The sequence below is a fragment of the Rhipicephalus microplus genome, chromosome 5, assembly GCF_043290135.1.
Source record: "Rhipicephalus microplus isolate Deutch F79 chromosome 5, USDA_Rmic, whole genome shotgun sequence".
Taxonomy (NCBI): domain Eukaryota; kingdom Metazoa; phylum Arthropoda; class Arachnida; order Ixodida; family Ixodidae; genus Rhipicephalus; species Rhipicephalus microplus.
In genome coordinates, this window is record NC_134704.1 from 75886704 (window position 1) to 75958792 (window position 72089).

General features: G+C 44.1%; 1 long non-coding RNA gene across 1 annotated transcript; it reads right to left on the bottom strand.

The window, feature by feature from the left end:
* Nucleotides 1-3324: 3324 nt before the first annotated feature.
* Nucleotides 3325-60629, bottom strand: LOC142817298 (uncharacterized). The gene is made up of 3 exons (XR_012895157.1): nucleotides 60508-60629; nucleotides 13406-13483; nucleotides 3325-3495 (listed from the first exon to the last, which is right to left on the bottom strand). It is a non-coding gene; the product is annotated as an uncharacterized LOC142817298 (long non-coding RNA).
* Nucleotides 60630-72089: the final 11460 nt, after the last annotated feature.

The following is a 72089-nucleotide window of genomic DNA, read 5'->3' on the forward strand; positions in this document are numbered from 1 at the left end:
ACTGAACATGCGGTCTCCCTCCGCACGCGGGCTCCGCGTCATTCCTGCCCCTGCTCGGCTCGCTAACTCTCGAGCTAGGGTGTGTGCGGTTTCATTGCCCGGGAGGGAGGAGTGGGCGGGCTGCACTATCTTGGCTTTTGCAATCGTACCAGTGTTGGTCGTCTTGAGTTTGCTAGAGTCAATCATTTTCATTTTAGATTCGAGGATTCCTACTCGACGTGTCAGGTGGGAGACGCTCCCGTCCATACGTTCGATTGTGCTAGATTGAATGGCTAAGGCCTCTCTCACCTGCTTGAGCGATTCCTCAATCGCCGTTAAAGACGCGAGTACATTTTTCTCAGGGACCTGAGCGGGGGACTCGTCACTTTGCATTGCCAAGCTTTCCGCGATCGCGGGGGGCGAAACGGCCTTGCGCTTAATCGACCCTCCTGCTTGAACCGGTATGGGTGTGGCTACTTCACGGGGTTCACGCGAGTTGCGGAAGAGCTCGAACTCGGTCCTCAGCGTTCGTAGTGCCTCTTTAAGTTCTGCATTTTCTTTTTTAAGCATTAAAATCTCTGATTGTTCTCTTTTTTGCTCTGGTAAAATGCCCTGCGTTACCTTTTGGCAGCTTGGTATGTTCATCCTGGCCTTGTCCGCCCAAGACATTTGCTTCTGAAGGCGGCCCTTGGAACCCGATCGTCCTCTCGAACGGGAGCGACTGCTGCCCTTGTCACGCCCTCTGGAGCGAGAGCGCGATTTGATGCCGGAGCGTCCTCTGGAGCGGGAGCGTCCTCTAGATGCCGATCTGCTGCGATGAGCGCTGGAGAATGATTCTTCTTCCGCCAGTCCTTCTTCGCCTCCAGCTGTGTCGGAGCCACGCCGCGCGCGCCTACGGTGGCGCCGCCGTCTTTGGCGCACGATGTAGGGCATCTGGAAGCGCTTTCTGCACTTGCGGTCCGCCGTTGGGTGCGCTCCGCCACAGATGGCACACGTGGGATCACACTGATGATCCGGTGATGGTGACTGCATGCCGCATCCGCGGCATTTCTTCTGTTCATCGCCCTTGGGGCAAACATCGGACCTGTGGCCCAAATCACCACATGCATAGCACACGTCCACTTGCCTGCGATACAAGGAACAAGGGTATCGAACACCATCACACACGACGTGCTGGGGGACCTTTTGTCCGTCAAACAACACGATCACTGTTGGTGTCTTCTTGATTCTTCGAACCCCCAGAGCGTCAGGGTTCCTCCGGTTGACGATCATCTCTCTCAGTTCTGCGTCACTGAGATCCACATTGATTCCACGGATCACTCCTTTACATGTGTTGTCAGACGCAGCCACGTAAGCCGCCAAGCCTATGACAGTCGAGCCCATACTTATCTCTTGGACCCTGGCGTAGGCGCGCGCATTCGCCTCGAACGGCGTGGCAACGACGAAAATGTTCTGGAAGGGGTTCGTGCACAGCGTGTCGTCGAACACCTGCTCTGCTGTTAGGGAAGCCGCCTTTGCGAGCGAGCGCTTGAAGATAAGAAGGTCTGTCTTCTTGACATCCATCCCTCCACGTGGCCGTATAATGGTCTTAAAGTGATCCCTGGGAAGGTTTGGGATCCTGGAAGCTTTCACAACACGCCTCAACACGTTCTGTGAGGCGGCAGTGCGGGAGCCGCCTTTACCGCTTCCTGTCTCTGATGTGGGCGCATTACCAGCGTTACAATCCGCCCGCTCGGCAAGTTTCTTCTTCTTGCTAGCTACTTCAATCCATCCCGCGCACTCCGCTTCTTCCGGATTGATGTCCATGCCTTCTACAACCGACACATTGGGGTTGGAGGCCATTCTTCAGCTCGACGACGCGTTAGGCGTCGTCGCGACGCTGTTGCAGCGCCCGAGAAACGCGTCGACGCGCGAGGCGTCTGCGTGGCGTGGGTAAAAGTCCTGGGGATGTCCAAAAATTTCACCCACCGATAAGATGTTGGTATCTGCTGGTTCACTACAACAAACGGCGTCGAATGATGCACAGTTCTTGCTAGTTGAGGCAAAAAATCCGTGCCAGAACACTTGAAAAATCGGGAGCCGACGTGTTCGCACATCCGCACTGGACGAGCGCCCCCTGGCCGACCTGTAGAGTCAGAGATTTTGCTGTAATATAGAGCGAACGTAGAGTGAACGCGCCCACCCATCTTTACACTCCTTCGTGTGAGATTTCTTATGCCTCGACCAGTAACATCTTGCACATGAAATAGCAAGTACGATTTTGATTCGAGCAGATGAATTGTGATGTATCCACTGCCATCATTAAAAGACTCACGTTTCTTCTTCGTATCACTCGATTTCCTGCGCGAAAAATGCTCGAAAATACAATGTTCTAACCTTTTCTTGCCGCTTTTTCGTTGTCTCGCCTCGAATTCCTCACCATCTTACCACGACGATCTCTCGCAAGACTAAACTTCCCACTCGCTTCCTCAGTGTGATTGTGCAAGCGTGCGAAAGTAGTTCTTTCTCAGCGCATACCATGCTCTTTGGTCTTGAAAGCCGAACCTTCGCAGCGAAGGATTTGTTTTTCCTGTCTCTTTTTCTTTTTTCTCCCACTACTTGACCTACCACACATCTTCTTTGTAGGCTTATTTCCCTGCGTTTCTTTTGATATGCGTTTGCTGTTTTAACTTTTTTCTTTCTAGTTCGTACCCGCCTGCGCACGAAAACACCGATTCACCTATGCTCCCTGCGCATTCATTCTACGCCACTACCCATCAACATCCTTGCCCCCGTCTCCCCACTCACGTACATGTAAGCACGCAGATTTTTCTTGTATGTGAACACACATTGTCGTCATCTGGGCAAACTGTTTTCTAGCTGTTCCGAACTCTGGTCACGGTTGGACCTTTTTGGCGAGTTGTGCCGATACGCATGCGGTTGATGCAGTGGCTCTTCTTTCTTCACTCGATGGTAACTACGCTGGAACATAATGCGCCAGCGCATTTGCCCGAGTGCTTTGTCGTCAGTCTTTTCGTGTTCGCTTTCGTTTGGTATTTTGTACCTGGCGTCATTTTCATAATTTTTCTATATTTCGGCGAAGCTTCTACGTTTGTCTACGTTTCCTAAGTGTTTGTGTTTGTGTGTACGTGCGTGTGTGCGTGCGTGTGTTTTGTTTGTTTGTTTGTTTGTTTGTTTGTTTGTGCTTGCATGTGCGTGTGTGTGTGTGTCACCAAGGAATAACTTACTCATTGTTTTTTAATGTCTGCCTTCTTTGTATGACTTGTGACGATAATTTTACTTTACAAATGGGAATGCCGTCAATGGAGTCAGTATAATAATTAAATTCCTGGGTACACAAAAAAATGAAGCATCATCGTCTACGTTTATTTTTTTCGCAAGTTCGGTTTTTCACTGTGATCGCGTTCACACGCTTGGGCAAGTCGTGGCCTCCTGTGGCGGCCCCAGTAACGACCGAGCATGCCATGCTCAAACACATCGCCTGTGACGCCGTAATTTTTCAGCCTGTAATGTCACCTGTCGGGAGAAAAAAAAGCGAACTTTAGCGAACTTTTCAATTTTATTGCGAATTCCAAGCCGCGTCCTGGGCTATATTTCGCTCCCATGTTCTCAAGAGCCTCGACTGCCGATGGGCAGCGGTTTTCTGACCGTATTCAGAAAATTTTGCAAGGCTCTTTTAGAGCTTCCGTTGGTGCGTTGACAAAGTGCTGACAAAAAATGCTACTTTAAGGTGGCCTGCCACAACGGCTGTAATTATTTTGTTGGTATTTGTGATGGAGGTGTTACATATACCAGGCACTCTTGTGTCTGTGCGGTTGTACCAGTGAGATAGGTGTGGTGCGAACATGGTCTGCGCGTACTAGCAGACACTGGTACTGTAGATATGGAGCAGAATGTCTGCATCACCACTTCCGGCTGTAATTTTGTTGCCACCAGTGTTCTTTAAGCATTGCAGTAGTACCATGCTCTCCTTGTGATTGAAGGAGAAAAAGGTAAACTTACGGGCTTGTTTACTTTGTTAAAAACAGTATTGATGAGAACTAACAGACAATTATGCCAAAGAAAGTATAGGGAGTTGTATATGAAGTAATTTTAATATAAATGCGAATAAAAAAAGTGCATCAAAAAATAACCTGTCACGCGCAGGGGCCGATCCTGCGACCTTGGAATATCGCGTCCGTTGCTCCACCAACTGAGCTACGACGGCTGCTGTCTCATCCACTTTATGGTGTATGTATGTGCATTAAACGTGGGAAAGTCAGTCAGCGCCACCTGTTGCCATTGCAGTGAGTGTGGAACAGTCTTTTTTTTTTTTGCTTAATGGCGTCACGTAATACGTGATCTTATTCCAAGCTGGCAGCTGATCAATAATTTGTCACATGCCATCTGAAGACACTAGGTCTGCCAGAACGAGACCCTGGCTATGAATGAAGGAAAAAAAGGTAAATTTAAGGGCTCGTTTTCTTTGGTAGGAACAACTAAGCTTGCGGTTAGTGGCTCTAGAGATAGAGGGGAAAAGTAACGAGAGCAAGGAGCAAAAAAAAGCTGAAGTCTTTTTCTGTTTGCCTCTCCATACTGGCGGGGAGACATATCCCTGCATAGAGTGGAAACAAAGCGTTTCCAAAACTGAATTAAGAGCAGACCTGACGAAAACAGCCACTTGCTTACATAGAATTCTGAGAGAGCCGGCGACTTGCGATTTGAATATGCTCGAATAAATCTTTACAGCGCCAGTGATCATCGAACGCAAACGCTGTGGAAAGTATCTCACGTCAACCGTAGTTCTAACAACAGCTTCGACATCAGTCTTATAAGTAAGTTCTCGTATTCTATGCTAGTTGGTATGGTAGTTGGTATGTTAGTTGGGGCAGTTGGTACTTAATGCTCTACTACTTCGCAGTGCGTAGTAGACCATAGAGCCCCAACTAGCCTAAATTCAAATCTTTGTAGTACTACGGCCGCGTAGGCCGCCAACTCGAGTTTACGCGAATGTTAATGCGAGCTGCTTCTTCCACCTTGATCAAATAACTCCTCACACTATAACAATGCAAGAAGAAAAAAGAACGCCTCAGTTTCTAGGACTACCGTAATTCAGAACATTTTAAACATCACGCTCCTCGAGAGCACGATGACCCATAACAACACCAATAAACATTCCGCAGAACCATTCTCATCATCAGGTGAACCAGGAAATAGCTAACCCCCTGAGTACTCGCGCAACAGCGCGAGCAACGCAAATGCAAGTGAATCAAAATGGCAAGAACCAGAATGAACGAGCCATCGTGCCTGTCGTAACAGTGTGGTGCAGTTCTTTTCGTTGTACCTAACCAGAACCGCAAAAAAAACTCCTTTTCTCTGACAAATCTGCCAACCCGAAGGGCCTAACGAGCCCATCACATAGGGTTAGCAGTATCAGGCTTTTGCGCCTGACACCGCTTCGGGAAGATGAGACGACAGGACATTTATGTGAGCTGACTTCGTGAAAGCGCTGTCCCTTCGTAAAAAACACAGAGGCATGCACTCCACGAAAACGTTTCTGAGCTTCTCCAGAATATAGCACAGCACTGTGCCGACACAACTATACCTCATTCTCACACTGCGGCTTCTGCCGGAACGGAACTTCAAACAACTGTGGCTTTCCTCTCGAACGGGCATATGCCGGTTTGATTACGGTTTCCATCTACGAGCTTGATCTGTGCGTGCGAAACTTTCTCGCTTCTATGTCGAGCGAGCTTATCTCGAGCTGTCACAGGAGCGAGTGTGCTCGTATGAGAAGCTCAGTTAAAAGCTCGAACCTTCTGTATATTTATGCTTTCAGTGTACCAAACGTTGTACTATTTGTACACCAAAAGCCGGCTCTAACGAACACCGCCATTTACATGAATCTGTTCCGATATACCACGTATTTCTGAATAACGTGTTTTTAAGAAATTCCAAAACATAGTTCGTAGCATAAACAATATTACACGATATTCGCAAAGAGAACCCTGATGGGATGCGAAGCAGCAGCGTTGTGCATGGGTGGCGTCACGGGTTAAACGGCGCTAACGCGGGTGCTGCAGTGAGCGCTGGAAGATTCGTTTAGGTATTGTGGGTGAACAGACGAGGCGGCTGCTGCGGGCGCTGCGGCGAGCGTGTGGTAAGTGAGGGAGAGTGACGACAGTGCGCACCAGCGAGGGAAGCGTGCGAGGGGAGCATGACGTTAGCGCGCAGCTGCGGCATGACCTACTTGGCACCGCTCTACCCCCCGTGGCGAGGGGAATGCGTTGCGGCGCGTTCGTACGGATGCAAGTACGTACGGCGTTACACACGTGAGTCAGAGAGCTGCTTCGCATCTAATATTGTGACGTCAGGCGAAAGTGCGGAGGCACAAGTAATGCCATGCCAATCGCCTTTCATAATGGCTACCAGGCATCGAGAGTTCACATCTGCAACGTCTTCGGCAGGTGTATGTACGGGTCATTTTGGTGAGGAGTGCGTCGCTTTTTTTTTCTTTTTCCCCATGTCAAGTGAATTACGCAAATTGCTTCCACCACGAGAGCTAACTCAAGACCAGTACTCTGATTGTATGGCATGAAGACAGAGAGAAAGAAAACTAGGTGAAAAGCAAAAAGCAGGGAGGTTAACCTGGTAAAAGAACTAGTACCCTAACCTGCACAGGGGCGGGTAAATAGAAACCGAAAACGGACAGAGCGATATACAAAACAAAAACAAAATAAGAGGAATGCACGCGCGCACACACATGCGCACACATGCAGGAAGTTCGAGTCAGAGCCGTTCTCAGAGAGAGGGAGAGAACTCTTCTCTGAAATTTAGAGAACTTTGCCAGTAATTGGAAATCGCTAACTTACTACTGTACAAGGCGAAGGAGATTGTGGACTAGGAGAAACGAAGAGAGAGATGAAAAAGTATAAAAAGCTTTAATGAAATAACACAGTGAAAACGCAAACTCAGTACATTGGTCTCTTGGGTGGGGATGTGGATTGACAGAATGACTTATCGCACATTTTAAACGGGTCAATTGTCGAGCTGACCCATACTCTCTAAATATCTGAATATTAATTTCATCGCATGCCTCTCCTGTGCGATGCATTTTAAAGTGCCTAGGACACAGTCGGTTAAAGTTATATAGGTTAGCAAATGCATTCAATGTTAATTGGTGGCACGCTCATCAGCATACACTCAGCCCACAAACGAAGTTTGTTGGACAGTTTCTATGAAGCCACAGTAATTGCAGTACGTACATTCTGATTCTCTGAAGCTGTACTGGTTGAACACAGAAAGCGCAGTTGCGCCTGCACAGCTTTTTTCTGTGACGTTAAAGAAATGTAAAGAGAAACAAACCCTTAATTTAGATTGCCAAAGTGCACTCTATGAACTATAACGCCACATGTTTCATTATCATGGATTCATTATCAGCGGAGAAAATCAAGGTTTAAGTTTCGTTTTCGAATGTCGCGCCGAAATTGCAACCCGGGACGTAACAAACTTCAAAACGTATTTTTCGTATTTTCGCGACATTAGCTCAATGAAACTTTCTGAAACTTCAAATGCTACGTCTACGGCACCCACTGATGACAATGTACTGAATTTTTATCGATTACAAGCTACGCAGGACCCAGTACACGGCTTCAAAGTCTCCTACGTCACGGTATTTGGTGCGAGAATCTCAAGGTGTCGTATCCACCTGCATTTTCTTTACGAGTATTTTTACGCTTACGAAACTTTCGAAATTGGGACATCGTACTTTACTAATCAGCGAAAAATTGTTTTGCCCTTTAGATTCTCTTTAACTGTTTCCACACTGCGTTACCATTCGTGTCTAAGAGTGGGTTTCACGAAGTGATTCTTTCTTCGAATCCAAATGGCAAGCAATCATTTTTGTTGACAGCTGTAAGGGAGATGACATCGCAGCACATCTTCTGCGAGTGTCCTCGCTACAATGTGCAGAGAAAATTATTCGTGGTCGTTACAGCTCGCATAGATCAGAGACCGATGAAGGCAGAAACTATTCTGGAATATCGTCCTGAAAGTTCATCGTTTGTGAAGGGGATACATTTTGTGAGTGAGTCTGAGTACGCTCCAATTCTTTTTGCCGAACTATGATGTTGTCTTTTTTTTTATCTCTTACACTGAAGAAAGTCCTTAAGAAACGTGGTAGGTATTACTGCTTCCGGATAAGATGAGTTGAAAACGGCAGTGATTTTGGTCATAGCACTTGCACCGCAGCCTCAGAAAAGGCTGTTTACAAAGGACAGAGGCAACTTAAAACGTACCCGCGTCGCATTTACTTCTTACCGTCTTGCAAATTGCATACAGGCGAGCCGAGATAAACCGTTTCCTTCGTCGTCCTGATAGAGCCTATCAAAGGCTGCGACCTTTCTATACACAACGATCACTCTGCATTAAGCGAGGACACAAAGTCCCCATCAGGTGGTCACTGGAGTATTTGTAGAGAACTTCCAATAAGTGAGAGCGCGTGTAATGGGAGTGTGGGTTCAGCGTTAGCGGTGAACTTCTAAGCTTACACATTTGACCGCCATTGCATGTCGCTATTTATGAAACGCGTGGTTTCTGGAACAATGTTGCTGTCTCAAATTACTGCAACAGAAACTAGAGGTTCAATCAATAACTTAACACTTGCAAGCAGAGCTGGGCAGTGTCTTATGATACAGGAGCAGCCCGAAAGTATCTTATATTTACATTTGAGCATTTGTATTTCCTTGTCAATATACATTTAAAAAACTGTATCTTCATGCCTGCATGTAGTAAAATAATTTTAACGTGTATCACTTGTACCTCGACACCCTGCAGTACCCCATTGCTTTTTTTTAAATCGGAATGAACTGACATGTTTCCAAGGGGGAAAAAATAATTTTGTGCTACGCCATCCAAAGGCACGCAGCCAGTCGCCGATTCAGTGGGGGTGGCAGAGGGACCCACCCCATAGGCATGCATTGACCCCTGTGGTGAAGCGTCACGATTGCGGAGGCCATGCACTGGTGACGAATGCCATGGTCTCTCAAGGCCGGGGTCGCAACCCTAGTTTTTCCTCGGCACCAAGTTATTTTGCGAGTCATGCATTGAGACCCAACAAAGGATGTAATATTCGCAGCTTATTCGACAAGATGATGCTTATTCGGAGTAGTTAACGCAACGAGCACATAAACAGCGCTAATAATATGTCTCAAATGAATGAACTAATTTGCCAGATCCCACGTACAATTGAGAGCCAGTGTTATGCGAAGCATGCGCATGCAAGGTGAAGGTGTTTTAATTTTTTTATAGAGCCAGATGTTTTGAAGCGGCGCTCCATATATTGTGAGCATATATCACGCACTTCATTCTCATTTGAGGAGCAGTCTGTCACCACTGTGTTTTTTGAGCTCATAATCATCATCGCTTTTTCGGGTGTGTGCTGCTTCACATGCGTGACGCTTGTTCGCTCCCGAGAATAAACCGAGTCATCATACGTGGTTACAACCGTGTCGTCATACGTACAAGTCCGCGCACACGCATATGTTAAACAGCCGCATATGTTCTCTACTAGCAGTTAGGTAACGATGCCAACAGCAACATGGATATTAGGAACACCAGAAGCGGTGAGTTGATATGAAGCACTGCTGTTTGCGATGGGGCTCACGAGCATGCCACTCCTCAACACTGCTACATAAATGAGCTTCATCGGGTGGCGCCCAACTTCGGTTTTCGTTTTTCTACTAATGACTTCAATTGACGTTAACGCGACATGCCGGCTGTATCATAGTAGTGCGTATGTAACGTTGATAAAAGTTGATAGGCAGTGCTACGACTAGAAATCACGTGCAAGGGCATTAAAGTCTATTTGCAAAGTATTTTCGAGACTTCGGGAGCTCTTCTTCTGGTGTCCTATTCAGCCTCTCCCTTATTCGCTGGAGCGCGCAGCCTCTTTCCGGTCTTTCTTCCTCAACGTCCTTTTGAAGCCACGCAGCTTTCACAACTCTCGACAGAAATTAGAATGACGAAATGCGTTTCAGCACAACGAATGCTGTCCCCAGAAATTCGCTTTTGGGCGTACATCTCGGAGGCCGTGCGTAAAGTTTTATTACGTAAGCCCATGAATTATGTTGAACGCGGCCGCCCGCCTGACGCCCCTGGAAGGTCTTTACGCATACCCTGCATCGCTCTTCAAATGTCTCAACACATTCAAATACACACGGTCAGACTTGTCGAGTTTATTTAAGAGTCCTCTCACTTTACATTTCCTCCACTTAGTTTTCTTTTATACTGGGAATGTGCTGACAGGTTCGGTACGCTGGCGTAGTCAACAGCGTCATGACGTCACAAATCGCTGGTTTTTTTTTTGTTTGTTTAACTGAAAGCGTTCTCGCGAATCTAACACCGCGAGAATAGCTCCCCTGGCATGGCTATGTGGTAGAATACTTGATTTTTCACGCGAAATGCTTGCGTTCAATTTTGCTGGAACACTGACATTTATTCTTTGCATTCTTCTGGTCAATGCTGTATATGCCAGCTTTTTCTTAACGTTTGAGCGTTAAAATTACCCATGTGTGCTCTCGCCGTTCCTGCGTAGAAAAGAAGAGTCAGTCATCTGTGGCACATACCCGCATATCAGTGGCACATGCCCGGCCCCGGGCAAGTGCCACTGTTTTTTTTTCAAATGCTTGCCGAAGTACACGACAACATCGCGAAATTTTTCATGCCATGACCTACGTGCCATATTCGTCAAACCTTCTTAGCCTCCCATACTAATTTTGGTGTACCCAAGCGGCTGGCTGGCTGGCTGGCTATCTATCTAGCAGCTAGCTCACACAGTGCTACATCATGGCAGTGTGCGTTGGCATCGCTGACACAAATCCTTGTCTTTCTTCATAAAGAGGGACGAAGAGTGATATAGATAACAGGTCTTGTTAATAGAGAGAGACAGCGAAACAGATGGATCCCAGTGCAGGAGCGTCTTTCTCATAAAACAGTCCTCCACACCGCGCACTTTTCTTTCTTCGAACTCACACACATGCGAGCGGGAAGCACCAGAAAAAACGACATTGTCCACAAGCTAGCATGACTTATTAGACCTGAATAAAAATCCATTTATTCATCCATCACACAAAATCACGGAATCTAATAAAAGATAGAAATCATGTAGACCAAGGAAGTAGTGATTTTTACAGAATGAAGCATCTGGTACCTTCAAAGCATGAAGAGGAGGAGGGAGAGGGGCAACGACGCGACACTGGTATTTACACGCGTCGTGTACTAAAGTACACAATCAGAGCGGAATAAGCACCATTCCTATGGCAAGTACTGTGCGTGAACCAATTAAGTGAGCGACCGTCACCCCAGCGTCTCCGCACAGAGTTCAAATCGTTCCGGACATCTTCCAGCTAAGTGGATCATTTGGAGCTCACCACTTATCCCAATCGTCTGCGCTGTATTAGTGAGTCACCGTACCCAACGACCAGTCAACGGAACTGCTACGGTTGAGCAGCGCCACATTGAGGTAGGAATGGCGGTTTATTGATAAAGAAAAGTTGTGCGTATTACCCCCTGCCTTTCTCTGTCTCACTCGCTTCCTTGTTGTAGCAGTAATGACGTTTCTGGGAAGACTACAAGTGCCTGAGTCCGTAGACTGTTGCTATGTTTTCCAGGAGCGAGCATGTCATTACTTTTGGACAATTTTCTTTTTTGTTTTATTTCCATCGTGTTGCGATCCACCCAGTCTTATATTTTGCGATCGCTGATATTCTCCGAGACGCCGAGCACATGCTGGCGAGACCCCAATTTATACCGGTACACTTTTTCCCAACGCATATCATTGCTGGGTCCCCGTTTCCGGCAACAAGAGATAAGCCATGAGCCAGCATTACTTTATCGAAAAAGCTGTTCGTGTTTCTCTTCAAAGATCACGCTTCAAGGAGTTTTGCCAGATTCCTGGGTCACAGTATACCTTCCCACTTCCCTGTTTCTATTTATAATGGTATATTTGTCTTCCTGATAGCACTGAGACGGACGGAGCCGAATTCGTAGTCAAGCTGTCGAATGCGTGTTTTCGCACAGGAGTACATGTTTCAAGGGGGAAAGTTAGAACTCTTAAAGTTCTAGTTTATTTAAACTGGAAGGACATACCCAATCTAAACTAAAGCTATTTCTGCGTTTCCGCCACATTTAAAGGGGATGTTTCGCTATTATACACCACATTAACGACGTACTATCGTGAGCAATATGAGCTTTAACAGGCGAGCGCGCGGCAAATAGCTGCGAACCCATCCGCTTGTTCGCAGTGGCCTGAGTAGGAAAGTGGGAAAGGCGGTGCACTTCCGCTTGCTCTTGACACTACCACCTCGATATAGCGCGTCAGTAGCTGCTATCACTCTAAATTCGATAACCTATGCGAAAGTGCACATTTTCACATTTTTGTACACCTATAACCTCGACGGTTACAAATACAAAGGTTACAGTTTGTTTTAAACAATACACGTCTTTTTGGGGAATGTAACTTTTGTAGGGGTGTACAGCAATCAAAAATACGTATGTTACTTTTGAAGCGTCCTCCATCTATATGTGCTTCAACCGTACTCTCTTGTGTAGCAGAACGATTAGTGTGATATCGAGGGCGTATACGCGAGAGTTCTCACCTGTATGCCACAGGCCAAAACTGAGAGTCCAACCTGTAATTGAGAACTGTACGATTTACTCGGCGCTTCTGGCACAAAAGTGTGTACCTACGTAGAATATTCAATGATATAAGCGACAGAATCGTGTCGTAACCACATCTGAAATTCTGTCACGCTCTTTATATGCCGTCTGCACACGGTCCATATGGTGCGCTGAGCCCTCGGTCAACTAACTTCGTTTATGTGTTGCATACAGCCTAATTCTGTAGCACCACACATTAGGTATTTTCGCTCATTCCGCAAGCATAGAGTCAAAATCTTACGGCACGGAACCCAATTCACAAGCACACGCACATACACGCAGTACAAGAACAAAGGTTTAACATATTGATACCGCATTCGTGCACTGGAAGCGTGTGCATTTATGGTTACACCAAAGCCCGTGATCACCACAGGGCACGAGCACACATGAACAACCGATATTTACCTGAATAAGTATAATCAGCGTACTTCTCAAAAGTAGCCCATAACACGAGGCAGCTACAGCAGTACTCAGCTATAAGAAGGCGCACAAATGGCAGATATATCGAGAAACATAACCGTCTACACATCATGTAGCGAGCGGTAGGTCACTCATGCACAATAAGAAACGAAGTGAGCCTCGTATGTATATTGCGAAGAAAAGCACAATAACAACAAACTCCGCAAATGAGGTCACTTCTAACAGCTCAGAAAAGACCCGGTTTGACAATTGCTGAAATAAGGAAGACGTCAAATGCCGTTGAAGTGTATCTGGAACAAAATTCACTTACCCAACTGAGTTATTCGTCCATGGGCCGTTGGGCAGTAGTTGCAGTACTAGCGAAGAACGGCGCTTGCTGTGGAGTCGTCTGGTGAACAAAAAAAAAACGACGTAGCGCCGACACTCACTAAATGTTTCGTTGCAGTTACCACGCAGCATAGCCCACATGGTTCTGCTTCTCAGTGGCATCACTGGTTTTCCGCAGCGCACACAAACCCATGGAAGCGAGTTGTGAAATAAGTTCGAGCACGCGCTTCAGTGGCTTCTTTCCGCCGTCTACACTTCATGGCGCTGCCCTCAGCCAGGCGGTATTTGATGGAGATAAGCCACGCTAGCAGCCTCGGTATACTACGAATTTTTTCACTCTCTCTTTTATTAGATGAGAGAAGCGGCGAGGCTGTGTATGCGTGTTACTGCGTTGTTCATAGGTTACTATACGGACGGGTTACGCTGCAATTTTCGCGCTGGTAACTTATGCATTGCTTGCAATATCGGTTTTGTAACGTTCAAACACTACAGAATAACGAAAAGGTAAGAAATTATTCCCCCTTGAACCTTTTATATCATAAGTTACTGACGTCCAAAAAAGTTACGTTATAGGTAACCATATTTAGAGTGTAGCGGTTCCATTAACGCGCACAGCCACACCAATAAGGCTATGCATCTAAGAATATTTCAGACGTTGCGTAACCTGCCATGATGCTCAGGCTATGCTTTTAATACATCCAGGTTGTCTTCGCTCGACATTTTGTCAAGCGTATTTTACTTATTCAGTTACTGGTGCACTTAATTTTCGTGTTATCAATGCTAGCGGCTGATGGCACGCAGTCAGTCACCCTTTTCACAGCAACAATCATGCCGAAGTGCCAGCAGTCATCAGGAGTGCCCCTCCAGTTTCGGCAGCGCCATCCACGTGTCACGTTATCTTGAGTTTGAAGCTATTTGCCACGCGCGCGTGCTCACGCTCGTATTGCTCACAATAGTACAGCCGGTCAAACCTTTGGCTATCGTACATGCGTGGCAATTTTTTCATTGTATCTTTGCCCTACAATTGAACCAGGTTTGAAAAAAGTGAAGACAAGCGTACGCCCACAAAGCACATGTCCACGAAGCAACTTTTCGTAACTTCGTTCTCTGAAATGACACTGACAAACAAAACAGTGGCCATTGCACAAGATATTTGAAGTTCTGGCCGACTGTACATATATATAGAAGCAATGGTTTGATTGATTAATTGATTGAATAAATTAATGAATGAATGAATGATTGATTGATTGATCGAATGATTGATTGATTGATTGATTGATTGATTGATTGATATGTGGAGTGTAACGTCCCAAAACCACCATATGAATGTGAGAGACGCCGTAGTGGAGGGCGCCGGAAATTTCGACCACCTGGATTTCTTTAACGTGCACCCAAATAAGCAATGGATAAAGTTAAATAGATAACAAGCATGGTCGAGGACGGCGAATGATTATGTGAGGCTAGAATTTATTCGACGCATAGTGATACTTATGAGAGCTCGAGCGTGCAGACATAGTCGAAACACGCTTAGGGGGCGTGTTTAGGTAATGCCGCATTTGAAAGCCAAGTCCTTCAAACCACAGGAAACTGGGCACACATAAAAAAGATCAATATAGCCGGTTGCACGAAAAAGCACTGCAACACCTGGCAAGTCACTGTCACTAATGAAATTGAGAAGTAAGGGTGTAGATTAAAATGTGCATCAAAGATGGGAGGACCGATGGAAAGACCGATGGAAAGACTGAAGATATACATGAGCCAATAAAACATTGTGGACTTCGTCCAGCTATCTGAGAGGTTGCCACCTCACATTAGCGATTCATGCTTCATCTTTTCGTCGGAAAAAACGCATCGACAACAAAAACGCCCCACTTATATGTCGCACGTCTGCGCCTCGAATTCGCCATACCGCAACGCGACATCACTCGAATGCTATCTCAAACATGGGGAACGTATTCGAATATAGACCGAGGGAAGCTAGTCCTCGGTGGTGGCTTTCGACTTGTCGGAATGAGCAAGCGCATCGGCTGAGGTTCGACCATGTGTTAAATCGATCACTGTTCGTGTGTTTGTTCTCGTTCGTGTGTGGTGAGATGCGATTGTGCGAGAATGCGCGCCGATATATTGGCCAAGCGTTTCGACTGAGGCGGAAAAGGGATGCCAAGAGAAAGAGAGAGAGAGATTGGCCACTGTCCGAATCATGGATGTGTCAACAGATTTATTCATCCGTGTCGAAGGGAAAATGACATGCCCGAGTCGACGCCACTGCCGCCTTTCCCTCTATACGCGGCTGCTCCTTGTCTATCTCGAGTTATTGTGGACGTTCCGGGAAGAGTTGAGTGGGAGCACCATTTTCCCAACATCTCGCTCACTACAGAGGTCACTTCAGCGTTTCATCGTTCAAACATAAGACCGCATGGGCGCAGCTGATAAGAGCAATACGTCCGGTGAATCCCTCGTCGCCTGTTGTGACGGCGATTGTTTTGTCTGCCTGCTTTTGCGCTAAGTAATTTGTTTTTGCAGGCTTTCCTTTTATGGAGTGTTTCATGTACACACATTGTTGATGAGCAGCTATTGTTTTAAGAGTTGTTCTGTCCTTCCTAGGGCTTCTCTCTCTATATCTCTATCGCACACACAAAGACACACGCATGTACACACGCAATATATTGTAACGATGTTGAAGGACTCGGGGTATAACAAAACGTATTTATTAAAGGGCGAACCTGTGCCCACAACTCAAAGGGACTATGGTCGTAGCACGTTACAGCAGAACGGCAAGATGTCTTCCTCTTCTACTTCTTCAAGAAGAGTCCCAAGCGCGTGGCACACATCAGCAGGGGCCAGCTGGGTTCTCGTGCTATCATCATCGTCTCTGCGCAACACTAGACGGCGCCCATGTATGTCTCTGTGCGCGTGGTGATGGGCGCGTTGTTTGAATGCAGTCACTATGTCGTGGCATAATCCCCCTCCTCACACGCATCGTCCCGATGCGTCAGGCAATGAATAGATTCGTGGTAGGCGTAGGCGTCACTGGTCTTCCGGTGATCTCTCATAGTACGGCTTCATCCGGACTACATGTACAACCTCTGTAGGGTTGCGGCGTTTTGAGCTCCCGTGTATAGCAGATCTGACTTGGTAAGTTACATCGCTTACACGATGGAGTACTTCGTAAGGCCCGAAGTAGTGGCTAAAAAGTTTTTCAGAAAGTCCGCGGCGACGCACTGGGGTCCATATCCATACTTTGTCACCTGGTTGAAAATGCGCTTCGGTACGACGCTGATTGTACCGATAGGAGTCGATACGTTGTTGGCGGCGTATTCTGTATCTCGCCATCTGTCGTGCTTCCTCGGCTCTTTGCAGGAAGTCACTTAGGCCAGGTGGATTGCTGCTTTCATCATTCAGTGGTAACATGGCATCCAGTGGAGTGGTGACTCTTCGGCCGAATACGAGTTCAAATGGTGTCACTCGCGTTGTTTCTTGAACGGCTGTATTATATGCGAACGTGATGTAGGGCAATATTTCATCCCACAGTTTATGTTCGACGTCGATATACATTGAAAGCATATCAGTCAGAGTTCTGTTCAAGCGCTCCATTAGGCCATTTGTTTGAGGATGGTATGCTGTAGTTCTTCTGTGGTCTGTGTGGGTCATTCGCATCAGACATTTCATTAGGTCTGCAGTAAAAGCTGGGCCACGATCTGTAATTACCACGCTGGGTGCACCATGTCTGAGTACTATGTTGTTGATGAAGAACTTGGCAACTTCAAGAGATGTTGCAGTGTACAGCGAGTCAGTCTCAGCATAGCGAGTGAGATAGTCTGTGGCTACGACTATCCACTTCTTGTGTGCAGTCGATGTCGGAAACGGGCCTAGGAGATCCATACCAACTTGTTGGAATGGGGCATGCGGTGGTTCTATTGGCTGGAGGAGGCCTGCAGGTTTCACGGATGGAGTTTTGCGTCTTTGACACTCACGGCAAGTTTTCACATAGCGCTGAACTGATGATAACAGTTTTGGCCAGTAGTATTTTAGGTGAATTCTGGCGAATGTACGGCTGACACCCATGTGCCCAGATGTTGGCTCATCATGACATGCGTGCAGAATCTCGTTTCGTAAAGGTGCAGGTACAACGAGTAAAAACTTGTCACCATGAGGCTTGAAGTTCCTCTTGTAAAGGACCCCTTCCCGAAGACAGAACGAAGGGAGCCCTCTGGATAAAGTGCGTGGGACTTTAACGTTGAGTCCTTGGAGACGCTGTATAAGCGGCAGCAAATCGGGGTCATTTTGTTGTTGTTCAGCGATTTCTGATGCCTGGACGACGCCTAGAAACGGGAAGTCTTCTTCCTCCGGCTCACTCGTCTCCACTGGTGCGCGTGACAGGCAGTCGGCATCGCTGTGCTTTTTCCCAGGTTTGTATACCACAGTAACATCGTACTCTTGTAGCCTAAGGCTCCATCTTGCTAGTCGGCCAGAGGGATCCTTAAGATTCGCCAGCCAACACAGGCAATGGTGGTCACTTACTGCTCGGAATGGTCTACCGTAGAGGTACGGCCGAAATTTACTTATGGCCCAAATGACCGCGAGACACTCTTTTTCGGTTGCAGAGTAATTTGTCTCAGCTTTCGAAAGCTTGCGGCTGGCATACGCTAGCACTTTTTCTTGGCCGTTTTGCCGCTGGACTAGAATGGCTCCGAGGCCGACGTTACTCGCATCAGTGTGAACTTCAGTTTCGGCAGTATCATCAAAGTGGGCGAGGATTGGAGAGGCTTGCAGGCGTGTTCTTAACTCATCAAATGCTTCCTGTTGTTCACTGTCCCACCTAAAGGGCACCTCGTCTTTTGTCAGATTAGTAAGTGGTTCAGCAATGTTCGAAAAATTTTCCACAAATCGCCGATAGTACGCGCATAAACCCAGGAAGCGACGTACTGACTTCTTGTCTTTGGGTGTCGGGAACTTCGCGATGGCAGCTGTCTTTTCGGGATCTGGCCGAACGCCGTCGGAGCTGACGACGTGTCCGAGGAATCGAAGCTCTTCAAAAGCGAAGTGGCATTTTTCTGGCTTGATGGTCAAGTCTGCTGAACGAATGGCTTCTAATACTGTGCGGAGTCGCTCTAGATGTTGGTCGAATGTAGCGGAAAATACGACAACGTCATCCAAGTACACCAAGCAGGACTGCCATTTCAGTCCCGCGAGGACAGCGTCCATCATTCTCTGAAACGTAGCTGGCGCTGTGCACAGGCCGAATGGAAGCGCTTTAAATTCGTAGAGTCCGTCTGGGGTTATGAATGCCGTCTTTTCACGGTCGCGCTCATCCACCTCAATTTGCCAATATCCGCTCTTGAGATCAAGGGAGGAGAAGTATTTCGCACTCCGTAGTCGATCGAGTGTATCATCGATACGCGGCAGAGGGTATACATCCCGTTTCGTTACGCTGTTCAGTTTCCGATAGTCGACGCAGAATCGAAGGCTGTTATCTTTCTTTTTAACAAGCACTACGGGAGACGCCCATGGACTGCTGGAAGGCTGGATCACGTCATCTGAAAGCATCTCCTCCACTTGTTTCTTGATGACGTCTCTTTCCTTTTGCGATACTCGATATGGGTGTTGGTAAATCGGTCTCGTGGCTTCTTCTGTTATAATCCTGTGTTTTGCAATAGCCGTTCGTCGCACCTTAGAGGACGTTGAAAAGCAGTCCGAAAACTCTTTTATAAGGGCAAACAATCGTTTCTTTTGATATTCTGGGAGCCTATGGTTGACGTTAACTGATGCGTCGACGTTGCAGGTCTCTTGTGGAGTGGTTGGCGTTGTCGCTAAACTGCATAGTTCAGTCGCCATGCAGAACTCGTGGAAATAGGCGATAGCCATACCTTGCGCGATGTGCTGACATTCATTCCCAAAATTCGTAAGGAGGACAACTGAGCGGCCATTCATTAAGTGAACAACACCCCTTGCCACGCAAATTCCTTTGTTTAAAAATAGCTCTACGTTTCCATCCGCTATTCCTTCGTGGTCACAAAATGCCTTATTTTCAACAAGCACCATTACACTACAGCGAGGTGGCACTGTGACGTCATCATCAACAACGCGCAGAGCAGTAAGACGTCGCTTTTCCGATTCCTCCACCGACATAGCTTGTTCTGTCGAAAACGTTACACTGGATCTGCGCAGATTAATTATGGCTCCATTGGCTTGCAGAAAATCCATTCCTAGTATAAGCTCCCTTGAACACTCCGGCAGCACGATGAAGTCAGCAACGTAAGTAAAGCCTCTTATTTCGAGCCTTGAGGTGCATCTGCCGAGCGGTGTAATAGTGTGGCCACCTGCCGTGCGTATCTGTGCCCCACTCCATTTTGTTACAACCTTTTTCAGTTTCTTTGCCAATTTGTGACTCATTACCGAATAATCAGCGCCGGTGTCAACTAAAGCATTCAGCTCGTATCCGTCTATTTTCAACCGCAAATCTGAAGTAATCTTCGCACTGCTGCGCTTATCCTCTGTAAACATAGCATCGTCACCTTGAAACCGCAATGGAGGATCTTCGCAACTGTCGTTATCAGCGGCCTCACCTCCACAGGTCGCTTGCTTCAGTTTTCCTGGTGTGGGCTTGTAGAACGGTGCCCAGACCGTGCGGAAGAAGCACGTGGGCTGGGTGATCGGTAACGCCTGGGCGACGGCGATCTTGGCTGATGTTGGCGTGGAGTGAGTGGGCTCTGGCGCACGGACAAGTACTCTTCGATCTCGGTTGGCCGTTCACCGTTTCGAGGGCATGGTGCGTACAACGGAAAGCCCCTTAATCCTGCCTGTCGGTAAGGGCAGAACCTATACAGGTGACCTGCTTCCCCACAATGGAAACACAAAGGCCTGCGCTCATGGTCACGCCAGATGTCACTTTTCCGGGGCCTTTGATCCACGTAGCGAGCTACACCACGGGCTCGTGGCAGGTAGGTAGCCGTCGGTTCCAGTGGACGAGGTGCGCTGCGTACCGTTTGTGGGCAAGGAGAGGCCATCGTAACTGCTGCATTGGTGTGCGCCGCGGGTTGTCTGAGTACTTCAGAGTACGTTGGTATGCGTTGGATCGGCTGTGGCGCACGCTCCGGCTCACGTATCATCTGCCTCAGTTCATCTCGTACTACGTCGACTACAGACAGTGTTGCTGTAGTGTGAGGTGCTTGCAACTTGCTGAGCTCTTCCCTGATCACCGACCTGATGAGTTCTCGCAGAGCGTCCATGTCACTTCGCTGGCGTCCAGAGAAGACATTGGCAGGTGCATAGTTTATGTCTCGATTGTACTGTCGAGCCCGCTGTTCTAGCGTTTTCTCTATGGCTGTCGCTTCCGTATGAAACTCCGCAACTGTTCGTGGTGGGTTGCGGACGAGAACAGCGAATAGCTCTTGCTTCACCCCACGCATGAGGTGGCGTAGCTTCTTCTCTTCAGTCATATGGGAATCTGCGCGCTTGAACAGGCGGATCATGTCCTCGATATACATTGCGACACTTTCGTTGGTGAGTTGGTTCCTGGATTCGAGCGCAGCCTGCGCCTTTTCTTTGCGATCCGCGCTGGCATAAGTCGCCAGAGCTTGTCGCCGAAATTCATCCCAGGTCGTAAAGGAGGTTTCATGGTTTTCATACCACGTCTTTGCGAAGTCCTCCAAAGCAAAGTATACGCGGCGGAGCTTCTCTCTCTCGTCCCAACCGTTCAAACGTGCCACTCTCTCAAAGAGGTTCAGCCAATCTTCTACGTCTTCATACGAGTCGCCATGAAATACTGGTGGCTGGTGAGGCTGATTTATCACCACTTGGGCTGGTGTTACATGACTTGTCATGGTGGCGGCGTCCATTGACTGAGTTCCCCTTGGCGTAAAGTGGAGTGGGCTGAATTCTGGTGAATCACCTCGAAGACGGCGACTGGTCCTCTGATGCACAGGTGTCGGCTCCGCAGTATCGACTGGCTGGTGGTCGGGGCTACGCTGTCTTACGTTCGTAGGGCTTTGATTCATTACCCAGCACCTCCACCAGAAATGTAACGATGTTGAAGGACTCGGGGTATAACAAAACGTATTTATTAAAGGGCGAACCTGTGCCCACAACTCAAAGGGACTATGGTCGTAGCACGTTACAGCAGAACGGCAAGATGTCTTCCTCTTCTACTTCTTCAAGAAGAGTCCCAAGCGCGTGGCACACATCAGCAGGGGCCAGCTGGGTTCTCGTGCTATCATCATCGTCTCTGCGCAACACTAGACGGCGCCCATGTATGTCTCTGTGCGCGTGGTGATGGGCGCGTTGTTTGAATGCAGTCACTATGTCGTGGCAATATAATACGCCCTATATTGTGAACGCTTTCTTGTGACCTACATACCTGATCATTTTCGCTTTGTCAGAAATCAACAAAGCTGCCTTATATTTTTTTGTGTTGCAATCACGGCTAAAGTCGAAGAGCACTATGGCGTATATGGCAGACTCTATGCATCGAGAAAAAATATATCTGACAGTCATTACTCCGCTGTGAACGCACCATGGTGTTCTTGGTAGTTTTGCTTCATTTTTTTTGTTATATTTATTGCACTTTTTATGCTTGTCACCACATTACTTTCTGCAGAATGCATTTTACTTGTTCAATTTAGACAAAATTCGAAGCAACAGGAAACATAATTCCTTGCATTAGAAATATCTTTACCTTCCTCTTGACGTAAGTTCTTTATTTCATGTAAGGTGATCTGTGGACGATTAAGTAACGTTAGAACACTTCAGTTACCTTCGAATGCCTGATGGCATCTTGATGAGTAACTTGATGGCATGCTTGATGAGTAACTTATGGGACGACATGAAAGCCTGATTAACGAATTGGACAGGCGAAGCAGAGTGGTAACTCTTAAGATTGATCTTTAGTCTATAAAGCTAAGGTAATGTTCAGCAGTCTTAGAAGAGGACAAAGCAATACATTTTACGCAGGTCAGTGGGCACCGCACATTGCAACCACGAGAGTGCAGCGACTAGAAGAATGAGAATGGGGTGGAGCACATTGGGCAAGCATTCTCAAATGATGACCGGTCGATTGCCACTCTCCATCAAGAGGAAGGTATACAACAGCTGCACCTACTCACCGAACTAAACGTCGTGGTTTGCATCACGGCCGTGGCGATTGCATTTCAATAGAAGCGAAATGCTACACGCTCGTTCGCTGTGCGACGTCGGTGCAGGTTAAAGAAACTGCACTTCGTTGTCTCTTTAGTCGTGCAGTTTAAACGTGTCTGCTGATGGTATGAACCAACTATCCTAACACCAAGCCATACTCGCCAATGAACGCTACGTGGTCAAAATTTCCGGAGCTCTCTTTTACGATGATCAAAAGTTCTGGAGCTCTCTCTTACGGTGAGCCTCATAATGACATCATCGTTTCAGCACGCGAAATCCCAGATAATATTATTACCAGTACCTACCCACTGGGCAGAAATACAGAAGCTTAGTAATAGGGTTCAACTTACATTGAGGACGATGCCGGCAGCTATAGAAAGGAAACAAGAAAGCCGGACTTCGTGGTTGTACAGTGGTTACAGTGCTCGGCTGCTGATCCTTATCTTATCTGCTACCTCATCTTGAAAGCTCTGATCACATGACCAGACGCGCATAATCAGCCTTCATCAAAGTGTGTCTCTTTCCCTCCCCCACAACTGAAGCTGCTCTTAGGAGATTAAGGTCGGAAAAAGAAGTTTTCAGACACCGTTATCATAAACATTCACGTCGAAAAGCAAGTTGTCGCTTTACCTTTATAAGGCTTTTTTTATAAATATCTGGTAACAAAGAAGGAGACAGGCAGCTGCAACTTCGCGGCGAGAGATAACAAAAATTTTTTACACCAACTCATGCACATGGCACCAAACTAATGTCATTAGGCTACGCTCAACTACCGTGATCTCCGCGGTTATAATTATAATGGACCCTCTACTCACACTGCAGACTGGGATCACGACGCAATGCGCCTCACTAACCTTTAAAGCACAGTTGCCATGAGTACACTTTTGCTGTCATAACTGCATGTCATGACTACATTTCCTTACTGCCACTTAGTGTTAAGCACCACCGCACACTACCTATCCTTTACCCAATTTCTCACTTTGCAGGATCACATCTTCAAGTTCGTGGCTAGTTAACGCCATAGTTAACGCTCGTTATGACACCGCAGTATGGCTACGTACCCCGCAATGGAAATGTTGTAAAGATGAGCATAGTTGTTGTACACGACTAGGGAACAAAACACAGATGGAGGTGCCGAATGCTAGAAATATTTAGCTGCACGTATGCTGAGTGCATAATGGGCTTGATATCCGTTGGCGGAGGGAACTGGCGGTAGCATATATGTCCCAGAATTCATTTAATCGTTAGCCGGTCTTTTCTTGTCTGCCACCTTGTCTAAATATGCTTTACATCACTTGTACGTAGCACTTACATTTTGATGAGGAGGAGATGTAGCAGAAAAAGAAGGAGGAAAACGAGGAAATAACTATCACCAGACTTCACGGCCTATGACAAGCACACCATCGCTCCTGTGCCCAAAATGTGGGCGATTTTCTGGCGGACGCACGTAACGGCCACTGTTTATTGTCGTGAAGCTCCCGCGCGACACACCTGGCTGCGAGAGAACATCCCTGGCTCTAACATCGTTCCTGATGACGATGGCGTCGGGGCTATTGTAACGCAGCCTTACTTCTCTGGTCTTAAAGATCGCGGGCATTGTCCCTTTGCGCCATCACCATGAACGGCCCTGAATACGGTCATCTCGTTTTATCTCGAAGTAGGTGGCACTATGGACGGCAGTTTAAGCCGACTTCTTTATGCTCCGCTCCTGTGTGGCCTGCATTTTGTTTTTCTCCATTTGGTTGTCATCCACCGTCAGCTGTTTAACGCCACTGTGGGAACGTATAGGTGTCCAAAATTGGTAAATAATGTGGGCCCTGTAGTCATTCGTCGTACTCCTAAGGTTACATTCAATAGTGCAGTTATGCCTGATGGTTGTCGTGTGACGCGGCTGCAGACTCTGTGTTAAGTGAAAATGACAGAGACGGCCATGCTTTGAAGCTACTGTAACACCTACACCAAAAAGAAAAGAAGGAGATGAGAAACGCCATAAGACCTTGTGGCGTGAGCATCTTAAAAAGGAAAAAAAATGGAGTGAAGGAGCAGCGCGTGAGCGAGAAGCAGAGTTCAGTGGAAGAAGCAGCGACGCGGAGAAGAAACTCCCGGCACCTGTTGACGCCTGGTGCCTCGGAGCCTGAGGCTCTCGATTGTCAAAAGAAGTCTACGGGCCGACCCAGAGTTCACCTGAACGTGAGTCGCCACGAGGCGCCCCTACGACAACCATTCGCGACCCAGCGTTTGACTTCCAACTAGAGCATCGAGTCCGACTCAACGCTGCGAAGCGTCGCATCTGGGACGCCCCTTGTTTCTCCGGCTAATACCCACGTTGAAGTGCGGTCCTTGACTTTTCCTGCTTCTTCGTATGTGAACAATGAGTGGTTATTATAACTGGTGATGTTTTTCTCCTCGTTGTGTACAACGCGGGAAGCTTGTTTAGTTATTTTAGGGGCGAAGCTCCTTATAGCGGCACCCGTTCGTTTCTCGTAGTCGTAGTCGTAGTCGTAGTGTGTAACCAGTCTTACGTTGTGACCTGCAAGGTGTTGCCGGTGGGAGATTTCTTCTGTGCGTTGTTGAACAATAAAAAATTTGTAGCGTGCGCGTTAACTAAAAGCCGAATTCTCTTGTCTCTCATTCTCCATTAGAGCCATTGGCATGTACATTGACCAATAACTGAAAAGAAAGGGTTGCTACGTTATGCCCACTGGGCGTAACCTCCTTGGTTCAAGAAAGGTTTAGCGAGCGTTGGGCCGCAGTGCCACGAATACAGTGAACTATAGTATACTAGTTATACTAGTATATAGTATATACTAGTATAATGCGACATCCTGCATTTCACGCCGCTGCGTTACGCTGACAACACTGCGTCTCCGGCTTTTCGTGACGGAGAGACGCCAGATGCGCTGAAGTGCGCATGCATCAAAGCAACGCAGCATGGCGCGCGCCGGCGAGTATATGGCAGGACCGGCCTTGGCGTGGCAACGCCGGCGAGCACGCACACCGCGTCACGCCGAAATGTATTGGCGCCTTGCCTGTGGCATGTAGTCATCTTCTCACATCACATGCATCTCATGATAATCACGTTTGCACCAGTCACATACCTTCGTCATCCATTGGTGTCCCGTGATACCAAATTTATCATATGTGAAGCTAGCGTAACGGCCGCGAGCGCGTCATGAGTGTAGCATGTAGTCATGTTACATAACTCTCATCTCATGTTTATCATGCTTGCACATGTCGCATGCCTTCGGCATCCATACACGTACTGTAATACCCAATTTTGTATATGTAACGCTAGAAAAACCACCGCAAGCGCATCATGAGCGTGGCATGTAGTCATGTTATTACATGACACGCATTTCATGATTTTCATGTTAGAGACTGTCGCTTGTGTTCACTATGCAATCATGCCATACCATAGCAGTTCTGCAACACTCCATGTGAAGGAAACCACCGGAAGAGCTGCATGACCATGAAATGTAAATCATGCCATTCATGACATACATATCACGATATTCATGTTATGACCGGTCAAATATGTTCTCCACACAGTCATGTAATGCCATACCACGTTTGGTATCGATACCATTATCGAAACGGCCAGGAGAGCTAAAAGTCGTAGGCGGATAGATAGATAGATAGATAGATAGATAGATAGATAGATAGATAGATAGATAGATAGATAGATAGATAGATAGATAGATAGATAGATAGATAGATAGATAGATAGATAGATAGATAGATAGATAGATAGATAGATAGATAGATAGATAGATAGATAGATAGATAGATAGATAGATAGATAGATACGATCAAAGTCGCCGAAGTTCGCTAAGAAATGCTTCATGTTTAAAAATGTTTGACGATTTCGAGCACTTCGTACTCAACTATGGGAGAGCACTAAGCCGTCCCGCTAAACAAGGAGCATAGGGCGCGCCGCGCTGCTCTTGGAGCCGAACTTTACCATTGACGCGAGGTTCATGTCAGAATAAAGAACCCGCATGATTGCTCTACTCATGCAACGGCTCAAGTAGAAGCAAAATACGACGGCAGTTTAGACGAATTTGCAGCGAATAAATAGAATGCTTACCTAATCATATGCCTCCTATGTCTTTTATTTCTTCTTTTCTTTCGATCGCACACCAATCATAGAGACCACGTATGCTGTCTGGCACAAGCATAAAGTAAAATAAACAACTCACCTAGAGTTGAGTTGACAGTACTCTGCTTTGTCTACCATTTCTTATTCTGCTGTGCGTATGCTAACGAGCAAGTGCGAACCACAGAACTTCACAAACCTACGAGAAGCAGGCATTCTACCCCTCGACTACTTCGGTGGAACTACCTACGAGAGCGCACGCAACAAGACACGTGCTAATATTTCAGCTACCACTGTACCCTTCCATCATTCTTCAGCTACTGCGCTGACTGCCTACCAGCGATTTTATTATTACGCTGGAAATAAAACGCACGAAAGTCTCCAAATTATGAAACCAGAAAAAAGAGTAGTGTGTGAAATGCGAGAAAGGAACGTTGAATAAGCTGCATCAGACCTATAAATCTAAATTTTCACATATCTAACGATCGGTCCCTATTTTTAAATCTCGTGTATCATCGTAACCATAGTGCCCTACCTTTAGGGCGCAGTTACAGGCTGCGGTAGTTGCGGCAGTCGCACTGTCATCCTTTAATTCTTCGCCGATTGTAAGATAAAATTACCTTTAACACGGTTTTTATGGCACAGAACCTTGTCGCAGTAACAACGCTGCCCTGCTTCCCTTCTGCCATTGGTTCTACCATAAATGGGGCAAATGAAATTGAAATATTTTGCTTTACTTTTGCAGTGCCTCGGCGTTTTACTATGGCAGCGTTATACTCCATGTAGTCTCACAAGCTAAAACACGTTACATTGCAGTCACCTGGTTTTTTGAAGAAGGTATGCTTGAAATTGCTATTCTACACTATGTAGTTATTGGAACAGTGACATCAAGTTGACGCATGTCACGCTTTTTGCGTCAAAGCGTAGTTAAATCAGTCCTCTAGTAAGGATTCGTTGCTAGTATTGCAACAGAGGGGTGGAATAATATATGTAATATCGAAAAGTATGACCAGCATTGAACCCAAATCAAAACTGGTGCAAAGCCCGCCAGTTATGGCGATGCCAGCCCTGCTAAGTGGTCACCTCTCACGGTCCCGCCCTATCTGATCACATGGCCACACAAAATGGTGACGTGCGTTTCTACATGTTCACAATTTGTCTGCTCGGCGAGCGCGCGCATGGGCATGTCATCGCGACCCCTTTTGTCATCGCAACCATGATCAGCGTCCACAAGCGACGATGAAAACAATGAGGAATGTGGAATCGCGGCTATATGCGGCGTGGCGAATCATTTTCGGTTCAATTCTCTTCTGATCAGTGATTCTGGAATTGATACCAGACCGAGCAGTGATGAAAAAACTAGAGACGCACGCTTGGGCCACGCTGGCTGGCAAGACACATTAACACTGCGTGTTACTTGTTCGCAATGACCTTAGCTTCAAGTTATCACATTCGCGCTCACGACTCCACGACAAATGACTCGAAGCAGCACAAGGAAAACGCTGCCTTCACACCAACGCGCTGCGCGACTCAAGCCAAGCAGTGTAAGTGAAACCGTTGCCAGGCACCCAGGTGTCGCCACCAGACGATACCGCATGTAGAAACCACGATGACAACACTAAATTGTCGACGTTCTGTTCTCTTCTGTTCTGTTTTACCTGGTTTGCTGTGGAGAGGTTGAGGTGCCTATTGCCTCGGCTACCCCATATCACAAAGTTCTGCAGCGAAAAATAAAACAATATTACAGAACGGTACCCAAAAATTAACAATACGGAAAAGAAAAAAAAACATAATAGCACTCTGAAACCAGTTCAAATATCATGCCAATACACAGTTTTCTTCACGCAGTTCACACAGTCATAAACTACTTACACGCACACCTTACTAATCTAAAGTCAGTATATACATGACCACATTTTACATAATACCCATCTCTGGCTGTCAGTCATAGGCGCTTATCCAGTTTGGTCTCCACTAAAAAGTTTGTCAGGAAGATTATTGCCTTTTTGTGGAGATGCATCTCAGGCCATGGTCCAAGTAGTTTCTTTATTGTGAGGGGCCGTCTGTCCAAACTTGCTAATTTGTTCTTTATTTTTCTCTTTCATTCACGCATTTAACGCACTCCAAAAGAATATGGCGAACATTTTCTTCTGCATGACCACAATTGTCGACGTCAATGCCGCTCTCTCAACGTCACTCAGCGCCTGAGGCATGGCCTAGGAGCTCGATGAACACGTCAAAATACTGTTGACGTCTCATGGATGGCAGCGCGCCGTTGAGCCTTTGCACGTTCTTTGAGCTCGAAGTAGAATAAATTTTACGCAGCGGACGCCTTTCATACTTCGATAAAAAAAAAATCGCAGATCCCACGTACAGTGGGAATCGATGATATGCGAAGCACGAATGAGCAATGTTGCTATGTCACTTTAAAATCAGCACAACGTTACGAGGTGGAAGTAAATGTGGCCGTACGTGACTTCCGTGTCATGATAATCATGTTTGGATGTGTCGTTTCCCTTCGTCTTCTATTCACGTCACGTCATACCAAATTTAGTATAGGTAGAGCTAGCAAAATGGCCACTAGCACGCTATGAACTTGGTATGCTGTCATGTTCTTACATTACACGCGTGTCAGGACTATCCTGTTTTCCCCAGTCGTATATTTTGTCATACTTTGACGTCACGTAACAACAAATTTGGTATATGTGAAGCTAGCAAAATGGCCGCGAGCGCATCATGAAGGGCGCAACATACGCCAATGTAGCGTTGACGCGCGCGCACGCTGGGCACAGCGACGATACGTTAGCAAAACGCGAGCACTCTATAGTCTGACGCCAGGCGCGACCAGCGTCCGTCGGCGCGACGATGGCAACCGGCGCGAAATTTGACATGCTGCATTTCGCGTCAGTGCGTTACGCAGACAATACAGCGTCTCCCTCTTTTCATGACGGAAGGACGCTGGACGCGCTGAAGCGCACATGCGTCGAAGCAACGCAGCGCGGCGAACGCCTGGCGTGGCAACGCCGGCGTGACGCGACGAATAAAACGCCGGTGAGCACGCGCACCACGTCACGTCAAAATGTATTGGCGCCTTGACTGTGGTATGTAGTCATGCTCACACATGACACTCATCTCATGATTATCATGTTTGCACCAGTCACATAACTTCGTCATTCATTGGCGTCACGTAATACCAAATTTAGCATTCAAGCTAGCGAAATGGCTGCGAGCGCATCATCATTTTGGCATGTAGTCATGTCGTTACATGACACGCATGTAGGGATTATCATGTTTAGGTGTGTCATTTACCTATGCCGTCCCTTCCTGTCACGTAATACCGAGCTTCGTACATGTGAAGCTAGCGAAACAGCTGCGAGCGCCTCATAAGCGTCGCATGTAGTCATGCTGTTACATGATAAGCATCTCATGTTTATCATGTTTCCACCATTGTCATACCTTCGCGATTCATTCCGGTTCCGTAATACAAAGTTTGGCATAAGTGAGGCTAGCGAAACGGCCACCAGCACATCATGAGCGTTTCATGTAGTCATGTTGTTACATGACACAGATCTCATTATTATCGTGTTTGCACCAGTCACATACCTTCGTCACTGTAATACCAAATTTGGTATATGTGACGCTAGTGAAACAGCCGCGAGCGCATCATGAGCGTACATGTAGCCGTGCTGTTACATGACACGCATGTCATGATTTTCATGTTAGGGTCTATTGCTTGTGTTCGCCATGCAATCATGCCATACCATACCGCCTTTGCACGATGCCATGTGAACAAAACCACCTCAAAAGCTGCAGGACCAATAAATGTAAATCATGACATTCATGACTCATTATTTTTATGTTATGACTAATCAAATATGTTCTTCACACAGTCATGTTATGCCATACCAAGTTTGGTATGTATGCCGTTATCGAAACGGCCAGGTAAGCTAAACGTCCTAGATAGATAGATAGATAGATAGATAGATAGATAGATAGATAGATAGATAGATAGATAGATAGATAGATAGATAGATACGATCAAAGTCGCCGAAGTTCGCTAAGAAGTGCTTCACGTTTAAAAATGTTTGACGATTTCGAGCACTTCGTACTCAACTATGGGAGAGCACTAAGCCGTCCCGCTAAGGGGGGAGGGGGATGGGGGGTAGGAAAAGCGAGTAACAATTTAGACTACAGGGGAGAGCACAAAGCCGTCCCGTGGGCTTCAATGCCATTCATGGCATACATATCACGATATTCATGTTATGACTGGTCAAATATGTTCTCCACACAGTGATGTAATGTCATACCATGTTTGATATCGATACCATTATCGAAACGGCCAGGAGAGCTAAAAGTCGTAGGCGGATAGTTAGATAGATAGATAGATAGATAGATAGATAGATAGATAGATAGATAGATAGATAGATAGATAGATAGATAGATAGATAGATAGATAGATAGATAGATAGATAGATACGATCAAAGTCGCCGAAGTTCGCTAAGAAATGCTTCATGTTTAAAAATGTTTGACGATTTCGAGCACTTCGTACTCAACTATGGGAGAGCACTAAGCCGTCCCGCTAAACAAGGAGCATAGGGAGAGCCGCACTGCTCATGGAGCCGAACTTTACCATTGACGCGAGGTTCATGTCAGAATAAAGAACCCGCATGATTGCTCTACTCATGCAACGGCTCAAGTAGAAGCGAAATACGACGGCAGTTTAGACGAATTTGCAGCGAATAAATAGAATGCTTACCTAATCATATGCCTCCTATGTCTTTTATTTCTTCTTTTCTTTCGATCGCATACCAATCATAGAGACCACGTATGCTGTCTGGCACAAGCGTAAAGTAAAATAAACAACTCACCTAGAGTTGAGCTGACAGTACTCTGCACAGTCTACCATTTCTTATCCTGCTGTGCGTATGCAAACGAGCAAGTGCGAACCACAGAACTTCACAAACCTACGAGAAGCAAGCATTCTACCCCTCGACCACTTCGGTGGAACTACCTTCGAGAACACATGCAACAAAACAAGTGCTCGTATTTCAGCTACCACTGTACCCTTCCATCATTCTCCAGCTAATGCGCTGACTGCCAACCAGCGATTTTATTATTACACTGGAAATAAAACGCAAGAAAGGCTCCGAAACATGAAACCAGAAAAAAGAGTAATGTGTGAAATGCGAGAGACCTATAAATCTAAATTTTCACCTACCTGAGGACCGGTCGCTACTTGTAAATCTTGCGTATCATCATAACAATAGATAGATATGTGGGGTTTAACGTCCCAAAACCACTATATGATTATGAGAGACGCCGTAGTGGAGGGCTCCGGAAATTTAGACCACCTGGGGTTCTTTAACGTGCACCCAAATCTGAGCACACGGGCCTACAACATTTCCGCCTCCATCGGAACATCATAACAATAGTGCCCTACTTTCAGGGCGTAGTTACAGGCTGCGGTAGTTGTGGCAGTCATACTGTCATCCTTTCATTCTTCGCCGACTGTCAGATAAAATTACTTTTAACACAGTTTTTATGGCACAGAACCTTGTCGCAGTAACAACGCTGCCCTGCTTCCCTTCTGCCTATGGCTCTACCATGAATGGGGCAAATGAAATTGAAATATTTTGCTTTACTTTTGCAGTGCCTGGGCATTTTACTATGGCAGCGTAAGACTCCATGTAATCTCACAACCTAAAACACGTTACATTACAGGTGCCTGGTTTTTCGAAGAAAGTAAGCTTGAAGATAGCTATTCTACACTATGCAGTTATTGGAGCAGTCACATCAACTTGACGCATGTCACGCTTTTTGCGTCAAAGCGTAGTTAAATCAGTCCCCTAGTAAGGATTTGTTGCTAATATTGCAACGAAGAGGTGGAATTATATATGTAATATCGAATAGTACGGCCAGCATTGAACCCAAATCAAAACTGGTGCAAAGCCCGCCAGTTTTGGCGATGCCAGCGCTGCCAAGTGGTCACCTCTCACGGTCCCGCCCTATCTGATCACATGGCCACACGAAATTGTGACGTGCGTTTCTGTTCACAATTCACCGGCTCGGCGCGCGCGCCGATGGGCATGTCATCGCCACCCCTTTTTTCATCGCAACCATGATCAGCGTCCACAAGCGACAATGAAATCAATGAGGAATGTGGAATCTCGGCTATATGCGGCGTGGCGAATCATTTTCGGTTCAATCTTCTTCTGATCAGTGATTATGGAATCGATACCAGACCGAGCAGTGATGAAAGAACTGGAGACGCACGCTTGGGCCACGCTGGCTGGCAAGACACATTAACACTGCGTGTTACTCGTTCGCGATGACCTTAGCTTCAAGTTATCACATTCGCGCTCACGACTCCTCGACAAATGACTCGAAGCAGCACAAGGAAAACGCTGGATTCACACCAACGCGCTGCGCGACTCAAGCCAAGCAGTGTAAGTTAAACCGTTGCCAGGCACTCAGGCGTCACCACCAGACGGTATCACAAGTAGAAACCACGATGACAACACTAAAATTGTCGACGACATCGCTGCTCGCTCATCGTCACTCAGCGCCTGAGGCATGGCCTAGGAGCTCGCTCAACACGTCAAAATACTGTTGCCGTCTCATGGATGGCAACGCGCCATTCAGCCTTTGCACGTTCTTTGAGCTCGAAGTAGAATAACTTTTGCGCAGCGGACGCCTTTCATACTGCGATAAAAAAAAATTGGCAGATCCCAATTTGGGATCCCACAGTGGGAATCGATGATGTGCGAAGCACGAATGAAGAATGTTGATATGTCACTTTAAGATCAGCACAACGTTACGAGGTGGAAGTAAGTGTGGCCGTACGTGACTTCCGTGTCATGATAACCATGTTTGGATGTGTCGTTTCCCTTCGTCTTCATTCACGTCACGTGATACCAAATTTAGTATAGGTAGAGCTAGCAAAATGGCCACTAGCACGCTATGAACGTGGTATGCTGTCATGTTCTTAGATGACACGCGTGTCAGGACTATCATGTCTTCACCAGTCGTATATTTCGTCATCTTTGATGTCACGTAACAACATATTTGGTATATGTGAAGCTAGCAAAATGGCCGCGAGCGCATCATAAAGGGCGCAATATACGCCAATGTAGCGTTGACGCGCGCGCACGCTGGGTACAGCGGCGATACGTTAGCAAAACGCGAGCACTCTATAGTCTGACACCAGGCGCGACCAGCGTCCGTCGGCGCGGCCCGACGGCAACCGGCGCCAAATGCGACATGCTGCATTTCGCGCCAGTGCGTTACCCAGACAATACAGCGTCTCCCTCTTTTCGTGACGGAAGGACGCTGGACGCGCTGAAGCGCACATGCGTCGAAGCAACGCGGCGCGGTGAACGCCTGGCGTGGCAACGCCGGCGTGACGCGACGAATAAAACGCCGGTGAGCACCCGCACCACGTCACGTCGAAATGTATTGGCGCCTTGACTGTGCCATGTAGTCATGCTCACACATGACACGCATGTCGTGATTATCATGTTTTGGTGTGTCATTTACCTATGCCGTCCGTTCCTGTCACGTAATACCGAGCTTCGTACATGTGAAGCTAGCGAAACAACTGCGAGCGCCTCATGAGCGTCGCATGTAGTCATGTTGTTAGATAATACGCATCTCATGTTTATCATGTGTCAACTATTATCATACCTTCGCAATCCATTCAGGTCCCGTAATACAAAATTTGGTATAAGAGAAGCTAGCAAAACGGCCGCCAGCACATCATGAGCATTTCATGTAGTCATGTTGTTACATGACACACATCTCATCATTACCGTGTTTGCACCAGTCACATACCTTCGTCACTGTAATACCGAATTCGGTAAATGTGACGCTAGTGAAACGGCCGCGAGCACATCATGAGCGTGGCATGTAGCCATGCTGTTAAATGACACGCATGTCATGATTTTTATGTTGGGGTCTGTTGCTTGTGTTTCGCCATGCAATCATGCCATACCATACCGCCTTTGCACGATGCCATGTGAACAAAACCACCTCAAAAGCTGCAGGAACAATCAATGTAAATCATGACATCCTGACATACATGTCACGATTTTCATGTTATGACTAATCAAATATGTTCTTCATACAGTCATGTTATGCCATATCAAGTTTGGTATGGATACTGTTACCAAGTTTGGTATAGATACCGTTATCGAAACGGCCAGGAGAGCTAAAAGTCGTAGGCGGCTAGATAGATAGATAGATAGATAGATAGATAGATAGATAGATAGATAGATAGATAGATAGATAGATAGATAGATAGATAGATAGATAGGTAGATAGGTAGATAGGTAGATAGATAGATAGATAGATAGATAGATAGATAGATAGATAGATAGATAGATAGATAGATAGATAGATAGATAGATAGATAGATAGATAGATAGATACGCTCAAAGTCGCCAAAGTTCGCTAAGAAATGCTTCACAATAAAATCATGTAGTCGATTCAACGCCACATTTCGAGTTTAACATTTGGTGTTTCTTTGAAAAATATATTAGTGAGTGGAAAACAAAAGCAAACCGCGGAGGTTCTCAACAATAATCGCTTGTGGAAAAAAAATAGCTTTAGTAAGCTATTTGCTTCATTAAACAAATTACGCGCCTGAAAGCACCAACTGCCGTTATAAAAACACTAATGAGCATTTGTGAAGCATTGCGAAATATCACGCATAGAGTGGACTTATTACCCAGAACAGTTCCGGTGGCTTCGCACAGTTACCAAGCAGCTACAAAAAGAGCGTAGCAGTCGTACTACGTCCGTGCTACTATCGTTAAAGTCATGGCCTAGAGGGATGGCTATAGGCTCTCTCATAGAGTACCTAGTACTCTAAATCGTTTAATGTTTTATGAACGAAGCTCCTCATAGCGGCACCCGTTCGTCCCCCGTAGTTTGTAACAAGTATAACATTTTTACCTCCGATGTGGTGCCGGTGAGAGATTTCTTCTGTGCGTTGTTGAACAATAAAAACTAGTGCTCAATGTGCATGCCAATGGCTGCTAATGGGGAATGAGAGACAAAAGCATTCGTCTTTTAGTTAACGCGTACGCTACGATCCCCTTTAGCAGCCATTGGCGTGTACATTGAGCACTATCTGGCAAGAAAGGGTTGCTACGTCATACTCGCTGGGTGTAAACTCCTTAGTTTTAGAAAGCTTTAGCGAGCGTTGAGCTGCAGTGCCATGAATACAATGAACTAGTATATACCATGAATGAACTCGAGGTGGTTAAAGGTGGGAAGTAGATACGAAGCGCAAACCGAAAAAAGTAAAAGCCAAATTCTCCTGTCTCTCATTTCCTCTTAGCAGCCTTTAACATGTAAATTGAGCACTATCTGACAGGAAAAGGTTGCTACATTATACTGCATGGCTGGGTGTAACCTCCTTGGTTTTAGAAAGGTTTAGCGAGCGTTGGGCCGCAGTGCCATGAATACAGTGAACTAGTATGTAGTGCATGATGATCATCATCATTTCTCAATGACCGCGCCGCACCACTCGTGAAGCTCATGCTAGCTCGAGCTGCGCGAGGAAGAGAACAAGCTAGCGCACTTGGTGTGTCGGACGTGGAAAGCCACGCGGCTCCGCTTCAGGCGTGGAATAAAGTGGCGAGAGAACGACAGGACCAGGCATTGGCATAGGCAGACCAGGCACGTCGTCCTCAAGAGCGTCGGTCATTGTCGCAACATCTCGGAAGTTTGGCCGTGGTTGACAGCTTGTGGCTTCAACTTCGCCTGCGAGAGACTGCGAGGGCGAGGATGGTTGCTGCTGGCAGGACACGCAGATCATTGAGGTGAGTGGAGAGGCACCTTCGGACATTGTCGACACTGAAGCCTTCGCGACCGGGGAGTGAATAGCAGGCGTGTCGATGTCCGTAGTCGTGGTAGACACCAGGGCGTTCGGTGACAACCGAAACATAATGGTAGCGTCACGTGGCGACGTCTTTTAAGGCAGGTGTAGTTGTAATGATGAAACGAGGTTTTGTGGCCAACGAGTGGAGTTCAGTAGAGAATTCTAATGCGAGAGCATGACATTATGCGTGATGTGTCAAGGTTTTCTTCAGCGTTGGCTCTTGACCGCGGTATGAGCAGTGTGGGTGCTCTGTCATGGGCCAATCGGGCAACGTTGTCGGCGAAGTAGTTCTCACTCATTCCATTGTAAACCGGCAGCCACTGAAGGACTATCTTGTATCCTTGGTTAGTGGCGTGATGACTAACTTCATTCACTAGAGGTAACTACCGATGGTAGTTTCTACGTCGGAGACTTCGCACACATTGGAGGGCCGCCTTGGAGTCGCAGATTATTACCCACGTACCAGGGGATTCTGGCATAACAGACTTCACTGTGGCTAAAAAGGCGGTGAACTCGCAGCCAGCAGATGTCGCAGCGTGTGAGGTCTTGAATTTCACGGTCATTGATCAAGGTGCAACCACAAAGGCGCCACATTGATTATACACATCTTCGGATTTATGCAAAACGAGTGAGCTATTCAGACTGTGTACATGGCCACAAAAGCATCACTCTGAATTGTGAGAGTAAGTTTAACTGTGTGGCCTTCTACCTGCAGTTCTTTGGAAGAGTGAAATTTGGTATGTGCAAGTAATGCTCCTCTCTTACTGTTTCAGAGGCGCCCTATATGCTTTCAGAGTGAAAAAGACGGACCAGCTTGATCAAGCCTTCTGAGACTTCCCTTTCTTTTCTTTTTTTCTTTTCTGTCTTTCTTTCTTTCTTTCTTTCTTTTCTCCTTCGTTTCTTTTCTTTTTCTTTCTTTCTTCTTGTCTTTCTTTCCTTTCTTTCTTTTTCTTTCTTTTTTTGCTTTCTTTCTTTCTCGTTATTGCTCTAAGAAACATTGCCAACGAAAAAGTAACTTCCTTTTTAGTTTTTCCTTTGGATCAAAAACTGCCACAACTCACGCTGAGTCTGAAAAAAAAAGGCGGTACCAGAAAATGGCAAAACTGTCGGCGTAGTCATGTACACCGGATATGATAAGGTAAAAAAAAACACGATGCATAGCTAAATGAAATAAAGAGTGCGAAAAGCGCTGAATAAAGACGAGTGGAGGATGAAAGGCGAAGGTATAAGTGCACGTAGAGTGGCAGGACGCTGATGACTTCCGCTATCAAAGGTCGCCGTTAATGACCTCCTTAACAGCAAAAGCGGCAAAGTACGTCGTGAATCTTCAACCTCCCTGTTTCATTTAGAAAATAGGCGTGAAAGCCCTTGGATCTGGCTGTTTTTTCGACCCGATGCGGATTTAGATACAAGCTAAAAACAACCTTTTGAAAAGATATCAATGTCAGTTTACTAAGTGAGGGGATATCATGGGGTTGACATATTTTTTATCACTCCCATCACACTAATCTTCAGAGATGTCGTGAACACTTATGCATGAAAATTCATGCACGCATGAATTTGACCGTACGGCATTACGGTCAAACTTTTTGTTGCCCAACTTCGCACTCGGTCATCATGTTCATGAAAAATATGCATAACATGCCATGACATCGTGGCCGGAGTTTTTTTTTTTTTTGAATGATATTGTAATGGCCAGCCCCAGTCTTCTGAAACTCAAATCTGCGGCTAAAAAGCATAGAGTGCAGTTGTTTGAAGCGACACTAAATTGTCATTCCTGTTTTTACGAAATTAGACGCATCGCACATAATCTCCCAATCTTGCTCTCACTGCAGCGACTTCGCAAGCTGTAGCGCCTGGTTTCTCGAAGAATATTCTAGTTTAGTTCTTTTTATTTAATAATACCTTCAGCCCTGTTGTAGAACCATAACAGGAGTGTATCATGCACTCAACGTATGTACAGTAAAAAGAACGTTTTGAAAAATCTTCGTGAGTTGGGCAAGTCACATTCATGACAATCTCTAATATAATATTATAACACGAATGTACTAAGACTGATAATATAACAAATATAACAGTCACTTGGATAAACTTTAAAAAATACAACAATCTTAAGGAAGACTAACCTACAAAGTTATCCATGTGCAGTTGTTTAGATTATCTTTTGAAATTTCCTATGCAATATTTACCAAAACACAATAACTGAATGTTTCGGTGTACTTGCTTGGCTTCTTTCACCGGTTGGTAACCATAAATTCACTAAATGAACTGATTATTATGACTGTTATGACTCATATAAACGGGAGGCCAATGAACACGCCCCTGATAGCAATTAACAAAAACATAAAGCTGTAATTGCGCATCAAAATGAAATAATAGCCGCACGCAGCATATAAAAGCATTCCTGTGCAGCGTCTGATTACAATTTTTCTAATGGTTAAACACAAGGCAATAGCCTCATTCCTCATTGCTTTAATGTCAGTCGGAAGGTCACTACATTTGTAACTGTAAAAAGTGTAAGTGTAGAAGCCACTAGCTTCCACATTTTATTCTTGCTGTCATCCACCGCTTCAGTGGCTGCTATAGCAATATATATTCACACGCCTTTCACGCGAAGCTGAAGCACCTCGCTCACAAAAGTACACTTCACTAAACTCGAAAAAATGAAAAGTATTTGCTAGCATCTGCTGTCACCAATTGAAGACCAGCAATAAGCGGAGATCTAGTTATACATGGCCCGAGGTCTGAAAATGAATAAATGAGAACATTGCTATCTCATATATTATCAATTAGCCATAGATAGGAAGACCACCTAGATGGGGTGTGTCGTGCAGCAATGCAAGTGCTCCAATATTTCGCGTACTTATAGATTACTCTCCTTTCGGCCGTGTTGGTGGTTCTCTAGTTCATGCAATTTTCAAGTATTGTAGCATTGCCTGTGAGTAGCAGAGTCAAAGCGAAATAAAACCACTCAACCCGGTGTGACGCGAAAAAAAGTGGAAGAGTGGAAAAATAAATGCCGTATAAACTCAAGAGACGAATAAAAGTCATATTCGCTACACTACTTCTTTAGCAACGGGAAATAAAGTGTGGAAAAAGAAAGTGAGTGTGTACGCTGGTGCGCTTCAAGAAAACCACTGATGTGCATGGCTACTTTCATGTGTCCGCAAAAGACCCGACAGCCCGCTATAAAAGGCAAATGGCTACCCATTTTTATACACAACAAACACAAGGGCAAATTGTAAGAGACGTGTTCATTGCCATTCTGCTCGATACAGCGCACAATGGCTGCTGCTCACCTCCAAGTTTACTTGCTCAGTTTCTGGACTTCGTGAGAATCGAACGAATACCAAACGAATATTTGGTTTCTCTGATTTTTAGGATTTTAGACACATTCCTTGAAACAACCAGTATTTCTTTTAGGCCCTTTTTATTTGAGTGTTTTTTTTCTTGATTATCCCTCTCCATTTTTGGGTAGGTTATGAAAGAGCGTTCCCTCGACTAATGCTAATGATGGGGCGTAGGCCTCGCCCAGTACCACTGGTATCATTGTTACCATTTCCTCAACGCAGCAGTACCAGCACAGTATGTTGCCGTTGATAGTAATAACTCCAGCAGCACCGTTACCAACGAGATCACGAACACCGAATGTTGCCTAAAGCATGCTTCCTTGTATGGAAGGTAATATTGCAGGCAAAGCACGCTTTACAGTAACCCAAAGGACACTTGGTGCAGCTGCAACGAAGCCGTAAACAGAACATTGCTTTAGGCCTCAGATACACATTCTGCTGCACGTATGCATAAATATCCATTCAGTCAACACCATCAGCGACTAGAAGCCATTAAATATGTATATCACAAAGACTGAAAACTTCTTTATACAATGGCAGATCCTTTTGTCCATGTCTTCTTGTGTTCGTCTACTTGGCACCTCACCCCTACCGTAAACCGATTTGATCCTCGGGCACATAAACAGCCCTGTCGCAGTTGAGTGAGCGGCTGTAAGTTTTCGACAGAGTTCAGCGTGGCTCTGCCTAAAGTATCGAAGATCATGTAGTTAGTTTCCACAGCCACACTTTTTTTACCCGTAGCTTAAGGCGTTTGTTGCAACTCAGTGTGAAAATAAAATATGATTAATTGATTGATTTATTGATTGATTGATCGAACGAACTGATATGTATACGAGTATTTTTAAAATGACACTTTAAGACTTTTTTAATATCATAATATTCTTTTCAGAGAGTCGTGGCACCTAATAGTGAGACAAAATGTTTCATTAAACAAAGTTACGTGACAAGTTACAGCTTGCCAAAAACAGCCTCACATAGTTTTTTTTTCGTAGAATGCATTTGTCACAAGCTTAAGTTTTCAAACGTTCGGAATACACTCCATCTCCCAACACTCTTACACCGTGAAGGGTGGCCAACCGTCTCTACCTTTTGTTTACTTCGCTGCTCTTTCATTGCACTATCTAGCTGTCACATGTTCGTTGCCTGCTTTTTTTTGTTTCCTCTTGTCCATGCTCTCTTGTTCAATACAGCGAACCATCAAACGAAACTATCTATGCGCAAGAAAATCGGGGCCCTGGGGCAGGCAAGTATGATTGCGTGAGCGTGGAATGCATTCAACAACTGTACTTGATGTCTGATCATAAAGATCTGCCACTCTCAAGCAAAAGCCACGTCGATCAAGAAGAAGCAATGTCAGGTAGTTTTGCGAGCGTCGAAAACACATGGACGGGGTGTAAAGAAAAAGGTAAACGTTTTCAGAAGTTCTGTGAAAACTTGCGGAATCTTTGAGCACTGACTGCACCGGAAAAAACAATGGAGTTGGAGTTGGACAGAGCAGAACATTACGTCAGCAGCAGCATTGCGAAATCTGAGAGTGTACTATATGAAAAGCTGAAGAATGGGCTACAGATAAAATAGAAACAAAAGAGGCTTTGGTCAAAAAAAGACAAAACATTGTGGTATGGTCTCAGAGTTCAATGGAAGAACAGTAAATAAAGCGTTCAGGAAAGCAAGGCAAGATGCAACGTCCACTCTCTTTCGAGAGAGTGCAAGTTTTTAACTAACTTAGAACAGCTCAGAGGATGACACTTTTATTCTCGCGATTTTTTTCTCGGACCACAAAGAATTTAAATTAAAACTGAAACTTCTTTATTCTTCTCGCAACTGCCATAATTGCCACAACCACAAAACATTTCATGCGCACGAGTAATAAGACGTATTCAACACGAAGCAACAGATTTTTATTGAATATGCACACACATGAAATACGTGTACTCAGAAGAGCACACATATTTACCACATACGCAATAAGCTCTATATTTCTTGCTATGGTACGCTTCCAGGTCAAGCCACGCGTAATCAGTCTTGGTTTGCGCTAAAGTTCTTACTTTAAATGCGATGTGCCACCTAGGCGCAACAGTATAGTGCTCAGGTGTCCAGCGAGAGTGATCCTTCAAAGCGGTGGCCCTTTTGATGTTGCAGCAGTTCTTTCGTTTCAACAAAAATGGATTGTACGACGGGAATCACAACTTTGTTAGCGTCTTCGCTTCCGTCTCGTGCCCGATATCAACCATGGAGGGACAAAGACGTTTCAGGGGGTCCACTCGGTAAAGTTTCTTGATCGCTCGTTGCGCACCAGTCGAGAAAACGTACGAGGACTCAGACAACAAAACAACGTGGAGAGAGGTGGATGATCTCGTCTTCAATGCAGCTCATGGCTCCATTCATATCTCGCTCATCACTGTCCTCTCAGCCTACCTTCAATGTTAGGAGAAACTTCCGTGTGCCATCCTTGCATCTGGTGGAATACTTCCTCTGTAGAAGACGACGGTATAGAAGGTAGATGGAGAGGGGCTGTGGACGATATGTCTTTGCCACAGATACTGAAAGAGTTTGGCAGACATTCTGTTGTATTGCTAATCACGATTTCAGGCGCACGTTCTCCTCCGTTACAAAAACGTTAAAGAAGTAGAATTTCTACATCAATAGGTGGCCAACACTTTGTTGGTGGCTTTCATGGGCGTAAATTTAATAACTATCACTAAATTATCAGCCAGGGTTGGGGCAGATACTCAGAAAATGTATGCCGGAATACCTATGTAGGAATATTGATACAAGGATAATATACTAGAATAATTGATAGGTCTCTGGAATACTGACACTCCACAAAAAAGTAAGCCGAGGATATTACTGAAACTACACTTTTCACCGCACTGATACATGAAGGTCAAGCATATTGTTCAGAGAACAGTATGACGAACACCGGTAAATCAAGAAGAAGCGTGCGTTTATTATAGACACAAAATATGTACTTTTGATATGGTTTTGTTAGCTTCACTTAAGCAACAGCAGGTCGCTCAAAGCTGCTTAAGTAGGTTGGGATTCGAACAACGCTTGTTAGGCCTCAACACATGACTCGCGAAATGACTTCCCGCTCAAAAAAAAAAACTAGAGGTGCAGCACCTGCCTTGAAATTCCTTGATTGGTTGATTGATATGTGGAATTTAACGTCTCAAAACCGCCATATGATAATGAGAGAGTTCGTAGTGGAGGGCTCCGGAAATATCGACAGCCTGGAGTTCTTTAACGTGCACCCAAATATCAGCATAGGGGCCTAAGCCTTTTGTCCTCCATCGAAATGCAGCCACCGCAGCCGCGATTCGATCCCGCGACATGCTGGTCAACAGACCAGTACCATAGCAACTAGACCACCGCGGCACGGCCACCTGCCTTGAGAAACTGCGACTTTCGTCGGCAAATCATGACTGCCTCCCCAACTATGCCGTCAAAGCATCGGTCGCTTTGCCACACGGTTCATTCTGTGCCTGCGGGAAACCCTATGCCACCTCCCACTGTGTCGGCAGTCAGTGGCGTGTCATTGCTTGACGTAGCACAGAAGTCTTCTTTTCCCCCTTAGAGACACGTCAGCTCATTTCCAACACACACAAAAAGTAACGAGATAACCATGTCCTGTACAGTATCGCGATCCAATCGACACATCCTAAATGTATTTCACTCCTAAAATATACAATTACATGTTACTAATTTATCTCGATGCATAATACATACTCGAAAGTATCTCTGAGATACTATCACGATACTTTTGTTAGCCTGCGGCGTCTTTGAAGCACCTGAGACGTTGTAGAAAGGGAAGGATTTACTTGACTCTCAAGAAAACAGAAGCCACACTGGCCACAATACTGCACGAGAGTTTCTCTCAACGTCGTCGTCTTTCTTCACTGTCAACAACATCACGTGCATTTCTAAAATTCGGCCATCCTGCAAGTGACTTAACGTCCTCCTTAAGGCTGTCCCAAAAACTTTCTTCCCTGATTCTACATAAAATGTATGACCATTCTATTCAACTGCTTACTAAATGCACATTATAGAAACGAGATGAAGAAGGAACAAAAACAAAATAAGACAAAACTACACTGACGCATAAAGCTTTTCGAGGCACACAGAAGTTCGCCCGTTCGTAGCGGGAAACTTTCAAGGAGATGTTGTAGTTTCCGGCCATTCTGACAGGCTTGACTTAGAGGTAAGCCAAAACACGCATGGTGTCAATGTTCTTTTGCCTACACTTCAGCATCGACGCTTGGTGTGGCTCAGGCTTCGACTTTTGGCCCGTCTTCGCTGATTCTTCGGATTTGCTCCAGCGTTTCGTAGACGTTCTGTGACCTTCTCGGTATCGCCTGGTTTTGTTGACTTCGGCACGTTATCTTCCTTCAGCTTGGTTCGGCGATCCTCTTTCTCCTTTCTTTCCGTCTGTCCTACAGCAATTTTTTCAGATTCTTCCAGAGGCTTGTCTTTCGTATCGTCGTCTTGGCTTGGTTGGTCTTCTGGCTTTTTGTCTTCTGCAACGTCACCTTCGTCCTGCTTATCCCTATGTGTCGCCTTTTGTCCCTGGGCTGCTTCTTCGTGGTGTTCCTTTTTATTTCCTTCTTCGCCGACTTTTCCTTCTGTTTCTTTCGCCATTACAGGATTCTCCATCAATCTCTCCGCCTCGCTGTTTTTTCTCGCAGCACCGGGTTATTTATGTATTTGTTTATTTATTTATTATTTATTCATTCAGAAATACCCTGATTTGCCCAAAGGCGTGTAAGCGGGGGAGGGGGGGGGGGGGGTACAGCTTTCAAAAAAAACAGTCTTCGTTATGACAGCACACTTGGTCACAAGACAATTGATTCCACTCTTGTACAGTATGAACAAAAAAAGAATTAGCATAAAGGTTCGTTCCAGTCCTGTATTTTTGAATCTTAAGGTCATGATCAGACCTTCTAGACAGATAATGCGGTGGTTTAAGGTAAGTGTCTTTATTGATGCCAGTTGTCTTATGGTATATCTGAAATGACAATTTCAAACGCAATTTTCTTCTGCGAGAGGAGAGCGCTTCCCATCCCAGCTCGTTTTTCATTTCAGTTCCCACACACAACAGGATTTCAGGATCCCACACACAACATGCATATTCCAAAATTGGGCGGACAAATGATGTATACGCAGTAATTTTTAGGATTTAGGACAGCAGGGGAGGATCTCAGATTTCGTTGAATGAAATTTAGGGCTCTGGCAGCTTCTGCAACTACAGCATGCACATGCGCATTCCATGAGCAGTCGCTCGTAAGTGTTACACCCAAGTATTTCTACATTGATTGATAATCAATGACGTCAACATTCAAAAAGTAATGCGCTTCATCCTTCTTCTTTTTTTAGTAAAAGACATGTGCACAGATTTTTTCACATTAAGTTGCATTTTGCACTTATCACACCATTTCACAATTCGGGTAAGGTCAGCCTGCAATTCAATGCGATCCTGCTCATTTTTTTTTTAGTTTTCTGTACACAACTGAGTTGTCAGCGAATAAACGTATTCGAGAAGTAATGTCATCAGGAATATCATTAATGTAAACTAAAAACAGTAGCGGCCCTAAAACGGACCCTTGAGGGACACCCGATGTTACTTCCACCGTAGAAAAAGTAGTACCATTGAGAATGACACATTGTCGACGCTGTGATAAATAACAGGCTATCAAATTCAGTACATTTTTATCAATATTTGCCCTTTCGAGTTTGCGAAGAAGCAAGGGATGGCACACGGTTTCAAACGCCTTTCTGAAATCTAAGAAAACGCAGTCTGTTTGACCGTTGTCATCAACCTCGGACACTAAATCATGGTAGAACTCAATCAGCTGTGTTGTGCAAGACAGGCCCCTGCGGAAACCATATTGATCATAAACTAATATTTTATTTTGTACTGTTTCATTATGCTTTTATAGAAGATGTGCTCTAGTATTTTGCAGGGAATAGATGTTAATGAAATAGGTCTATAATTGTTGGCCTCTTTTTTGGAACCACCCTTGTGAATGGGAACCGCGAAAGCCCATTTTCCAGTCCTCAGGCAGAATTCTAGTAGAGAGAGATTTTTTGTATATTAGGAAAAGATAACATGCTATTGGCCACGCACAGCGCTTTAACACGCGTGGGGAAATACTATCTGGACCAGGGGCCATGGTTTCGTCTATATTTTTTGAAAGGGATTCGATACCACTCACACAGAGTTCAACCAGTGGCATTGATGGCTGAGTTCCCAGAGGTCGCTCTGCCAGCGTAGATAATTTCTCAAAATCCATTTGAGGTAAAAATATGGAGTGAAAGAAATCATTAAGACACGACGCTTTATCAATATCGCTGGGCAAGATCTGATCATCACGGAAATTTTCGTTTACTCCGGTTGAATCAGCTCCACAGTTTCTTACGTATCTCCAAAAAAGCTTTGGGTTCGTTTTTATACTTTCGTTTAGTCGATTGAAGTATTGATCCTTTGCGCTACAAATTTTAGATTTATATTCATTAGTTATCTCGACTAACTTGGTGTACTGATAACTACTATGGGTTCTTTTAAATGCACTGTATACTTGTCGTCTTTTCCATATTAATCTAAAAATCGCTGGTGTCACCCATGGCTTCTTGCACTTTTTGAGTTTAACTGCGTTTGCACTTGGCACATACTTTTCCGTTAGTTCTATGACTTTCGATTTAAATAAAGACCACAGTTGTGAAGCATCGGCGCTCTCGCAATGACATTCAAAACAGGCAAATGAGCAAGTAATTCTTGAGAAATAGCAGAGTAATCACCCTTATCATAAAAATATACCTTCCTCGATTGGCGGGGCTTGGGTCTCTTGATCTCATGTTTAATAGTTGCTACAACAGCGAGATGGTCACTGATACCGGGTATACACGTGACAGAGTCTACAATATTTGGCGAATTACAAAAAAACAAATCTAAAATGGTATTATTTCTTGTGGCCACAGTAACGTATTGAGCAAGACCGAACGTAAGAACGATGTTTTTCATGCTGATGTTTTCGTGACAACCAGTCAAGGCGATACAAGTTCCATTATACCATGTCAAATCCAGTAGATTGAAATCACCGGCAAGTATAAACTGATCTGATGTTCTGTAAATTATGTCGTACAGTTGCTGCAACCTATCCGGGTCAGAATTTGGTGGTCGATAAAACGTTCCGGCAATAAATTTCATATTATCAGCAAGTGTCACCGTGCACCAGACCAATTCTACGTCATCGTGCCCGATATCAAGTTCAGATGACCGTAAAGAAGAGTGAACTAACAAAAATATTCCTCCGCCTGTTCTTGCCCTATCATTTCGGTGAACGTTAAAGTGGCTAGGAAACACCTCACTATCATTGATTGACGGTATCAGCCATGATTCTGTCCCAAACACTATTTCTGCCTTCGTCAATTCAATTAAACCCGCGAATTCATCTATTTTATTCACAATACTTCTGCAGTTTACAACAACAGCTGTTGGATGTTTTTAGCTGTTAGCTGTTAGCTGTTAGCTGTGTTTAACAAGCAAGTGGCGACATGCATACATGGGAGCAGTCAAGAGAGAGAGAAAGAAATAAAAGGAAGAGACAGGGAGGCTATGCTAGGATAAATGGTTTGCTACCCTGTACAGGGTTGTGGAAATAAGGATCGGAAAGAGGATATAGATGGACAGTTATAAAATAAATTATAATAAAATTCACATGCACACACATGCAGGGCGTTCCGATCACAGTCGCTTGGACAGGCCGGTTGAACGAAAGAAGCGCAGGAGCGCCTTCACAGCCTTCTTCTGCGACATAAAAGTCCTGTCGGTAGCGCAGGATTCTTTCTTCCGAAAAAGTTTGGTTGTCCAATTCGTCTAGTGCATTGCAGATTGACTGTCTCTGCGAGCAGTATTGTGGGCATTCAAACAGAATGTGCCACGTTGTTTCGTCACTGCTGCAAATAACGTATGATGAGCAGTCAAATAACGGTATTGATGCTATTTATGCTCCGAAAGAGCTGTATTCGCGTTGCAAAGTCATTTCAATCAAAAATGGAAGTAATCAGTTTTGAAATTTGATGGTACTTCATTAGCATTGTTGGCAGCATGCGCAAAAGTTCCAGCGCAGCGTCCAATGCTTCATCAGGTGAGAAAATCTGCTGTTTCGTTGTTTTGCATCTCTCGTGACTTTGGCTTGGTGTGGTTTCGAGCAAGTGGGAAACACGTTAGGTGCAGAAGGCAATTGTGACCGGGCACGATCAAAACGTTGACGACGAAGACGAAGAAAAAGAAATTTGCTTTAGCCATCCAGTCGTTTTAGGTGAGAGGCTATAGGACCTTTTGAGTTTGGTTATTATTATTATTATTATTATTATTATTATTATTATTATTATTATTATTATTATTATTATTATTATTATTATTATTATTATTATTATTATTATTATTATTATTAACAACTTGGTTCATTTCTGGCACAAAGCTTGAATAGGGTCTTTTTGCGATGGCGGTCCAAGCCCGGCGTCATGGTTCTGCAGTGGAACCCCAGGCTGCAAGGGTTCGAATACCTTGCTCATACTGCGTGCGACGGCATTAGGAAACACCGGTGGGGGTGCTTGCAGCGTTGTACAACTGCGCCACCAAAGTCGGCTGCTACTGCTGTGATCTTATAACAGCTTTCGCAGTGGGCTTGAAAGTGACCCTTAACCTCAAGTTACCTGTCTGGCGGCTCCACTCTCCCTACGGCGATCGTGTTCCGGGATGTATACCATGGGTTATCGATGTATTTCGACACGCTAAAGAGGCGTCGTAGATATAAGCTTGTCCTTGAGATGACCTCTGCCAGGTACAGAACAATCACTCCTGCTCGCACGAACACCATTCTTTCTCTGACTAAACTTTCGTTTTTTTTTATTCTTCCCACAATTATTTGAGGCTAACCTTTGTTCAGCTTATGCAATATTTCAGATAAATATAGCGTCGAAAATAATTCAATTATTCTGCAGAAACATTGCCTACCATATTTTATTAGCCTGAACGTGAGACGTGTGCTGCTGAGCTATGTAGAGAAATTTCCTTTTTAACTGCCTATTACTGCGATTAACTGGGGTGTGCAAACAATGGTTTCGCTAAGCGTCGTACTAGTACGTAGAGTGAACGTACGAGACTATTTTGAGATAACGTATTATCCAGACAGCGTGAACAGACAGAGAGAACAGACAGAATGAACAAAGTCTGACCCAGATAAGTTAATGTCAAATCATTGAAAGGGAATACTTCAATGTAGATGATGACAAACTTTTCCTCTAAGCGAGATCAATAACTGAACGAAGGATTCTTAGAAGCGTCGCACAAAAACGACCAATTGCCCAAAAGACTCGCAACAGCTACGATACGTCAGATGCGAGGTTGCTCACACAAAAGGGCCCCACGAAAAGAACTTCCAAACCGTTCCTTACGCCTCAGCATTGCTAAGCCTCGCATTGCCCTCCAATACGGCTTGCTATAGACGTCCAGGACCTAGAAATTAATAGCTGCCCGTTCCATATGATTCATGAGCAAGCGACTGAAGAAAATAGGGTGATTCGTCTTTGCGGCATCCCGTCTCCTTCCCGGTACTGTTTTCATTCCTGCTATTTTTTCACTCTAGAAGAAATATTGCCTACCTACCCCTTCCCTCTTCATTCCTATAAAGAGCTTCTTTATCCATGCATTCATATTGTGTGCTGACGCCTCCTCGATTCCTTCAATCTTCCCTACTTATACTCAGATCTCTGACTTACCCTTTGAAATTTCCTCTTTCATCATCCATTATACATACAAGAGCCTTTCTTATTTGGGAGTACAGGATGTTTATTGCGGCGTACTCAATATCCATAGCCTTTCCATCGCTATATTGCCGTTGTGCTTTTCCTCTACGTGATTAGACACCTGAGGCTTTTTTTTTCGCTCAGGTCTTTTTCGGGCAGGGTAACAACTATTTAAGTGCTATCATTGCCATCCCATAGAACTGAACACGTATTATGCACCTGTTTGTCTAATAAGTTAATATATTTTTTTTTCAATTGTCCCTAGATCTTCGCCGAATTGAATGGATTGGGAGAGAACAAACTTTATTTTGTTCCATTGTAGACGTAACGAAGCAGTGCGCAAGAAGAGGACTTACCAGCAGAACGCGAATACTCGTTCATTTTGTTTCTCTGCTTGGTCAGGCGTTCTCACAGGATAGTTTGTTGTGTATCAAGTAGGCCAGTACAAACTAGTGCATCTTTCTTACTAGAGCAGAAATGACGTGAACTTGAAACACTTTGAGATTGCTTCTCTAAATAAATACCCTTGTGTCGAGAACCGTAAAAAGTGATATCGTAATGCTTGAGAATATATGGGATACATTTTTAACATCACTACCTTTAAAAAAACGTTCGGCTTCAGTATCGAAGGTGCGGCTTCTTAGTGATGTGTGATTGCAGTGTAATGTCACGAAAAGAGCAACTTGTGACGTGTGAGCGGTATATCTGTCATATACTCGTAGTGCACACAAATAACATTGTGTGAACAGTCGTCAAGTGACCCAGACAGTGACTTCTGCAATTTGGAGACGCTGACAAATGAACTGCGTGCAAGTGACTTCTGCCGTTGAGGTTGCGCTGACTTGAAGATTCTCAGTGGCGAAAACATTAAAATCAAAGTAAAATATTTCGTGCCTATTGTTCTACTACACTCTGACGACCAAGTTAACCCTGCATACCAAGAAACAAAAAAAATGTCTCTTCTCAGATGTCTCGAAAACGTCTCAGCACTCCACTAACTCACACAGACTTCCATTTTGTCTATGCTTCTCTCTCTCCTTCTCCTTACTTTCTCCTGAAGAAGTAAGCTTCCTTCACGATGTTTAAAAGTTGATCCGGATCATCTCAGACCTCCGTCTAAGCCCACGAGACCATCTGACATCGCTCATTGAAGATGCGCTTTCTCTTTATGTCTCGCGGGTGCCGTCGTAGGCATTGAGAGCCAGAATAAAACACGACCAGCCGCCTAGCAGCGGGGTCCATGTCAAGACAGACAACCACATCCTTTCTTGGCCGATGGCGCCAACGTTCGGAGCTCTACGACACAGGAGCACGCCCAAACTGGCCGCCACTACAACCACCAATTATTTCATGTGTACACCGTTCCGCGTCTTTGCTTTATTGGCACTTTCTTGCTGTTCTTGCTTCGCTAATTGATTTCCTTTGACTCCAGGGCAAACTTCTCCTGAACCTCACGTACCTCCTTATTCTTTCTCGCCAGCTCCGCACACTTGAACATGTACTAAGAAAAGTTGTAACCCAATCGCATTCAACAGTTATTTCGTTACGCAAGTTTAATTCATTGCAGCGACAAATCACTCCTGTTGAACAGTGATTGCGCAATAGATAAAATGTGGTTTATATAGTACGCGCCTGTTTCCTCCCAAGTTTATTGACATTCAGTGGTTACAGTAACTATAACGAACCTATTTTAATTTCAGAGCACTTTAGTGGGCTCGGATGTCGTACGCTGTCACCCTTTGGCACAGCGCCGGCGAAATCATATACAGCATATCCACCTGTAGCACATTGAGTGCACTTGCGCCAATGAAAAATGTGCCACCTCTTGTTCTTCGGGCGCCTTTATCGTGATATCAAGTGTGGAAATTATTTCAATGATAAGGAAAACACAAATACGCAAAGACGTATAAAATTAAATATGGAAGCGTCCGCAAACAGGGAGAGAAAGAAAAGAAAAAATTGGAAAAAAACAATAGAAGTAAAGAGAAATAAAAACACAAAAAATTAAAATGAGAACACGAAATAAAGATAGAGAAAGTCGAAGAGAAACGAAACTGCAAAGTTTGGTTCTTTCTTCAGCACCACTAGGACGAAGCAGTCTTCGTTTTTTTTTTTTTTTTTAAGAGGCGAAGCTCCTTCAAGCGGCACCCGATCGTTCCTCGTAGTAGTGCGTAACGTGTTTTACGCTCTGACCTGCAAGGTGGAGCCAGTGGGAGATTTCTTCTGTGCGTTGTTGAACAATAAAAAATTCGCAGCGTGCGCGTTAACCAAAAGCCGAATTCTCCTGTCTTTCATTCCTCCTTAGCAGCCACTGGCATGTACATTCAGCACTATCTGACCAGAAAGGGTTGCTACGTTATACTCGCTGGGCGTAACTTCCTCGGTTTTAGAAAGGTTTAGCGAGCGTTAGGCCGCAGTGCCATAAATACAGTGAACTAGTATATACCATGAACTCGAGCTGGTTAAAGGTCGCAAGTAGACACGAAGCGCAAGCCTTAAGAAAGTGTGCGTGTGCCTCCTCTCGTTCAGTCCTTGCAATGTCCGCTGGATGGCGGTGCTTCTATATGACGAATATATGATGAAAAGATGCGAGATGGTGGTACTTGGAGTGTTGAATAGGTGGACGAACGGACACACAGACAGATGCATGGACGGACGCATGGATGGCTGCACGGACGGATGGACGCATGGACGGGCGCAGGAGCGAGTGCATAGACTAACGCAGGGACGGACGCACAGATGGACGTGCGGACGCACCAACAGACGCACGCACGGTCTGGCAGATGGCCGCACGGGTGGCCACACAAACGCACGCATACATGGACGGAAGCAAGAACGAACGAACGGACGGATGCTTCGCCCCACTCTCCATCATTCACTCCGTAAATATGCTGCCATTTTTGTCCGTGTTTTAGAAAAACAAGCGAAAAACGGGCGGTCGACAAAACAAAATAAAGATCAAATTAAAATGTTAGTAATGTTCTCAAAAAGAAGCAAGATGTTACGCGAGCGCGAACATTTCATTCTCGCACCGAGCGCGAAGCTTCTTACGCAAGAGATGATAATCGCGTTTGAGGCAAATATGGCAATACCGCTGACAGCTGGAGCTGGATAATTTAACAGCCACATTTCTTGGTGCGTGCTCGCCTGTGAAAATTTCACTCTTTGTTCGTGAATCAGTGATAGGAGTAGTATGTAAGGATGAAAAGATTCCAAGTGAATCGAGAATTTACAGTAACTTGAGAATGCTTCAGTAGACAGGTACTTCGAGCATACGGAGCCAGGGGCGAAACTAAATGCACGTACCTCGTAAACTGTGCGAAATGCCTTCACTTCTTTCTTAAGTCATTCCCGTCTCTCGTTAGTCGTATGCACTGAAGTGAAATCGCACCAGCTAGTATTCAAATAGGAAAGGCTGAAAAGAGGACTAAACAGAACAGATATTACGTTGTTTTGCCTGCTTACTACGGTAGCTTTTTTTTTTCACAATTATTCGACCGAATTTCTGCACATATTGTCCAGCCTGCAAGTATTTTGAGCTAATTGCAGCAGGCGTATATGTTTGAAGACCTAATAAGAATATGAAGACTCACTTTAGTCTTTCCCCCGCCGCAGTAAGGTAGTGGCTAAGGTACTCGGCTGCTGACCCGCAGGTCGCGGGATCGAATCCCGGCTGTGGTTGCTGCATTTCCGATGAAAGCGTAAATGTTGTAGGCCCATGTTCTCAGATTTGGGTGCACGTTAAAGAATTCCAGGTGGTCGAAATTTCCGGAGCCCTTCACTACGGCGTCTCTCATAATCATATGGTGGTTTTGGGATGTTGAACCGTCAATTCAAGCAATCTTATGGGCAAGGAAAACTTCGATGTCGATTACATTGCATAACAGAAAACTGTGAGAAATACTGAACAAATGTGATTCACCAGCCGAAATATCTTAATTGTCAACTATCAGATGAAAATCACGTCAGTTCTTGGTTCTTCTGCATTAAGTATATCAAACCATATTACTATTAAGTCTACTACATTCTGAGGCTGATGTGAGATGAATGAAGCATTGGTTGAACAAACAATATTGACGGGTCAACAAAGTTGAAAGCTGCCGGTTAATCAACTCGCCCAACCAACTTGTACACAACTGAACCACAACTTTTCCATACCAACAACCTCCAGAGAGCTACGCGCAAATGGGGAAAGAAAAAAATGTAGGGAGCTCGAGCTTCGCCTTCAACAGCAGATTGCGGTATCAAAATTAGGCCTTGTGCCCGTTTTCTCCTGAGCTGCTAGCCTACTTCGACTCTCGGTGCATGCCACCTCAACGATGTCTTTAAGAACTGAGTCACTGTGCGCGCAACATTGGCCGTTTCGAGGTAACATAGATTGCCTACGGCAAGCAAAGTTGTTAAGGGCCCACTATACGTGATAGTTATTCCTTTTGCGAATCAGTGAAGGGCCCACCACGTGCCCGTAAGGCAACAGGCGATCTTGCGGAGGAGTTGACTTTGTTGATGGATCTGCTACTGATGGTGATAAAATATGTCCGAGAGCTTTGTCATGGGCGGACCTTTAAAACACCCACTCGTCGATGAATTCACGTGTTTTGGCGTGTGGGGCAATTCGACGCTTCTGCCACGAAAAATAGCATGCGTTAAGAAGGCTCCTTCCACTACTTCACACTCATATAGTGTGCGTGATTTTTTTTTTCGTGTTTTTTCAAGCAGTTTCAGCAAATATTCGGGCTCTGAGGCAGAACACTTGCTTGCCACGAAAGCGACATCGGTTCGATTCACACTCAGACTCTAAATTTCTTAATAATTACTTTATTTGCATCTTTATCAATTTTTAGTTTTGGAGAAGATGATTTTTTTTGCCCACAGTCAACGCCACCAAACGCCGACACCATATATCCTGCGATGCGAGCTCTATGACGCTGTATCGTTAAAAGGCTTTAAAATAATGGCTCTGAGGAGTTCGTAACTTGCAGCGCACAATGAGCTGATGAAGCAACGCTATCAATCAGTCGGCCTGCAATAAGCAGTAATTACGGCAGGGGAGTTCAAGAGGGCTTCCTTAAAGCGATTCTTTTTAAAATACGTGCTGTATTTGCCACATATGTGCTACAGTGACTCGGTTTCACGATGCATAGCACCTTGTGGGTATGCTCGCGCCACGATGGATTGTTTTCTCGGAGTGGCCTCGATTTAATTACGTGCTGCTGGAGGGTGTCCCCACACACGTTGCGCTAAGCAGCCGGTGTCGCTGGTGCTCGCTTTTCTGTAACCAAGCATTAGGCACGCTCCGTCATCGATCCGCGATGCAAGTGCCACGCCAGAAAGCTGCGGTGGACCTGCGGTTCACGCCCTTTATTAAAAGCGCACCACCTTTGTATGATGGTGAAGATTTGCCTCTGGATAAAGCCAACTATTGGACCTGTTTGTTCACATTAATAGGCCTAATATTGCCAGTGGCGCAGCTAGTACTTTAGTTCGGGGTTTAGAAGAAGCTGTAGAAGAGTGAAGGGTAATGGTTTTTGCGGGAAAGGGGTGTGGAGGGGTTCGATTATCGGTGCGTTGTTAAATGTATCAAACCGTCTGGAAGACATTACTAATCTTTCATAAAAACGCGTTTAAAGGATGGGAAGGAATAGAAATAGAAGAAGCCAGCAGACGCGCAAATATTTATGTATGCTTGTCCAATTTCCCGTGATAGATGAGATTGCAAAATGACGATTTAATGTATTGTTGTTTTGAGAACTGTCAATATATTCTTACTCTACCGGCATTTCATTTTTACCATAAGAAAGGTAAGCGAACTATTTCGCTGCCTTCTTCTGCGTAAGCGTAACATACGTAAACGTAAGAGGTGCAACAACTTGTGGAAAATAAGAATGAAAATCTCACTGTGATATTCGCGTAAAACACCTGTATCGACTTGCTAATGCTACGTTTCTACGTTCCGCTAATATTCTCACTTATAACATGCACAATAAACTCCTGCAAGTGAATCGTCTATTGTCATGTTATTTCTTTGATTTGTTTCAGTGGGCTGAGTATGTTTTGGGGGCGAAGCACGTCAGGGTGTGGGTCTGTATGTATGTATGTATGTATGTATGTATGTATGTATGTATGTATGTATGTATGTATGTATGTATGTATGTATGTATGTATGTATGTATGTATGTATGTATGTATGTATGTATGTATGTATGTATGTATGTATGTATGTATGTATGTATTTATGTATGTATGTTTGAGTTTGAGTATGAGTTTAGTTCATTTACCACGTACAGTTGTACAGTAAGTGGCTGGGACAGAGGAAAAAAGCTGTATAAAACAGCTTGACAAAGCCCCATATCCCCATGGCAACTGTGGCAACAAAAAAGGCAAAATCAAATTAAACACAGGACAGTTTAAACCAGCAATGCTTACGCTTTGCATCAGAACAAAAAATTTAAACAAACTATACTAACCAAAAAAACGCACATGCTATACATCGAAAGAAGTAATCAAACAAAAAATAATACTCCACACAAAATAATCAAGCATATTTAAAATTAAGTATTAGAGAGCATACGAACATTTTCATAATTAATTCCTAATTTATTTAGTATATTCGGCAAGCAATAACTCAATGTCGGAAAGCCATAATTTGTGCGCGGTCTCGGCACATGCCAATATTCAGAATGTCGGTTTAGGCGCGTTGAAGAATTTAATTTCAAGCTTGCTAAACGACGTATATAGCCGTGACCTTTTATGGTATCAGATCTAAAAGAGACTAATAAAGAATATTCGTAGAGCAGGTTTAATTTGATTATTTTGAATTTAGCAAATATTTGTGAAGTATGGGCATTAAAAGGAAGGTTAGCAACAGATTGTAGTGCCTTTTTTAGTAAGATAATTGGATTACTAATAGATTGCTTTGTTCCATTACACCAAATTAATTTGCAGTAACTCAGAAGTGATGTAGAGAGCGCATTAAATATCAGAAGTTTTTGAGGAACTGGCAATAAACCCTGACATTTTCTCAAGACACCCAAGACTTTGCAAAGCTTATTGTATAAAAATTCGGTGTGATAATCCCATTTCATATGTTCATGGAAAACAACGCCGAAAGACTTCGTGGTGGAAGAAAATTCGATTATGCTGTTATTTAACATGAGATTGTAGGGTTCAGTGGTTTCATTGAGGGGAGATTTGGCACGAAAAAAAACAGCTTTTGTTTTGAGACAATTTATAAGTAAAGAATTTTCAAGGGTCCAGCTGTATATCTTTTGTAACATTGAGTTAACAGTATTTACTAGATGACTAACATTCGTACCTGAAAAAAATAAGCTTGTATCGTCTGCGTAAATTACGTATTGGGCTGAAGGGTCAACATGTACAATATCGTTTATAAATATAATGAACAAAAGGGGACCCAATATGCTGCCTTGGGGAAAACCATCTTTAGCAGTTTGCACGGACGAAATTTCCCTCTTTATAGTTACACACTGGTGTCCGTCTGTTAGGTAGCTTTCGATCAGATTTAAAGCTACACCACGAATTCCATAACACTGCAGTTTTCCTAATAATGTCTAGTGGTTTATTTTGTCGAACGCTTTCGACACATCTAAAAATATGCCAAGTGTGAACTTTTTGGCCTCAATAGTTTTGAGAATCAATTCCTTTTGAACCAATAAGGCACTTTCGGTTCAGTAGCCTGATCTAAAACCAAACTGTGATTGAGTTATAATGGAATGTTTTTCAAAAAATTCAACAGTCTAGAATGAAAAATTTTTTCAAGTCCTTTGGAAAAAAGCGGGAGAATTGAAATCGCCCTGTAATTTCTTGAAGTGTTTTTGTCTCCACCTTTGTGTATCACCGTCGCCTTAGCATCCTTCATATTCTGTGGTAAAATGCCGCTTTTAAAGAAACGTTGTAAATGTGTGTCAGACATGGACTCAGTAGGTCAATAACATGTTTTATCGCTTCCATTTTTAGGCCATTTATATCCTCACTCTTAGACATCTTAAAGCTTTTAAACACTCGTATTACCTCATCTTCATCTGTCGGACAAAAAAGTATTGATTCCTTGTGTGGGGCTGGTAAGTACTCAAAAGCACTTGTTTGGTGCGAGCTTTTATTTATGAATGTGAAGTATTCATTAAATTTATCTGCTAACTATTTGCATTTAATAAGCTCATTGTCAATTACAAGTTCTAAACAATTTGTAGCCCTACCTCGAGATATGATGGAGTTTAACGTATTTCAAATTTCTTTGCTCTCAGAGACGCCTTCAAACATATAATGATAATAATTTCGTTTTGCTTGCCGTTGGACTTTAGAAACTGAATTTCTGTATTTTTTAAACGTTTTCAAAACATCTGAATTTTGGGTAACTAGAAATACTGTAAATAATTTATCTTTTTCCTTCATCATTTTAGTATCCCAGAAGTCATCCAAGGTTTGCGAGCACGCTTTGGCTATTTCAAAGCCCTAAGAGGAAAATACTATAAAGTTAAATGAACGTTTGCATGAAATAGTCATAAGCTAAATCAACCGTGGACAAGGAAAAAAAGTTGTCCCATTTTGTTCGCTCAATTTCAACCTGAAAGTTTGAAAGATTTTAAATTCACTGGCCGATATAATATACCAGAAACGGACTGTCTGGGCTGATAACGGAATTGGGGCGCAATGAAATATGCAGGGAGGTGGTCACTAATCACGGTAGATATAGTGCATGAAAGTATGGATACTGAGGAAAAGTTTGTTACGAACAGGTCTAATAATGTTGCACACGATTGAGTAATACGAGTAGGAGTGACAATGACATTTGATAAAAAGTGAGAATTAAGAAGTGTGGAAAGATCCTTTTGTTTTTTGTGTGCTTGCTAACATATCAACATTCAGGTCACCTCCCAATACAATGCTATAATTATGCTCATTTATGAAAGCAAACATCTGATCCAAGAACTGCATAAAGTTGTTAATATTACTATCTGGAGGTCTGTACACTGTAACAAATACACAGTTGTCCACTTTAACAGATACATTTTCACAATCATCCAAGCATTGACACCATTCGTCTAACCGTTCGTATCTCATTTTATGTTTAATGTACATACATACACCACCTCCTGCTCTTGTTTTTCTATTTAAGTACACTGTATTGTAACCTTCGATAGTGATAACTTCCAAGTCATCACAATACTACGTTTCTGTAAGCATTATTACGGAAAAATTAAATTTAAACTGATCAAGAAGAGCAAAGAGGTCGTCGTCTTTACAACGTGCGGACTGCATATTATTATGAAATACAGTTAGGGGTAACCCGCCCAAATTTTCAAAAAGTGTGTTTACTTGACAAGGAGTAGAAGACTTTATATTAGTGTTCATTTGCAGGGGATAGAGATAAATACATATAAACATGCAATAAGGTTACCGAGTATAACAAAGTAGCAGCTCTTGAATAGGGTGCATAAGTAAAAGTAAATAAAATACGTAGTAATGATGGTTTGTCAATTGGTTCCACAACTTTTGATAACCAAACATAGATAACAAACAAGTGATGCACAGTATTTAGAGCAATAGCATTATTGGAGTTTGCAACAATATTACCAGTATAAAACAAATATTCAGTTCTGTAGTACCAATTAAAAATAGAGGCAGTGATTACACAAGATCTCATGTAGCATGCAAAAAAATGTACGAAAAGGGATTAGGATTACATTTTCCTGTTTAGCAAAAAAAAATAAAGGATCGAAAGAAATATAGCATACAGAATCACAACTAAGAAGACCATTAACGATTTGTTACACTTCCCGCACCAAGTCCTCCTCGCAGGTTATGTACAGAACAGCTGTGTTCTCTGACTTCCGCATCAGAATATTTCCCTGTGACACCCAGATCAATTTCAATTTCTTTTCTTTCCTCACTTGCCACGCTTTAGCTAGCAGAACTTTGTTTTCACGACAGAGGTGCTCACTGACGTATATTAAGCCATCTATGTCGAACCCTAAATTTCTTGCATTCAGTTTTCTTTTCTTTACCGCCGAAAACTTTCTGTTTCTGGCGGCTCTTGAACGAAACCTCACGATCACATGTGGCTTACTCTTATGTTTAGATGGCACACGATGTGCAACGTCTATGTCTTTGTCAGTTATGTCGGCTTTTAGACATCCCGTAAGTTTTACAACTTCTCTCAGAAGATTCTCCTCTGGCGCAACTGGAAGCCCCTGAATTTCCACATTCACATTTCTTGAGTATTGTTTAAGCTCAGTTATCTCACTCCTAGCCTGCTTCATCTCTTTTTTTATAAGTTCGTTCTCATAGCGGCACTGCTTGATTTCGGCCCTAGTCATAGCGAGCTCATTCCTGACAGCCTGAACATCAAGCTCGAATTTTTCACAACCATCACTCAAGAATTGTACAGATTTTTGAATACCAGCGATTTCCTACTGAACTTCTTTATTCGAGGTAGTGATGCAAGCGATGTCAGATTTAATGCCTGACGCGAATGAATCTAACTTAGTGACCAACTAAGTCAATACTTTAACAACCTCTCTTATGCTTCCTGGTTGCTTTTCAGCCATGGCCTTTGCAACGCCGTGTAAGCCACGTGGATTCATTTCACTGGTCATCTCAAGCTTAGCAATATAGGACAACTGTACAACAGGAGACAGAAAAACACAGTCACAAGAGAAAACTTGGTGCAAGTGACATTTCACATCTCTACATCAGCTTCGAGAAAAAAATGTAACGTTCAAAACACTCGTGGCAGCAACAGCGACGGAATGGCATGGTACGCGAAGGCACGCAATAATAAAAAAAATGCACTAACCTGCAAGTTATAGAAGAGAAACTTAGTGTGCGTCCACCCACCGTCGCTGTCGCTGCCACAGTGCAAAAAGATGCGCTCCCGGGAAAAACACCGCCCCCAAGATGAGAGCGATAATCCAAGTTGCAGCAGTCTTAACCAGATGGCAGTTCCTGTGACGAAGTCTGGCCCTGGTTCAAAGCAGCAAAATGAGTAGCGATGAAATAGCTGGTATTTCAGCAACCTGGTGGACCACTGCACCGGGTTCCTTACGGTCAGATTTGGGCAGCCGCAGGCAGCTGCAAGTTATAGAAGAGAAACTTAGTATGCGTCCACCCACCGTCGCCGTCACTGCCACAGTGCAAAAAGATGCGCTTCCGGGAAAAACACCGCCCCCAAGATGAGAGCGATAATCCAAGTTGCGGCAGGCTTAACCAGATGGCAGTTCCTGTAACGAAGTCTGGCCAGTCAGATTTGGGCAGCCCAGGCAGCTGCAAGTTATAGAAGAGAATCTTTCTATGCGTCCACCCACCGTCACCGTCGCTGCCACAGTGTGTATATATGTATGTATGTATGTATGTATGTATGTATGTATGTATGTATGTATGTATGTATGTATGTATGTATGTATGTATGTATGTATGTATGTATGTATGTATGTATGTATGTATGTATGTATGTATGTATGTATGTATGTATGTATGTATGTATGTATGTATGTATGTATGTATGTATGTATGTATGTATGTATGTATGTATGTATGTATGTATGCATGTTTGTATGTATGTATGTATGTATGTATGTATGTATGTATGTATGTATGTATGTATGTATGTATGTATGTATGTATGTGTATGTATGTGTATGTATGTATGTATGTATGTATGTATGTATGTATGTGTATGTATGTGTATGTATGTATTCATGTGTGACTTGAAGAAGGAACGACAGAAACTGATACTCAAGAAGCCAATCAATGAGCTAGCACTGAGAGGGAAAGTACAGGAATTTAGAGTGTCGCTGCAGAACAGGTATTCGGCTCTTAGTGAGAAAACCAACCTTAGCGTAGATACATTGAATGATAATCTGACGAGTATCATTACGGAGTGTGCAGTGGAAGTTGGAGGCAGGGCAGTTAGACAGGACACTGGCAAGCTTTCCCAGGAAACGAAGAACCTAATTAAGAAGCGTCAAATCATAAAAGTGTCAAGTAGAACAGACAAAATAGAACTGGCAGAGCTTTCGAAGTTGATTATAGACGTAAGGTATGCGATGTAAGAAGGTATAACATGGAGAGAATTGAACACGCTCTGAAAAACGGAGGAAACGTCAAAGCAGTGAAGAGGAAACTTGGGATAGGCAAAAGTCGTATGTATGCACTAAGGGACAAAGAAAGCAAAATAACTACCAATATGGATAGGATAGTTAAAATAGCGGAGGAGTTTTACAGAGATCTGTACAGTAGCCAAGACAACCACGACCTTAATACTATCAGAACTAGCAGTAACCCAGATGACACCCCACCAGTAATGATAGAAGAAGTCAGAAAATCTTTGGAGAACATGCAAAGAGGCAAAGCTGCTGGGGAGGATCAGGTAACATCAGATCTGCTGAAAGATGGAGAACAGATTGTGTTAGAAAAACTAGCCACCCTGTTTACGAGGTGTCTCCTGACAGGAAGAGTACCAGAGTCTTGGAAGAATGCTAACATCATCTTAATACAGAAGAAAGGAGATTACAAGGACTTGAAGAATTACAGGCCGATCAGCTTGCTCTTTGTAGTATACAAGCTATTTACAAAGGTAATTGCTAACAGAGTAAAGAAAACATTAGAATGCAATCAACCAAAGGAACAAGCAGGATTTCGAACAGGCTACTCAACAATCGACCACATTCATACTATCAATCAGGTAATAGAGAAATGCTCAGAGTATAACCAACCGCTATACATAGCCTTCATAGATTACCAGAAGGCGTTTGATTCAGTAGAAATATCAGCTGTCATGCAGACACTGCGGAATCAGGGCGTAGATGAAGTATATATAAACATTCTGGAAGAAATCTACAGGGGATCAACTGCTACCATAGTGCTTCATAAAGAAAGCAACAGAATACCAATCAAGAAGGGTGTAAGGCAAGGGGACACAATCTCCCTAATGCTATTTACCTAGTGCTTACAGGAGGTTTTCAGAAGCCTAGAATGGGAACAGTTAGGATAAGAGTTAATAGAGAATACCTTAGTAAACTGCGCTTTGCCGATGACATTGCATTGCTGAGTAACTCAGGCGACAAATTGCAACTCATGATTACGGAGTTAGACAAGGAGAGCAGAAAGATGGGTCTTAAAATAATGTGCAGAGAACTAAAGTAATGTACAACAACCTCGGAAAGGAGCAGCGCTTCGAGATAGGTAATAGTACACTTGAAGCTGTAAAAAACTGTCTACTTAGGGCAGGTAATAACCGCAGTGCCGAACCACGAGATTGAAGTAACTAGAAGAATAAGAATGGGGTGGAGCACATTCGGCAAGCACTCTTAAATTATGACAGGTAGACTGCCACTATCCCTCAAGAGGAAGGTATATAACAGCTGTATCTTGCCGGTACTTAGCTATGGAGAAGAAACCTGGAGACTTATAAAGAGGGTTCAGCTTAAATTGAGGACGACGCAGCGAGCAATGGAAAGAAAAATGGTAGGCGTAACCTTAAGAGACAAGAAGAGAGCAGAGTGGATTAGGGGACAAACGCGGGTTAAGGATATCATAGTTGAAATAAAGAAGAGGAAATGGACCTGGGCTGGGCATGTAGCGCGTAGACAGGATAACCGCTGGTCATTAAGGGTAACTAACTGGATTCCCAGAGAAGGGAAGCGGGTTAGGGGGAGACAGAAGGTTAGAAGGGAAGATGAGATCAAGAAGTTTGCGGGTATAAATTGGCAGCAGCAAGCACAGGACCGGGTTAACTGGCGGAGCATGGGTTCCGCCAGTTAACCAGTGGACGTAGTCAGGCTGATGTTGATGATGATGATGATGATGATGATGATGATGATCTATGTATGTATGTATGTATGTATGTGTGTATGTATGTATGTATGTATTATTTATTTATTTTCAATATGCTTCCAGTCTCATACGAGACCAAAGCAGAAGGGCATCAGTTCTTGGATACACAATACAGTTTTCAGTTTCTCGTTTATACAGCGGCATATTTGTCAGAACGTCTAAGAGTGGCTGGAGGCAGAAATGCCTGTAGGGGCCTCGAGGCAAAATTCAATAAGTACATTCTGAAAAAAATGCCATTATTGTATACAAACACTGAGCAATCGGTACACACTTAAAGACGGCATAGAAGACAGCTCCTATCTAGTAGACTATACAACACTAGTTGTACACAAACACAAAAGCACTGGAAAGAATACACCAGAAAAATACACACTTAGGTAACTTTGAACCAGTTACTGCACCCAGCAAAACAAATTTCTTTATGCGCAATTGAACGCGAACATTTATTCCACAAAAATAACCGCTAGAAAAAAAACGATAATACGGCTCATCAAAAGAGAAAAAGATAACTGGAAATTTATTTGCAGAACATGTCCTCGATTTTTGAGGTGAACTATGACAATGATTGTGTACTGGTAATCGAGGAATCTAGACTATTCCATTCTCTTATTGACAGGGGAAAGAATGAATGCTTGAAGCAATCGTTGTTAAAGGTGTATTCTGTAATGGCGAACGCATGTTTGTGTCTCAGTTCTCTGGATTCTGCTGTATTTTGATGCATCAATGTGGCTGCGGTTATGAAGCAGGTTGTGTAGAAATTTTAATCGTACCAGTTTTGCTCTTGTCGCTAGCGTAGGAAGACCGCAAGATTCTAAAAGGTTAGTGGGCGAGTCAGTGCGTTTATACTTGTTGTAGATAACCCTTGCGGCCTTCTTTTGTACCCGTCCTAACCTTGCGATATGAGTGGCACATTGAGGGAACCAAACAGTGTTGGCGTACTCTAAAATTGGACGAACAAATGATGTATAGGTTAAGAGCCTAGTTTGTGTCGGTGCAAGTAAGAGGAGCCTTCTTAAGAAAAACAGCTTGCGCAAAGCGGCAGCTGTAACGTTATTTATGTGCGCTTCCCATCTCAGATCGGAAGTTAATGTGACACCGAGATATTTCTGCAGCGTGACTCTTTGTAAAGGTTTGTTGTTTATTGTGTAAGTAAACTCAGAGGCTGCCTTTTTTCTGGTCATCGTCATACAGACTGTTTTCGTTCAGTTTATTGACATTTACCATTCTTCACACTAGTGAGCAATATTTTCCAATGAACTATTTAGTGCCTTGTGGTCATCGCTGTCTTTAATTTCCCTGTAAATAACGCAGTCGTCAGCGAAGAGCTTAATTTTGCAGTCAATCTCGGCTGTATTGTCATTTATATAGTTAATAAACAATAATGGCCCAAGGACGGAGCCTTTGGGCACACCTGACTTTACAGAAGCCGTCCTTTATAATGCGCCTTCGTAAACCACAAACTGTTGGCAGTCGCTAATGAAATCTTTTACCCAATTCGTAAGCTCTCCACCCCTATTATGTTTTCCAGTTTTGAAATCAGTTAGGTATGACAGACACAATTGAAAGCTTTCAATAAATCCGGCAGTATTATATCTGTTTGTGAACGGTATTTATAGAAAGGGCAAGATCGTGAACAACTTCATTAAGTTGGGTTACAGTTGATAACCCTTTCCAAAAGCCATGCTGGTGGGGAGACAGAAAATTGCTATTTTCTAGAAAGACAGGTAAATGCTTTAGGATTATATGTTCGAGTATATTGCATGTCGTATTGGTGAGCGATATTGGTCAGAAATTAGAGGGAGCAGCTGTATCTACAGTTTTGTGTATCGGAATAATCTTGGCTACTTTCCATTCGGATGGAAGTTTAACAGTTTGAACAGATTTGCGATATATAATGCCCAGGTATTTACTGCACCACTTTGCATACCGTAACAGAAAATTGTTGGCGATAACATCAGGGCCGCATGCTTTTTTGAGGTCTAAGTTCAGAAGAGGGTTAAAAATACCCTCATCACTTATAACTAATGGTTCAATTGGCTTTGCGACAATCGGAATAATTGTGGGAGTGATACGGTTGTCATCAGTGAAAACAGTTTGAAAATAATTGTTGAACATATTGGCCTGACTCGTTCTTTCGCAATCGGTTAGAGATGAAGTTGTTCCTGTGCCAGGCTGAAAGTGTTTCCAGAATTCATAACGGTATGTATGTATGTATGTATGTATGTATGTATGTATGTATGTATGTATGTATGTATGTATGTATGTATGTATGTATGTATGTATGTATGTATGTATGTATGTATGTATGTATGTATGTATGTATGTATGTATGTATGTATGTATGTATGTATGTATTTAGGGTGTATGTACGTAGCCGCCGGTGGCATATACCCGAAAGAGTGGTCCTTAGAGTGGCCGCTAGATGGCGGCACTTGTATACGATGAATGCGTGATGAAAAGATGTGAGATGGCCATACTTGGAGTGTTCACTAGATAGACGGACGGACGGACGGGCGCACAGGCAGACAGAGAGGCGGATGCATGGATGGACGGGCAGACAGACAGAGGGACAGCCACACGAACAGAAGCACGGACGGACGAATAGACAGACGGAAGAACGGACGGACGCACGAAGGGACGCATGGACAGACGGATACACCGATGGTCACACGGATGGACTGACACACGGACGGACGAACGCTTCGCCCCACCAATCATCATTCACTCCGTAGATATGTTGTGATTTTTTTTGCCCTGTGTAGACCTACTAGGTAATTGTTTTTTTTTGGGGGGGGGGATATTTTTTTATGCTGAATAGTTTATATAGGTGGAGTAGCTGCGGGATATACAAAGTTCAACTTCTCAACAAAACTCGAATTAGAACAGAACAGAACTCAACGCCAGAAGCTACACTTTAATCTAACTACGACGTTTAAAAGTAATCTGGCAAAAATAGACACCAAGAAAATTAGATGGTGCGCATGCACTTTTGCTCATAGTTCTATTAAAAAAATTCAACCTGCTCTACCTCGTGGACCCCTACAAAACTGTGATACTGGTGGCGTTGCCTTCGTCTGGCTAACATGTTTCTATGCTTTCTAAATACTTCATATATGTTGTATTACTGCTCTTTAATAAGCACACTTTGTCAAGTTTTGAGATGGTAGCATAGCTTAATTTCTACTCAACCATACCAATCTTATATACAGGTTCTAAAGAATTCCTCGCTTAGCATCATCTGATGTGTTGTATCATTGCTCTTCATTAATCTCTTTGCCAAGCTTTGAAGAGGTGGTATGACCCACACCTTTTGTAGCCACGACGTATCGCGTGACGTTCGTGTGACTGTGGAAACGACATGGCATTTGTTTGTTTTGTTTTGTTTGTGACTTGCAGAATATGGCACATACCCACTCTGGAAAATTGGCCATGATGCCATTTGTAGGGTTAACTCTTGGCTTCTTTCTTGGTAGTGGAAGTTGTTTGTAGTAGGGCTTACGTCATTTCTGTGGCACATATATACGCGTTTGGGATGATAATATTTTTCTAATAGGCTGCACAGATTTCTGTGGCACATACTCGTTTGTTGAGCTAAACGTTGCTATCTTTTTAGTGCGTCAATACTAGGGGTAAACCAGTGTGTGGCGCATACCCGCTTACGACACCTAGAAACGTTACCACGAGTCGTGGAGATTAAATGGTCAACTAAGATTACCTTTGACGTTAAAATCAGCCATCATTTGTTGCTCGATGAACGTTTCAGGACATTGGTCTTTAAATCGTGAAACGCTTTATGGGTAACACAGATCACCATTACACATTTACAACTCCAACCGCATTGCAGGGAAGCTCTTTTGCATAGCGGGAAAATTCCACTGTACATCAGGTGGACGGCATTCAATGAAAACATGCTTCTTAAAGACTCTGCAAAGCCGATCAAACTTGTTTATTTACAACGCGCCCAAACTCATTCTGATGCCCAAAGGAAATCAAAGCCTTTCATCCCAAAAATTCTTTCTTGAATTCCGAAAAGCCGGGCAGGAAATGCGGAAGCAAAAGGTATATGGGTAGAAATAATGTTGAACGACAATAAGCGTATACCGAGCTGCACTCACTCTGTAGGCAGTTCTACAAGAAAGCATTTTCTATAGAATGTCATCCACACAAGCGTACGCCCACAGTTTGGCATTCGTGTAACGCACCGTTTGCCTCGCAGCGATACGTTCACTTTCAAACGATGCATGGAGCAGTACTGTAGTCGTCGCTATCTTAGCCTTGTCACACGGTGTTCTTTCTTAGGTTCAGTGCATTTCTCGCTTAACTGTGCAGAAGTTTCGAACCTACAGGTTTGATAATCCCGCAAAAACATGCTGCCTGAAAAGCTCCGCGTGCCCCCCCCCCCCCTTCCGGCTCTGTTCTGAGACGCAACCTCAAGGTAGCGGCCTTGTGAAGCGTGAATTTTGAGGGCTCTTGTATTCACACGCATATTCTCAGAAAGTGTATCCGACTGTTTCTGAATGCATGTGGTGTATTTGAGTGGGACGTGTATATGCTGCCAGTGCGCTAGCACTGCTTCGACATGACGAGCAAGTGCTCGCGCCAACTCTAACTCGACAGTACAGTGCAGAGAGCTGAATACTATAAAAACACATACAATACTTTAAAAAAACTGCGAACAATACTTGAAATGTAAGTATTCATTTTTGACATTGTGAAAATTAGAAGGAAGTGCTTGTAAGAGAAACAACACTCTCACATGGTGTTTGTGTAACTAATAAACTACAGGACTGTCATTGTGTTCAATCCTCTTTTATTTCGCTAGAATGCTTATACCTTCTTGCTATGAGGTACTGCTGCTTTTTATCACCCGTCACTTTGCCTAACAGACTATTAAAGCAAGAATAAATTAATAAATGAAAACGAGACTGTACACACAATGTAGACGACTTATATTTGAAAGCTACAAATACAGACGCATTTAATTTCAGCAACGGTCATTTCATTTCATTTTAAATTGCCTGTGCGAGCAGTGTAGTCAAAATTATCTTGCCGCCTAAGATACCCATCGATAACGATAGTCGTGAGCTAAGGTTCGAATACAACGTGTAGTCCAAAAAGTGAAAATATATATGAGATTGACTTTTTCAGGCATGTCGGGTAAGTTCACGAAGATAAGTGGGTTCATGTCAATGAAAACAATGTAAGACTGGCTTTAATAACTGACTGTGTCATTAGAGAACAAAAATGTTGAGCTTAGTCTTTCGTGAAAGTATAAATTACAATTATGCCAAGAAACGTATGTTTTTGGAATAGAATTGGGAATGAAATGGGGCCAAGCACAGAATAAAAACTAAGTGAAGTGCTTTCTCGCGGTAGCCTGTCATGGACAGTGATGTCGAGAACACGTGCAAAACATCGTGTATGAATAAGTGCAACGCTTTCCTCGTGAAAAACTTTAAAATTTCTACCGATTTATTAGCCCAAGACCATATTAAGAATCAGCGAAGTTGGGTTGATAAGCGCCCCAAATATGAAGAATTCTAGGCGCAGAAAAAGCAGAACAAAAGAATGTACTGCGCACCAGCGATTTGCCGCTGTCCACGAAGGCACTGGTGGACTCTTGATGCGTCCACCAAATGAAAGCGCGCATACGGGCGACGTCAGTGCATTTCATCGTGGACTCAGAATTACCCGGGGGAATGCGCGCGACAAGACGTGGAAGCCAAGGCTGGCAAGCTCGAACGAAGGCTGTCATATAAAGTAATGAGGAATTTTTTAATGTAATTTTAAATGACGGTAAAAGAATGGTGGCATAGTTATACAAAAGATCATTCAGTGTTTTTTTTGTTTTTCTCTTTACCCTTGCTGTTTTACTTCTTTATAGAAAGCGGGAAGAGAGAGAGAGAGATGAGGTACGCGACAGACAAAGCAGTATATGTGCGTGTTTTCATTTGCTTGTTTGCTTATTTTGCCCAAGGAAAAAGAACGTCAATGTGCTAATGTGGGTGCTTGACGGCCCGAATTATGTGAGTATTTGCAGGTTCTCGCATGCGGGAGACAACCCTCGCGGAATCGAATATTATCAACAAAACTAGTTCGCTCTCGTAATGATGTCAACTGATCATTTATGCGCAGGAATCGATAGCAAATATGTTTCTTTTTTTGCATTTTTTATGTAAGCGTGAACTCTTCGTTGTACTTCTCGCAGACAGCGGTTTGGAGCTCAGTAACGCAATGGAATGAAAAAATGCATTCTTACGGGGACGTGAAAACCCGCGCCAACAGAAACGAAAGGCATTGTATTGAGAAAGTTGTGATGGTGAAGAAAAAGATTGTGAATGAGACAAAGCATACGTTATTTCAAATTCGCATTATGCTGAATAAATGTTGAGGATGTGGAGAAAATGAGGAATAGAAACGCCAAGGTGGGCTAGGAAGCAACGTTTTCGTTAATTGTTTGGCTCGTAATGAGCATATACATGTATAATTTCCTGTAAAAAGGGTATACGGCCAGAGGCCATTTCTTTTTCAATGGGAAGGATTTATTTTTGTACTGAAAGCACTTCTGGCTTCTATCTATCTATCTATCTATCTATCTATCTATCTATCTATCTATCTATCTATCTATCTATCTATCTATCTATCTATCCATCTATCTATCTATCTATCTATCTATCTATCTGTCTATCTGATTTGTGGGGTTTAACGTCCCAAAACCACCATATGATTATGAGAGACGCCGTAGTGGAGGGCTCCGGAAATTTTGACCACCTGGGGTTCTTTAACGTGCACCCAAATCTGATATCTGTTTATATATATATATATATATATATATATATATACATATATATATATATATATATATATATATATATTTATTTATTTATATATATATATATCTGTCTATATATATATATTCATCTATCCATCTATCTATCTAGCCACTTTTATCTAGGTGATCACCCCCTTGACTTGGCATGAATCAAAAGTAGTACGGAAAGGTAAGATAGAATGACGAATATCATGCGTTGGTCAAGACGTAAATGATGTCACAATCTCGTCGCGAACGTCGTCAAGCGCCCTCTGCCGTATTGTGGCACATACCCTTGGAAGAGTATGTGACACTGGCATGTGGGTACGGGCCATAGGCGATTGACATATAATATCTACCCAGGAAGAGCGAGAAAACACATTGGCGATTTCAACACGTGAGCATCAGGGAAAAAATTGGCCCTTTATCTGCATATTAATCTGGAAATGTCGAAAGACGATAGTCTTGCGTGTGGAGAGAGTGAACAAAACATTTATTTGATGTTCTGCTCAAGAAAATCGGTGAATGGTATTCTAGAGGCGCTGCGTTAGAGTGTCTCGAGCGAGCAGCGGAGGCTAACAAACGCATCACGTCAAGTCCCAAGTGAAACATGAGCGCCATCTGGCAGTTTTCTTGGGAAACAAAGCACGTGGTTCTGAGACGGGTGTGCGCGCCCGTCTCAAAGGTGATAAGTTGTACAACGCAAAGCAACGGGTAGGTGCCACCACCGTCTCGTGTTAGCAAAACGTTGGAAACACTCGACTTTTCGTGCTAGCGTTGCATGGTCAGCACGGCATGATAAGCGCTACGGTCCTTAAAATTACGTATGTATGCATTTTCTAGTAAAAGACGCACATGCAGAATATATGCGTGTTGTCATGGTGCCCCAGACATGCGCAATAATTGCTTTTTAATTGACAATTGCACAAGTATGAGTGCTAAATCTCGAGCAACATTGGTGGGCGCTGCGGCTGGGGTCGGCCGTTTCAAGTACCTGGTGCCATTAAGAGTGGACAAAGAGATAAATGTACAGACATACAGACCAAAATTTTCGCATCGAAGGTCAGCAAGAAAGGCTATCATCTTTAAAATTCGACATCCGCAGCCTTGACCCGACGAATGCAAAGAATAAATGTCAGAGTCTCAGCGGGAATTGAACCCCAGCATTCTGCGCGGCAATCAAGTATTGTACCACAGAGCCACGCCATGTCTCGGAGCTACTTATCTACTAGACGATAATGTTCTTGAGAGAGGGGGGGGGGGGAGAGGAAGGAAAGGCCGGGAGGTTAACCAGATATTGGCATCTGATTTGCTACCCAGCGCTGGGGGCGGAGGAATAGAAGCAAGAAAGGGGGGGGATAAATAAAAAACAAAAAGAAAAAAAAACATGCGCTCTCATGTGAAAACGAAAACACACAGGAAGGGCGTCCTAGCTACAACCGTTCAGTAAGCGCGGTCGACCGCAAAAAGTGTAGTAGCGCTTTCAGGGCCTTCTTCTGTGAAGTTGCATCTTGTCGATATTGTAGAGTTCCTTGCTCCGAAAGAGGTTGATTATCTAATTTTCTGAGTTCCTTGCGAAGGCATAGTCGTTGTTCACTATGCGCTAAGCAGTCACAAAGAATACTTTGGATCATTTCTTCTTTGCCACAGTGGCTACAGGCTGCGGTGTCGGCCATCCCAATGCGGAAAGCGTAGGCGTTGGTAAACGCAACGCCCAATCACAGCCTACATAA